The sequence below is a fragment of the Cryptomeria japonica genome, chromosome 7 (assembly GCF_030272615.1).
Source record: "Cryptomeria japonica chromosome 7, Sugi_1.0, whole genome shotgun sequence".
NCBI lineage: Eukaryota > Viridiplantae > Streptophyta > Pinopsida > Cupressales > Cupressaceae > Cryptomeria > Cryptomeria japonica.
The window spans coordinates 138,568,274-138,633,971 of NC_081411.1; the positions used below are offsets into that span (position 1 = coordinate 138,568,274).

Below are 65,698 nucleotides of genomic sequence, written 5' to 3' on the forward strand. Positions count from 1 at the left end.
TACCACACTTGGAAGGGTCACATGATGACTCTTCTCCAGTCTCGAGGGTTATGGTTCTGTTTGGATGAGGTTCAGCCTCAGTTGACACGTGCCTTTGAGGTTATGCAGCACAGGAACAATATGGATCGGGCTATGGGATTGATGGCTTTACACATTTCTGACAGTCTCCAGTTTCATCTTGAGGGTTGTCTCACTCCTCGAGCCATTTGGACCAAGTTTGATAGACTTTTTGGTACTATCAACGAGTTTAGAGCTTTGCAGCTTGAGGCAGAGTTAACTTCCTTGGTACCTGATTCGTTTCCCTCTATTGAGGACTTTCTGATGAAGTTCAAACAGCAAAGATCTATCTTGCAGGGTTGTGGTAAGACTAAGACTGATACAGAGTGCATTTTCCTGATCCTCTCCAAGCTTCGGAGTCCATTTCAGATCTTCTCTTCGACCTTCTATTCCACCATGGATGCCTTGGGTGCTCGACATGTCATGCCTTCTTTTGAGGTCTTTTGTGATCGTCTGACTCGTGAGCAAGCTAAGCTTAAGCAGTTGGATTCACGTTTAGGTTCACAGAACCAAGCATTGGTAGCCCAGTCCTCCAAAGGAAAATAGAAGCAGAAACCGAAGCCTAAGAAAGATTCAGAGGCTAGTGAGAATCCCTCCAAGCCACCACCTAAGTCTGATTCAAAACCACAGTCCAATTCTAAACAGGGCAAATCTTCAAAGTCTGGTGAGTCTTCCTCCAAGACTAAGAAGAAATCTGGTGATCCTTGCAGTTTTTGTGGCAAGGAAGGACATCCCATTTCCAGGTGTTGGAAACATTTAGAGGCTTTGGAGGAAGCCATGCAGCAACATAATATCAGTGCACCTCAACGTCCTTCACAGCCCACAAGGAAAGGTCATGCTCTTTCTGCACGAGCATTGTCCTCAGCATCCACTTGGATTCTAGATTCTGGTGCCTCTCACGATATGACACACACAGAAGATTTGGTCACCGCTCTTGCCCCTACCGGCACTAGACATATTACAGTTGGTGACTCAACACAAATTTCCGTTCAGGGTTCCGGTACTGTTTCATTGGATGGTGGTTGTCTACAGGATGTGCTTTTGGTTCCCGACATTTCGACAAACCTTCTATCCGTTTATCAGATTTGCCACTCTGGCTCTGGTAAGACAGTTGAGTTCTCACCTCATGATGTGGTTATTCGAGATCTTCATGATCCTGACTTGGTTGTGGCTACTGGGAGTGTGGATTCTCCATCTCACTTATATAGCTTTGATGGCTTTGAGAGTTCAGACATTATTGGTTCCTCTCTTATAGCACATGCAGATTTAGTGAGCGGGCTTTGGCATGAGCGTTTTGGCCATGTCAATTACAAATATCTACAGCAGATGAGTACACAGGCACTTGTGATTAGGCTTCCACAGATTTCTTGTATTGATGGTGTATGTCGTGGTTGTGTCCTTGGCAAACATCATCGAGATCCTTTTCCTAAGGGTCGAGCCTCTCGTGCTCGGGCAGCCCTAGAGTTGGTACACAGTGATCTTATGTCCTTTCTGACTCCTTCCTTTTCAGGGGCCCGTTATGTGCTCACTTTTATTGATGACTTCTCTAGACGTACATGGGTGTACTTTCTTAAGTACAAGTCTGATGTCTTTGACTTTTAAGACATTTGTGGAGAAGCAATCTGGACTTTCTATCAGGAGGATATGCACAGATAATGGGGGGGAGTATGTTAATCAGGCTTTCAGAGATTTTTGCACTGAGCATGGTTTACAACATCAGTTTACAGTTCCTTACACCCCTCAGCAGAATGGTGTTGCTGAGAGAAAGAACATAACCTTACGGGAGATGGCAAATTGTATGATACAGTCACGAGCTATGAGTTCTTCATTTTGGGTTGAGGCAGTCAATTGTGCCAATTATATTCAGAATCAGATTCCTCATAAGGCATTGCGACATATGACTCCTGAGGAGGCTTGGACCCATGTCAAGCCTGATGTTTCTACATTCTGAGTTTTTGGTAGTGAGGCTTGGGCATTTAATCCTGATGCTCAGCGGAAAGCCATGGAGAGGAAGAGCCGACCACTCATATTTGTTGGCTACTGTGAGGATGTTAAGGCATACAGGTTGTTTGATCCTGATTCCAGAGAGGTCCTGTTTCGGCGGGATGTCCAGTTTGATGAGCGCTATCCTCAGATGGATTCTCCATCACCAGCTTCTCCCTCATTGTCTACTCCTTCCTCTTCATCTCTTACTTATCTCTTGAGGATGATGTAGATGATGATCCACCATCTCCACCACCACCAGTTGCTCTATCTTTGCCGAGGTGAGCCCGTGTCACTGTTGATGCAGCTGGTTCTTTGGCAGGTGATCCTTCAGATACTCGTCGCACTCGTACTCAGACATCTGGTTCTAGTCTTTTGAGTCATGCCATTTCAGATGATCCTCAAAAGTTTTCAGAGGCGACAGGACACCTTGAGTGGGATAGGGCCATGGATGAGGAGTATTCTTCTTTGATGAAGAATCATACTTGGGATCTTTGTCCTCTTCCTAAGGGAAGAAAGTTGGTTCGGTGCAAGTGGGTGTATCGTACCAAATATGCTGCAGATGGTTCTATTGATAAGTATAAGGCACGTCTTGTTGCAAAGGGGTTTTCTCAGGTAGAGGGTATTGACTACTCTGAGACCTTTGCTCCTGTTGCCAAGATGAATTCTATACGCCTGGTACTTTCACTTGCAGCTTCACAGGGATGGACAATGTTTCAGATGGATGTGAAGAGTGCCTTCTTGCATGGAGACCTACATGAGAAGATCTATATGGAGCAGCCTTAGGGATTTGTGCAGGACACTTCTTTGGTTTGCAGACTTCAACGTTCATTGTATGGTCTCAAACAAGCCCCTCGGGCTTGGTATGAGAAGATGGACTCCTTCTTTCTTTCCTCTCACTTCACACGCTGTCATTCCGATCACACAGTGTATATTCAACGTCAGGAGGGTGATCTTTTGATTCTTGTGCTATATGTAGATGATCTCATCCTTACAGGTAGCTCATCCTCCATGATTCAGCGTGTTCAGAGAGCTTTGATGGAGCAGTTTGAGATGACAGATCTTGGTCTCTTGCACTTCTTTCTGGGTCTACAGGTTATTCAGTCTTCGGATGGGATTTCCATATTTCAGGAGAAGTATGCTCTTGATATGCTTCAGCGATTTGGCATGCTTGATTGCAAGTCTGCCCCCACTCCATTTCAGTCAGGTGTTGTTTTGTCTTCCACTTGCTCTACTCCTTCAGTAGATCCCACTTTATACAGGCAGTTGGTTGGCAGTTTGTTGTACCTGACACATTCTCGTCCTGATCTTTCCTTTGCGGTTGGCCTTGTCTCTCGGTTCTCCCATGATCCTCATGAGAGCCATTGGCAAGCAGCCAAATGTATTTTGAGGTACATTCGGGGCACCACTCATTATGGCATTCACTACACTTCAGGATCCCCTCACATCATTGGCTTCACTGACTCTGATTGGGCTGGTGATGTCAATGATCGGAAGTCTACTTCTGGCTTTGTTTTTTGCCTTGGTTCTGATCCTATTACACGGTCTTGCAAGAAGCAGTCTGCTATTGCATTATCATCTACCAAGGCTGAGTACCGTGCAGCAGTGTTAGCCAGTCAGGAGGTTTTATGGCTTCGGCAGTTGATGACAGAGTTTGGGTTTCCTCCAGATTGTTCCACTATTCTTTGGTGTGACAATCAGAGTGCCATTCACATTTCTCGCAACCCAGTGGAGCATCAGTGGACAAAGCACATTGAAATCCACATGCACTTCATCAGACAGTTGATTCAGGATGGCTCTCTCATCTTGGAGTACATTCCTACAGAGGAGCAGATTGCAGACATCTTCACTAAACCTTTGGCATCTCTGCGCTATCTTCAGTTGCGATCCATGCTTGGGGTGAAGGAAGTTGTCCTTGGGGGGTCTCAGTGAGGCCTTCCTTCCTTCATGTTTTCTTTTCAGCATGATTCTTTATCTCTTTTTGGAGAGGAGTTTTTTCCCACTAGGTTTTCTCCTTTACTCCGCTTTATAGAGATTTTCTTGTATTCGGGTACCTGATCAGGCCTTGTTGCCGAGACCCTCTATTGCATTGTAGTTCCTTTGCTTTCTTCTGCATTGTTTTTAGCTGCATTGTAGCTCATCTTAAGGGGGGGTGTTAGAGTAAAGTAATTAATTAGCTTTACTCTCCTCTTAAGATTTCACTTTATTCATATATTAGTCATTTAATAATTAATATTTAATTATTAAATGCACTCACCTTAGGTTTAGGTTTTCCTTTTGGTGTTGATCTCCTTTATAAGGATTGATCTCTTGTATTATTGCAACTTCTTAATTCATTTTTCTCTGATAATAAATCTTTTCACTTTGTCAGAGCCAAAACCCTTGTTTTTCGTTCTCTCTCTTTCTCTGTGACAGGTTTCTTGCATGCAGGTTTATTTGGGTTCTATGGATTTGTATTTCTCAAATCCTACACATGCAGGGTATGCAGTTTGAGTTTTGTAAGTTAATTTATCTTTTGATTGAGATTATATCATTGTTAATGTTGAGTTTGAAGATTTGGATAGTATAATTTGGTGTATCACATGTTACATTGTAGTTTTGATTATTACAATCCTTCTTCCTTTTTCCTCAATAAGATCACTAAAATAGGTTAGAATTAGGTGAAGCTCCATAAAAACAAGCTTGCTCTGGAGGCTCACTCCAAGTTTAGGCAACCCATGGGCCTAGGAGTGTTCCCATGTGTCACAAACCTGCTGAGTTGATAGCTTAGCAATAGGGTGCAAGTTTTAGTGATAAAAATAATAGTATTCATGTGTGGATTCAATATAATTATGATTTTATGATGTTTTAATACTTCCCAGTTATATGTTTATATGATGGTGTACCCATTAGGTGTTTATGATATGTTATGCTTCAGTTATATATACATTGGAAAGGTACCCTTGACATTTGTGTTGATTGGTTAAAGGTACAAGGATATTTCTCCACTTGGAACCTGAGTTATTTCCCAATGTTGGTTATTTTGGAGATTTCATTGTTAGGAAATAATGTTTTAAACCCAAAATCATGTTTAATCCATTTCTTGTTGGTAAAATAGGTGTTGTACACCTTGCATAATAATGTTTATAATTTTAATATTTTATTTATTATGTGAGTTGTACATGGATGCGTAACGCATAGAGATTCTCTTGGAATCTTCTTGGGGCCACTTGATGAGTTGTATTGTAACATTTGGTATTGTATTTATTTAATATTGAGGAAAGTAAATTAATAAAGTACCCAATATTAGATGTGGGGTCAATGGGTAGGTATCCCATGGTTTTAGCACATGGTTTTAGTCATATGCTTTGAGCACATGATTTTGATGTAATACCACTTGGTGGTTTTGTGGGAGCGTGACTATATTAAAGTTACTACAAGGTAGTTGTTTAAGGTAAGTCAGGTTAGCATTTGTAGAGGTTGGAAGCATGACATGGGATGTGTAGTTACATGCTTGTTCACATGGAGTGCTTGTTGAGGGCTAGAGTTCAAATGCTCTCATGGATGTATTATAATGTTGCATCGTTGAATAATACATAGTGGATGAATGCTTTTGGAGACTGGGTTTTTCCCTCGTGAGGGATTTTCCAAGGTATATCTTGTATTACAATTTAATGGGTATGTTGTCTATTCTCTGCATGTGGATTCTAAGTGATTATTTGAATTGATTTCTCATTCGGGTTTTGTGGATATTGTCATTTGTATGGCTGCAAGTTTCCTTTCAATTCCTACATAACCCATGAGAGAAAAACATGCATACAAGCTTATGGAATCACTATTATGCAAGGATCAAATAGACATGCCACAAGTTAACACAAGATATACTCTAGGAAAACCCTCATGATAAAAAACCTTAGAGCCTCCAAAAGAATCCATACTCCATTATATCATTCACCCATAAAGAAATACAAAGCAATTACAGAGTTACAATGAATACTCTCGAACTATCAATCCCTCCAATGCATTCCCATGTGCCCAATCTATTGAATCCACACACCTCATGCTATGCTTCATAAATGAAACCATCCAAGGGACTCAATACATTGACAACCCTAAACCACCAGTCCACCTTAACTACTAAACATGTGCATGATTTTATAGACTCAAGCTCACACAAATAAAACCAAGTGGTAAATTAAAACCATTTGCCACAAAATCATGTGAACATAAAACTATTGACCCCTCATTTAATATCGGGTACTATGTTTTCACTTTATTAAATATATTTCCCTAATATTAAATAATTATAATATAATATCACAATGTTACAATACAACTCATCAAGTGGCCCCAAGAATGGAGTCCCTACAAAACCTCCATGGAACTTCAATGTGTTACACCTCTCCTAGATGTAACAAACATAATAAATAAATAATACATTATAAACATGTACAACACTTTATTTCCCAACAGTCATATTGGTGCTCCCTATGGTATTCCTTAATCATACGTATAGCAAGTATGGTATGTGTCATGTTGACCCCATTTTCACCTACATCCAAATTCAAGGTGATTTCAAAGTCTGACTATATTGTGGAATACCCATAAATGTCTTATTTAATGTAATAGTTTAAATTTTATGTTTTTATAAATAAAAATTTAGTGATTTAATTTCCTCATTTTTTCGTAACTAAAAATATAGGAATGAAAATAATTGCACATGTTATCTATTTGGAATAATCTAAATTCATCCTTGGCTTTTAAATTTATTATCAAGCCATAAATCAAATGCAATTAATTTCAATTAGTTTGTCTCTTTGCCAACATAGATACTCCCTATTAGCGTAAATATTATCATTATAAATCTAGTTAGGATATGGCCCTTCTAGGATTGACCTATGCACACCTAAATTAAGTTTACTTAGGCTATATTTTAGAGTTTTGTCTCACCTCATGTGGTTGAGAAATGTGTCCTCGTCACTTGAGGCACCTAGTGCATTCATGTTTGACACTTTCTTGCAAACTTGTCAAGTAAGCTCACAGGTGTTGTACCTTTGGAAGGGTATTTAGAGTTTTACTCCTACCTTATCACCTCCACAACCTTTCTTATATATGCAAGGTTGATCATTTTATTTTACACTCTCCATTTGTATATAATAGACATACTATTGTGCTCATCTTTGATCACTTGTAGAAAGTTATCTATTCATGCTCTCTAATCTTGGCTAATTTCCAACATTGTATAAGAACCATGAGAGCTTGTTCCTTCTCATATTGTGATTTTGCGCATAGCCCTATAATTGGAGCATCAATTTAATATTTCTTGGTTTTTTTCAATTTTTTCATTTTTTTTGCACATATTATAAAAAAATTGAAAAAAATAGTTGAGGATCATTTTGCCATGTTCCCATCTACCATTTTTGATAATTGTAGATAATTTATTTTCTACAACACTTTGTAACCTTTTTAACCTCTTTGGAGAAAATTTGTTTTGTTATAAGAATTTTGTGACCTTTTTTTTGGGCATATTTGCACATAATTGAAGGGATTCTACTATAGTTTTGTACCAATTTTGGATTTTTTATCTTTCATTTAAAATCCATTACATATTATTTGATTATAGCCCCTGGTGTCTGGTGGGTTTGTAGCAAAATAAAATAGTGCCTATTTAGAAGGTTTCACTAGCACCCCATTCGTGAAATCGTTGTAGTGCCATGACTTGAAAGGGTTAGTATGTTTGGAAATTTCAATTCCACTATTTGGATAAGCCTTCTACATTTTAGAATAACCTCACTTCATCCTAAGGTCATCAAAGAACAAGAAGCGGGGCAAAAAATTCTTTCTCTGTATTTGTTAACTCGTTCTCTTTTTCATTTATATGCCACAACTGCATTCGCGTTAGTAAGGTCTTATTTTTTAATTTTATTTTTAGGTCCACTAAAATCCTCAATGATAGTTGTGCCAAACCTAGAGAGAAGTTTGAATTGAAAGCTTGACAATTTGTTATGAGATCTTGCAATTTCTTTTTTTCTTGCAAAATTTGTAGGTATAGTGTTTACCTATCTTTAGATATTTTAACTAACGCATCATTGGAGGGTATAATTATTCATCAGCAAACCATTACAAATCTTATTACAACCATCTCTCTATTTGTATTAATCTCACAAATATGTTGTGCCTATGGGTGAATTGATAAGTACAATATCTAGTGCTCCAAGTAAAGATTCTACTGTGGCACACAGGGGTGAGTTGAAGTTCCCACTATTTTCTATTTATTTCTAAGGGAGTTGAAGATTAGAATATCTAATTATGGGGTCTATTTTGAGAGGAAAAATTTGAAAAAAAAATATTATTATTTATTTTATTTTAGTGGTGTTAGTCCACTTGTAATTTTTTCCCTTTTAAATATTCAAATCCGCGGGTTGTCTTTTGTGCCTTTACTTAAGTCGGTTCATTTGTTTTCCTTCATACTTGAACCGTTTGTAAAGCGGAAAAATCGAACCCTAGTTGTTCTCCCCTCCCCAACTCCAAGGAGAGAGAAGGGAGAGTCACTAGGGTTGATGGTTTTCACTTAGGGGAGACTTTACATTCAAAAGAGGGGTTGAAACCCACAAGATCCAATCCCACGCAATGCAAGATTGGATTCTATATGAGTTTCAAGGGTTGTGACATCAAGGATACCCTCTTTTGTAAAGAATGTAGATAGAAAGATTGAACTAGGAATGCATGTAAAGTAGGAAAGATTCGCTTATAAACAGAGATAGGGATATGAGATGAAGCTGCGGACCTGGAATTAGCAGTAAAATGTCGAGACGGTGTTGTTCTGCAAATTTGAGCGAAAGTTGACGGGACGATGGCGCCCGGCGTGCACACGGTCCTCCGAAAAATCCGCGAAATGAAGGGGGATCTGTTCGTATCTGCACAAGGATTCCAGATCTTCAATTACAGTTGCGTATCTGCAACCTACACACAAAAAAGAGAGGACTATTAGGGGGGTAGGGATGAGGGGTTTGCCTTTAGGTCAAACCCCGGTTTTGGAATTAACCAAGAAATGAGAATGTTGTAAATGTAAATGTTTGTAATGTAAACAAGTACTGATACCTTGTTGTAAGAATGTTTGTATTCTTACATGCGAAGGTGTAATGTATGTAGTATGTTGTATGTTGTATGTGATCTCCTCTTCAATGGTTGAATCCTTGTCTTGAATGCAACACTTAGCCTTGAATGGAGACTTAGAATGCTCAATTGCTTGAAGGAATGCTTGAATGCTTGAATGTTTGAATATTTGAATATCGTTTCTACCTTTTGCTCACATATGTCTTCCTTTTTCCTTTTTTCGACATCTTCAAATGGGAGAGGAAATGTAGTTTATATACTTGTCAATTAGGGCTGATAGACTCATTTTCCCGACCTTAGGCCGACCAGGAAACATTATTTTCCAATTTGCAAACTTAAAGACCCGAAGCCCCATAAGAGACCGGGCCCAAAATAGGGCCAGGGACCAGGGCGCTGGGCGCCATGGTCTTGGGGGACCAGGGCACTGGGCGCCCTAGTCCTGAAGGACCAGGGCGCTGGGTGCCCTGGTCCCACCTCCCGGGACAGCAGGGTGCAAGGAGGATCAGGTCAGGGTGCTGAAAAATGCAGTTTTTGATGTCATGAACAAGTTTTGGGGTCTCCATTCAGGTTCCGTGTTGCATCGCCATCGTGAAGACCCAAATGCGGTCGAAATTGCAAGTGTCGCAATTTTAGGACGCTACACCGTTGAACTCTTCTTAAAAAGTTCAGGAGGTTCAAGGTTCAAAGCTCGTTTTAAAAGAGAGTCATTTTCGGTCTTTGTAGTCGTGTAAACAAGTGTGCTTTTGTTCGTGGTCTTTGAAGTTTTGAACCCGTTGAACCAAATCTCAAGTGGTTCAAAAGGTTCAAGGTTCAAAATGACTTTTGTGAGTCGCAACAATGTATTGTTATTTGACAAGCGTGAGGCCTTATGTTTCGGGTTGATATGTGGTCTTGAACCTTGAACCAAACCTCAAGTGGTTCAAAAAGTTCAAGGTTCATGTTTAATAGTCCTTTTCCTTTGTTGCTCGTTCCCGATGTTGTTGTGTGTGTCGCCCACTCACTACTATATTTCTTAAGTGAACTTGAACCAATGAACCTTTTATCAAACGATTCAAGGTTCATGGGTTCATTTCAAAACTATCTCTAAAGCTTTTTGGTGAAAATAAAAGCGGCACAATAAGAAGGAATATTCTCCTATTTGGCAATTTAAAATTCTAAAAGTGGAAAGTAATCATGAGAAAATCAAATTACTTGTGTGGAAGTGATGGATAATTAAGAAAGTGTCAGTTTGTGTCATTTCACCATTACTTCGCACGCTTGGCTAAATCATGTTGAAGCGTGTGTAGCTCTAAAGATATTTATCCGTCTGATTGAAGGAAATGTGTATGAATTTATTTCCATACTTAAGAAGGTCACAGCTACCATATTTCAGTAAATTAAAGGCGCTGAATGTAAAACCAACTCTATTCTCCAGGAGAATTTCCAGTTTTCATGGTGTTAACGGGTAAGTTCAATTGATTTCTCCTAAGCTGTGTTTCTTTGAGTTCTGAGGTTTTTATCAGTATAGAAAAGGGAAATCTCTAAATTATTAGGGTAGGATACTATCTTCTTGTTAAAATTTCTTGGTTAAGGGGCAAGATAGTTAACATGAGGCTTGTGTTGCCGAAGCTTGGCCGGACCTCATGTCTAGTAAGTATTTTGTTGGAATTGGAAGGCACCTCCTTAGTTCATGTAGATTTAGGGGATTTTCTGGAAAGAACCAAGAACCCTCAGACTGGTTCATTAATGGAAAAGATAGTTAAGAGTGGTCTTGTGGAAGTGGCTGCATTCCTACTCGTCACCTCGTGCTCGCCTCGTGCCCAGATTTAGTGTTGGCATACATGAACAGATATGACCCTGAAAATAGATGTATCAGAACCTACGATGGTGAGGAGATGGTCAGAATTAATAGAGAAACGGTGATGGCAGCAATGGGTATTCCGCATAAGGATGAGTATGAGGATTGGACTATTGGGAGTTCATACGCCTATTTCTACGAAAAGAAGAGCAAGTACAGGAGTGTAATTGCTAGAAATTAGCTCTTGAAGATTCAGAAAGGAGGATCATGGTTACCCAAGCCCCTGGCCAGAGAACACTTCATCCCAGAGGTGCGGGACATTGTTATACTTTTGAACAGAGTGAAGGAGAATTCACATTCCTTCTACTGGGAGGATTGGATGTAATTTTTCATCCAAGTGGTTTTATCCGGTGACAGATTTATGGATTGGTCTCAAGTAATTACAGAGAGACTTCACAAAGGATTGAAAAATTTTGTGGGGATGACAGGGTTTTACATGTCTTCCTATCTTTTCTACATTTTAGCTTGCACAAGGGATTGGCCTGGACTACCTAATGAACCCTAGATTGATGGAATGAGGGTTTATAGTTTTTACCCTTTGTTGCAACAACAGAGACATGTTGAGCAAATTGACAGGTGGAATGGAGTCTTCGCAGGGAGACTTGCCTTTGAGCTTCAGGGGGATGTAAATAGGAGAATGTCGGTTGAAGCTATGGAATTTGTGAGTACATATGGAAGTTTATTTATCCAATTTCCTCGGTTTACCTACATACGGGTAGGTGGCTTTAAAGGCCAACCATTCAAGTTACCCAGGTACACTTTTGATAGCTACGTGCTTATAGAAGTGAGTAGGTAGTCGGCCTACATAGACAAAAGATTAGGATCAAAGGGCGAGTCTAGTGTGGTATTTCCCATTGAACTTGGATATTACAGTTGCCAGTCTGTATCAGATGCCTTGAACCTGGAACTGCAGTTCAAAAGGATGAACCTACAGCCATATGTGGCAAGGCGAAAATTTGATAGCAAGGGTTATGCAAGGGAGAACCTTAAGGTAGACAGTCATTTTTGCCATGAACCTCAGATAGAGGATTATTGGGAGAACTGCAAGGATGAGGATGAAGTGAGAAAGAGACTGTGGTCTAGATTCACTTTGCAGCAGATAACTACCATGAGGCTCCCAATTAATATATCTAGCATATCAGAAGATACAGAGAGGAATGTTTTGGATCCTGAGTTTGATACTGAGATTGAAGGAAAATCGATTCTAGAAATTAACTGGAACAAAAAGGAAGATGACAGTATCCAAACAAGAACCTTCAATATTGTCAGGAGAACAGAGAGATGGTTGAGGAATCAGAAGTTCAAGGACGGACCCCACATGTCCTCACACGAATCAAGAATTGATTCACACATTGTGGTTCAATTTCCTGTTTCTATCACTAATGAAATTGTTGATGTTGCAAGTGTCTCAAATCCCATTGTAGAAAAAATTCAACCAAGAAGGCCAAAGAGGTCACCACCCAGTCTCACAGCTACCCGAGTAACTCGGTCCAGAAGCAAAAAGAGGGGTAAGGCACCTGTCCTGAAACAGGTCATTGTAGACTTGGACCCTAGTGAAGAGCTTGAACAAACAATGGATTCACAGGATCAAGGCGAGCTTGGGATGCAAAGAATGGACACAAATGAAGAAGTGGAAATTCAAAAGGATCCCATGAATACCTTAGTAATTGTTACTTCCCCAGATGCACAGACCACTCTGCCACCTAAGGAACCTGCAATGCACTAAGATGGCTGGAAGCCGTCATTGGGGAAAAGAGGAGTGTGGTGTCGGTCACAATTCCGATAGAGGATATGGTTATCAGATGCTTGGGAAAGACATCAAAGCCCAAAAAGCTCAAAACACAAGCAATGCTTGATGTGGATGACACAACAGGTCACAGGACAGCTGAAGTTGCCAAACCCATTCCTGGAAGAGACACAGACAAGGCTACAGAGGAGGATTTCACTGTGGAGAAGATAGATTTAGGGGTTGCTTCAAGGGTTGTGGATGTTAAACATCTGGAATCCTCCACGAAGAGGATAATTTCAAGGACTTGGAAAGATGAAAAGGATAAGAGAGAGCTGAAGCAAGTTGTCACACAGATGGCTCAGTACATCAATGTTATCCATGACCCATACCCCCAACCATTATCACAGATACTAGTATCATTTGACCCTAAATCACCAGCAAACCAGAAGATGCTAGATCAAGTTCAAAGGAACAAGGTAGTGACGGAGATGTTTAATAAATGGTTGGGCCTGATAATACAACAAGGGTCGGATTATATTTGTAACCTGGTTAAAGTTTATAAGGATGTTGAAACCGTGAGTAAAGAGATTGAACTGGAAACAGCCGCCTGGGAAAAAGAAAGGATTAAGTGGGTAGCAGTCCTCGCGCAGATGAACGATGTTCAGAAGTATGGAGTGATGAAATTCCTAGCTGAGAAACCGGTGGAAACTTGGATGACAATGTGTTGTACGTGTCAAAGAAAAATGTGGAATGGCGCAATTCTATCATCAAGCAAGGCCATGAAGAATCCACCAAGCTGCTCAAAGGACTGACTAACTTGATTGACACGATGCAGAAGGACCTCAAGTGTATTGATATTCAACTCATGAAGGAAGGCGCCAAGGTAATCGAAGAAGCTGCAGACATGACTAAGGTCTTTCAAGAAAGGATCCAGTTCATTCAAACGACAAAATCCTTGACCACTGATGACTTTTCAAAAGTGGAAAGGATTGAATCAATGATCTTTGCCTGTTCAGACCATTTAGAGGTTCGCAAGGCAAAAGTTACACACGTAAATATGGACAAAGAAGTGTGGAAGAAGAGGATCATGCACATCGGTCTGCCCTATTTCCAAGTCATCTTAAACTTCTCGGCAGTGCACCTTGAATGACAGGGTTCTGCGGCAAAGCAAGACAAGCCCATAACCTCCTCTACCACGGTGGAAGCCCAGCTGATCTGAAAATGAAATGCCAGCCTTTTAGTGACTGTTAGTTTAGTTTTCTTTTATGTTGCTTTAAATGGTTTCTTTCACCTGGGTGAAAGTAAATGTTATTTGATCATGTAAAAACTATGGCCTGGTGGCTATTTAAGCGGAAGAGCTTGTCTTTGTAATGGTTCCAAAAACTATGATTTTGGGAGCAGTAAATAAAATTTTGATATGAATTGTTTGGATGATACAATGACTGGTTATTAATGAAATGTTGTGTTATCTTTGAATCTGTGCATTCTTAGATTTGCAATCTTTCTTAAGTTGATTATGGGCACAATATAATTTGATGATCAGTTAACTTTGTAATCCTTTTTAATTCATGTTTATTATTGGTTGTCGGGCGACTCACATTGTATTGATTTGCTTGATCCCCCTTGCTTTGTGAAGAATGAGAGAGTATCGATCGAGCCATTATTCTTCGCTGAGTCCTTATTTTGCTTTGAATTTATCCAGCAAGAATGTTATGAATCAGAGTCTATGAACTCTCCTTTGAATATTCTTTTCAGAAATTTCCTATGTGTGCAGTTTTGAAGGCATTTACTTGTGTTGATGGATAAATGTTGAAGCCTTTCAATGCTTTTTGGTTAAAAGTGTTAGCATATCAACTGTATAATAGATTCATTGTAAATCATACGAGGAGCTACCCTCTAATGCAGAGGTTGAATTTTCATTAATTCTTCCAATTGTTGGTATATTTGTTTCTTTCTAAAGGGTAAAACGGAGTCATATTTTGCTTTGAGAAGAGAATAGTTAAAATTTCAAGAAGGAGACAAATATGTTAACCAACAAGTGGTTTATTGGTATTTGTGCCCATAATTTCTATATAATTTGGGCAATCTCACTATGTCAATTTATCATTTTTATTCATAGCTTGAACACTTGCAATTAACTATGAAGGTTTGAAGTTGAAACTATAGTCACATAAATCTGTCCAGTTTAATTAAATGAATATTTGATATTTATTTGATTAAAAACCCACTAGCCAACAATTAATTAAATTAACATTTAATTAATTCATCTTCAAACATTCTCCTATTAATTAAATAAATTATTCAATTTATTTTAATTAATTCATTAAACTAAATTCACAATCAATTAAATAAATAAATTCTATTTATTTTATCTAACCCCCTTTCCTCTTTTAAATAAATTAAATAAAATATTTATTTAAATCATTAAATCCCTCCCACTTGCATTCTCCTAAAAATGCAAGTTGCACCTATTTGTTGAAATAAATGAATTTTATTTTAATAAAAATCTCATTTTCCCTCACCCACCAAACCCACTTGCAATCCTAAACCTCTTCTAGATTCTTCTAACCCCTTCCTAATTAGCCTAATCCATCCCCTAATTATTGTCACATTCCTAAGCAACTTGAAGTCACTTCTCAAAGACTTCAAAGTCTTTGAAAAACATTTAATGCTTTATGTGTTCAACAAACTAACCTCTAAAGTCTTCCAAACCACTAATGGCTCTTACATGACCATTAATGGCTCTTACATAACCATTTATGGTTAGATCCACTTGCACCCATGGTTAGGGACTTTGACCCCTAACTCAACCCTAATGTAACCCATGTGTCTCCTCAAGCATTTATTGCTTTGACCATGGTTATCCTCACTAACTCTTGCACAAGAGTTTATCCATTGGATAAAAGTATTATTCCTTGAACAATGAATTTATTCACTCAACTCAACATTAACCCTACCTCCCAAGTTAACTCTCAAGTCATGTCAAGCGTTTAATGCATCTTCCCTCTCCTCTCAACCCATCTCACGTTGACACTTGTCATCCTATGATTGGGTTGAAAGTCCTCACATGGATCATAAACCATTCAATCCTGACCCTTGTTGAGATTACTCAATCTCAACCATCCATTGCTCCATTTTACCTATAAATAGAGCTCATTTCTTCAATATCCAAATCCTGAAAACTTGTATGCATTTAAATTATAGTCATTTTTAGAGAGAGCATTTTAGTATAATCATTTACATTCACTCTTTTGGCTTAAAATTAACACTAGCTAATTAGATAATCTCTCATTTTAGCTTTTGTTTTACACTTGCATAGCATAGTTGATCATTTTTCAATCTTGAACCTCCATAAGGCATCCATAGTGCAAAAAGTTGCTGAGAGCTACACTCATTTGGAACTTGGAGAGGAGAGGAACAAGGGAGGAGGAGCTACAAGCATGGTGGAAGGCATTTGGAGATGCCTTGTTGTATTTTCTTTTATTGTCAAATGCTCTATTATGTTTTTAGTGTCTCTCTTGGTATGCCTGCTTAGAATAGTCTTTGGTTGATTAACACTAACTCTCTTTGTTTCTTGTGTTTTCCATGTGTGTTGCCTAACCATAGGTTTTTTTAACAATCCTTCCATTTTGTAGAGCATCAGAAACTACTTGGGTTCTTGGAGATCAAAGAAGAAAAACCAAGATTGGTTTCTTAATGGGATTTCTAGCATATATTTTAATATTTGTAGTTGTGGGTTTACGAAGGGAGCTTCAACATACAAAATTATATTTTAAAATATAATTCTATAAGTTCTAATTTAATCCAACATTTTTTTGTACCTTTCATTAATATCAATCAGCTCCAACGAATTGGTGAAGTTTTTTTTCATATGTACAAGGATGATTAACTTTACACCATAGTTTTTGTAAAATCAACATTATAAGTTTCAATGTTTGTAATTAAATTTGTATGAAGATTATTGTAGAATTTTTATAATATATTTTATATCAAGGATATTTCAAGTTTGAGCATTTACATAGATATTTGATTGGAAACTTTACAAATTAATCCCCCTTTTCCCCCTGTAAAACCATTAAGTATTAAGCCTAGCCCTATCCTATGTCAAAATTCCCACTTTATCCTTTCCTAAATTTTAGTTTACATTGAATGTGACCATGCACCATAAGATGTATCCCTTTGAGATTAAGATCGTCTTTAGAAATGAGATTGTTTATCATTCTAGGGTACCCATGATTAAACACATAGTAGATTGACCTTGAATACTTATACTCCCACCACAAACTAAAATGCACTCATTAATTGATAGGTCTTCCCACCTACTACATTTTTATACTTAAGTTCCCTTAGCAAGATCTTAAAATCCAGTATTCTTTGCTTTATTTTATATAGAAAAAGTTAATTTTTGAAAACTCGTATTATTTAGCTTTATTTACATATAAATGACACTTCTATTGAGTTTCTAAAATATTACAAGTTAAAATAAATTTTGTGCCCAACCTTTGGAATAATTTTTATTATGGCTCTAGATAATGGTACAAAAAAATCTTCATTACTAGGTGTTGATTTCTAGGGTTTTTTATAGGTAAGCAATTTTCATTGATGATTTCTATTCAAGAAATTCATATAATTCTCTAATATTATTGTAATTCTTCTCCCTATCTATTCCCTCCATCCATTTTACTATCATCATCCATTTCTCTTTCTATTTGAGTCCATTTTACCATCTTGTACCCTTTCCTCCTCCATTCCCAAGGCATACTTTGAGTATCCCTCCCTTTCCCTCTATATTTCCTTTAGAGCCTCAATAAACTCACTTCCACCTTCTAACGTTTAGACCTTACATAATCCTTCTCCATTTTTAGTAAGCCGCCACCTTGCCATTTTCCTTATTCTTGCATTTTCCATCACCCTTTGTTTTGCTTTTGTATGTGTATAGATCTTTGTTTGTCACCCTTGACTATTGTTTATCATTCTTCCATCAAACCCTTGTCATTGTGTTTTAGATTCATCTCCCTTCCATTCAATCTATTTTTAATTCACATAAGCCATTTTTCTTGATGTCTCCATCTTACTAACCAAACTTTTCTCCCACACCTCTTGGTTCACTTTTTGTCTGCTATATATTGTCATCATTGTACATATCTTTTACTTGATTATGCTTTGATTATGAAATATTCCATTACATATATCAATGCATCACTTTACTTACCATTTGTATGTTGATGTGAATTAACCTTGAATATTGCAACTAAATTAATTGGGGAAAACTCCCCCTTTAACATTTTTTTGCAAGGTTTTCACTCACACTATCAACTTAGAAGTCATTTATCGAGAATTTTGAACACTTCTAGAACAATCTGCAAGAGGAAAATGATGAAGAATCTCCCCTAGAAATTGCAAGTGACTAACAAACAAGGCCAAGGCCACCATAGGAGGTCTAAGATGTCTTATTGGTTGTTGAATAAGGTGTAGGTTGCCCACTTGTTGTCACTTCTTGATTTGAGATCTAACACAAATATTTTTGAGATCTAGTTTTTTATCACAAGCTAATATTTGTATCCAAAATCCACATGATCAAAATTTAGACATCTATCCAATAAATTGGTTCTTTTAGTGCATTGTGTCTCCATTTTCCAATATTTAATAATAAAAAGTTTTGATAATTGTCTTGGCACCTTCCCTTTAGATCAAGAGCTAAGATCTTCTAGGGCATTTCTACATGTTGTTACCAACATACCCTATCAATTTAGGACCATATCTTGTCAGATACTAAGTGAAACCATTCCATCATTTCAAGTTGCATCATTTATTTCATTTGTTTATCAAGACTCTATAAGTTTGCACTAAATTACATTTGTTTTATTATTCCCTAATAAGTGTGCATCTTTGAGAAGCTTGGAATATTTATCAATAACCTTACTAACAAATTTTAGGGTCCTACCATCTACCTAATCAAGGCCATCCCCTTCACTCAATTTCATAATGACAACTATCAATAGAGGTCAATGTCATGTGTCTAAGGATATCATATTATAATGTATATAGATGGATGAATTTTCTAACATGTGGTATACATTCTCAAGTTAGTTATGTCGACATGGATTTATGTATACCACAAAGATGGCATGGATGGTTGGATGATATGATATGACATTATGTTTGTAATGGTTTGCAATGTTATTATTATGTGGATTCTTCCCATGTTTTGAGGATGAGACATGTCAAAGAGAGATAACTTGTTATGTACCTAGGTTTACGACTATAACATATTCAGTTGGGGAGATGTCAACATCTGGCACACATCCCTTCAATTAGTTATTTTGAGTCATGTGGATATCTCAAGTGTAAGTAACTATATTAGGTTATGAGTAGGCCTACATTGTATTTAGTGGTTTACTCCTCCATAATGTTATTAGGAGGTCCACGTAAAGGTCGTGAACATCATTTGTAATAATTCGTGAAGAGTATGTTAAATGTATGTGATTTATTGGAGATATAAAGTGGAGTGGCTTCTTCTATAAGAATCATTGAACAATGTTTAATCTTCCTTTAGGATTTATTTATTTTTGCATATATTGCAAATTATGGCATGTTAGCCCACAAACATCTCTTGTGATTTGTGTTATCTATCTTCAATATGGTATCATTTCCCCTATTATATGTGTGGATCTCATCATATCCACAATCTGAAAAGTTACTATTTACTTTAGTTGGAAATGCAAGTGGCGAATCACACGAAGATGTGTTCTCCTAAGTCAACCTACAAAACTGTGTACGGCATAAAATTTAATTAAAAAATATAAAAAACAAAGAGAAAAAACAAGACTCTTCAACCATGTATATGCTCCTAAACTAATCTCATGAATTTAGATTCCTTTTACTGCAACAATTAAACTATTTTAATGCAAATGATATGGAGATGAAGAGAATAAACCAATGATTAAAATGAATGCATTAAATTTCTTTAAATACAAAGACAACAATATATCATAAGAATTTTTGTTGAGTCAACTCTTAGAGGGAAAATATTTTTGATAAAAATAAGCTAAATTTGAATTTTGAATTTTGAATTTGAAAGGGTTGAGTTTGAGGTTTTAGGGTCAACCCTACAACCACAAACTTGACCCAAGAACAAAAAGTGCATGGATCAAAGGTACGTGAAAGAATATTCATAGATGGATATAATAAATTTACAAATAGAGCAAATGTATCAAAACGTGTAATCCTAGGAACAAAGTAAAGGGTAGGTTTAAGGTAATGTGTGTAAAAGATAAATAACATAAGACAAGGTACTTGGCTTTGGCTAAAATTAAATCGTTTATCAATACATCAATGTATAAGACACTTAACTCAAAATAAGAATAAAACTAAATAAAAAAATGACAAACATTTAAATTCTACAATTACAATTTATTTTTATAATATTTTCAAAGATTAACCAAATCAAAAAAATAATTGTAGAACAAAAAGGTCCTCCACCACATTTAATCCTTGCATGAAGCCCATGAAGAAAAATATAACATTCAATACCTAGTGGCATTGTGCTCTATTCAATTAGCAAGAAAGAAAAAACAAAACATTCAATAGTGAGGTAATCATCCTTTTAATCAACACAAAGAAAAATAATACATTCAATAGTGAGGGTCATCCCCTTCTTAATCGAAAAAAAACAAAAAATAATAATAATAAATAAATAAATAACAAACAAACAAATCCTATAATTTTTTTATTGAACAAAGTTGATAACAAAGAAAATAATGGGAGATCGAGGGGAAATTCAGCATTAATTACACTTAAACCAGCTATAAAAACCAAGTTCCAACAAATAAAGCAACTATACATCAAGTGAACATAACTATTCTTGAAAGGAACAAAGAAAATAATGGGAGATCAAGGGGGAAATTCAACATTAATTACAGTTAAACCAGCTATAAAAACCAAGTTCCAACAAATAAAGCGACTATACATCAACTGAACATAACTATACCTGAAAGGATTGAGTTATTGACCATGCTCCAACTTGTAATAACATTTGTTGATTTAATATCTAATATTTTTAAAATTTAATAATATAATACTAATAGTTGTGACTTTAAAGTTGTCTTGATCATAAGTTTATTAGATGGAATGTATTTTATTTAAAAACAACAAATCATGTGATACCATATCATTGCACCAACAAACCATGACTTAGTGCACAAATATGGACCTAAAAAAATTTAGACTTTTTTAGATACCTCAAAAAAAAAATACTAATGTGACATCATATCTAATGATGTGAACCAACTTTAATTATAATTAGAAGATTTACAAATAAACTACTATGGATAAATGAAAGTAATTTTAAACTACCATGTAAGATTTTGGGAGATTCAAATTTAGGTTGCTGCCTAGTTGATCTCTCCTAAATATCGCAATGAATCAAAAACTAGAGATTTAGGCTAGGGTAACATGAAAGAGCTTTAAGATCTATTTTTAAAATCAGGAGGTCCCATGGAGAAAAAAAAACCAATTTCTACAAAAATTAATTAGAATCTCCTCCTAAAAATAACAACTCATACTTTTTAAGCAACCAGATTTTTTTTTTTTTAAAGCAACCTGGATTTTTTTTAGCAAGGCCCCTCCGTAAGTAAGCGCAAAAAATAGAGCTTCCCGGCCCCCCGGGAGAAAATGCGTTGAATGATGATGTCGTCATATGCTGCCGTGCAAAAAATATATCCAAACATTTTTCATACAGCTCAGCTTTTCTATTTTAATTCGCTAATTTTAGGTCTCATAAAGTACAAAATTCCACTCGTTAAATCAAGCGAGTATTCTTAGTACATTGAATTCGCATGCAACACCATGTTCTGTTTGCCGACTGGTTACAGTTTTCCTATCTGCGATGAAAGGAACAGATAGGAATTTATAGGAAAAGTGTTTGAATCTTCCACCAGCCAATTCATTTTTGGAATGGGCGAGGAACCAGAGGTGATTGATGTCTATAATTCATCATCTAATTCCTGAAATGGAATAGAAATAAGATTGTAAGATTCAGGTTATATTTGGGCTTCAGGAAGGAGTTTAGTACAGGGGAAGAATTTACTGGTTGGAGCATGAATCCCAAAATGGAGTGGTTGTTGAATTGAATCTTACCCCCATCAGATGCTATTGGCAGAGACTACCATTCCCATGAGTTTATATTCATATGTTGAGTTTTATGCAGAAATTTGGTTTACTTAGGGCGCAGTGGAGCAGTTCTAATTTCTATTCGGATTTTGCTGGGAGTAATGGACAAGAAATAAATATATATGATGGAAGCAGCAGACTGATGAGAAACATTTCAATGGATGACATTGATCCATAATTTTAGATAGAAATAAAGAAACATGGGATAAGAGATATAGGTTTGTCATCGGCTTTCCTGTTGGCCTTAGTAAAACAAATTTCTGACCTAATTTATCTTTTATTGCAATTTCTGCTTTAGTTCCAAGCATAGAATGAAGCACAGTGAAGTTTGAATTTTTTTGTAAATAATACAGGGGAGTTTATTTTTTAGTTCACTTCGAGATGATTTAAGATATTTCACAAAACTATGTATCAGAATAATCTTACAGAAAATTTTGACAGTTTGTCTGAAGTCTCCACTTTCATTTGATACAATGTTTCTTAAATTTTGGCTATATTTTACAGCAAAAAATCCTAAATACAGCTATATGGTCATCAAATTTGAGCCCTAAATTTGCTTTATTCCTTTGAAATTTCATCAACATCTATTTATGTAGGTGGTGTATTTTCATATTCTTCTCGTTTGCTACTATTTTGAGTACATCTCAGTGAATGGAATATTTTGAAAATCTCATTGTTGTGCCTATTCAAAATCTCCCATCTGTAGCACTATACCATGAGGAAAGGGCTGTTAATCCTAACATGATTCATTGTTCCTGGGCGCTTCAACTTTGGATTGCCCTGCCTATTTTCTTAGCTTAGATTCTTGCCAAACTTCACTAGGGTGAAGAGTTAGCCTAATCAACATGGGGCAACATGCTAGGGAGTCTTCAATGGGATTGAAATATGGGGATCGATTCTTCATGAATAGGCCTGATTTTTCCTTGGAAGTCTAGGTTATTTTGCTTGATTGCAGGATCATAAAACCCCTTGAGCATCATGAGTCCGTCTATAGGCCCTAATGGTTTCTAGTGCTCTTGGATACAAAACTTTAAGAAAACCCCCACAAACCTTTTCTTTAAGCAACCAAAGTATTTTCTTCAAGCATTGAGACACAGAGCCTTGGTGTGCTTTTCATGTGAAGACAGCAACATTTTTCCATAGTTCCAAGAAGTTTCCTGATGGGGGACACGGGGTTGGGGGACCAAGGGCCTAAATGTGGGGACGGTGAGGGGACAGCAGCAGAGAGGTGGTGAGGGGGTGGCACTGATATACAAATTGAGGCAAAATCTGCAAGATAACATCTCTGTGAGTACCCCATGAAAGGGAAACTAGTTTTCACAAAGTTAAGGTTGCAACTAGTATGTAATGGCATGTGCCATATAGCAAGCAACCTCGTAGTGTCCCCAATGGAGGTGGCAAATGTGGTGGTGTTGTGGAGGGACGTTTCCCCCAAAGTCCCCAAGTCTTGGAAATGTCCCACCATAGGGGATGCAAGTTTTTTTTGGTGGGAATGCATCCTCCTGGAATAGTGCATTTTTTACCCTTTTGAGGGAAGTTTTGGCCTTCTATTAGTTCCTTGTACATAATACATGATAACCGCTATGGAGCTCTTCCAGCAAGGAGAGGCCATGGCTCCTTAAAAGTGATAAACTTAAGTCCAATCAAATAACCCTAACGTGAAAAGGACAAGACCTGCATTTAGGTAGTGTAGCGTAGATCTGTTTTGTTAATGGTGTGAAGTTTGAACATAGGCGAAAGGACATACTAAATTTGAACACAACACACCATTGACCCAAATGCATTTTGATTCTTGTTTGTGTTGTCTAATTTAGCATGATTATAATTATATTTAATAACTCTCAAGATGGGAAACTCATGTCCAAGATAAGCACCTAATTTTTATATATATCTTTTTGGTCTATCTTTCCTCCAAAAGCTTATACGGATCAAATTCTAGCCAGTTTTCCAGGTTATCAAAATTATGGTCAATGGACCAACTTCTTTCTCCACTAGAAAAATATCTCGTAATCTTTGGATGTAATTCTACCAACCATAATTTACATGTGATTGTACTAGCAATAACAGCATCGGTTAAAGGGGGCTTGAGCTTGAAAATGAGGATTTTCTTCTTATTTTCCAGAGTGGATGAGTGTCGTGGTTCAAATGCTTTTCTGAAATTCAGAGAAAGCAACCAAAACGAGTGTTTTCTAAACCAGGAGAGACCCACAAAAATAGTCAATATCCAGAAGTTCAATCTGTTTTGACTCATTTTAGGTCAGGGAGTCTATATAAGTATACATACCTGCTCTGTAATCCCTAAAGTAGATAGGAACTGAAACACAAGAAGCACAACCTAAGAAACAAGTAGTATTAGAACCCTTGCCTATCAAAATTACAAATCACTCTCTACTCTCCAAATAGCGAAGTCAGTTATCCAAAAATGTGTACTTTTATGGTATCAAAAACATCTTCCAAACCTTTGCTTGACAAAATCATTTATACTTGTACCTTTAGTTTAAACATAATTTAGTTGAAAGAGCATTCATATATTGCCTCTAATTCGGTACTGAAATTATAAATGTTAATATTTACAGAGCATCCATAGGTTGTCCTTTGATTCAGTATTGAAATTATAGTCAAGGAAAACAGTATTTCATTAAACGACCTATATTTAGGCCTACAAAGGCAGTGTATTCTTTCCTGGTCCTCGTCGTTCTCAGTAGTGGCTTTAGTTGTAGTTATTTCTTAGAAGCTACTTTTTCCAAAAAAAATGAGCATTGATGAAAAGCAAATAGAGGTTTGCTAGTATAATTGTTAGTAGTGCTTTCCTTGGTCACATCCAATAAAATTCATAACTACATAGATAGATTCTATATAAAAATAATGCTCTGTATGAAATATTTTTCATACTCTAAAACGCATTTAGAGTAATCCAGTCTGATACGTATCTTATTGGAGTAAAAAAAGGGTACCCCTTGTACAGTAAATACGCAAATTGTTGGAGTTATATGTAACAAGAAACTATTTGCTACACCGTATATTAAGTTGTAAAGTTTCAACTTATTTAATGATCCCATGTACAAGTACAAATTACAACAAATATTTTTGCATTCTCCTCCTTTACTTTGATCTCAAAGCATCTTTTAGGAACCTATCTTGTGTTAAGGATTTGACAATCCCTTTACATTGATCAAAAGAACCTTTTATTTAAAAAAAATAAAAGTTTCTATTGCCACCACATGAAACATGTAAATCACTAACATCTCATGAGCAGTCTACAAATGCAATAGTGATACAGGATAAAAAGTGGGGAGAATCCCAACATAAAAGGCAAAGGGACTTCACCAGGTTTCTGTCATAAGCATATACACAACTTGTAAATGATTGGATAGCTTGTAAGACATTCTCTTTAGAAACTAACCTTATCAGGGTCATATATAGTACAAGGACATGCTATACATTGAACGACAGAGTTATAAATCTCCTCGTTGGAGGATAGTGAACTGAATTTCAGCCAAACAGGTTCAAACATTCGATGCTGATCTGCCATTGGTTCTATTCTTCCATACAATGGGAGCAATCAAAGTCCAAACTACATTATGAAGCACACAGCAGCAAGACAAAAGATTATGTGATTGACAGTTAGAATTGATAGCTGTTGAATTATAAGGTGGATAAATCATGATAGGATGAAACAAATAAACATCCATAATCAAATTGGGAGCTGGTAAGTATTCAAGTTGCATGGATGCTTAAGAAACTAGTCTCCAGCTCCATCTGCGAAATAATAAAAACTTTTCCGAAAACGAATAAAATTTACCCCCCAAAAATAAGTAAGGATGGCAAAAAGCCTTACCATATAGCCCTGCAGCAAGCCACTCATTGACAATCTTCACCCAAGTACTCGCCCATCCAACATCAATGCTCCACCTGAAAGCAAGCCGTTGAAAATTATCGACTATAAAAGTACTGAATCTATTTCTGATATTTATGATCATATTGGTAAAAATGGCAATGAAACATTAAATATCGTGAGCATATTCTCATTCAGATGAAAACAATACATGAGCATCTAGGTGGCGTGCAGACGCTTACTTTTGCATTGTTTGGTGCAAGTTCCAACCAATGAATAGCATACCAAAGTACATGGCTCCCATTGAGAAAACAAAATGGAAAAATCCATAGCCATATGGAACGTCATCATCTGATTCAACTTCATCTTTTCGGAACTGTAGATGATGCATAGTTATGGTATGAATAGATCTGCTATATTGTTATTTTCCTCTAATGTTTCCTAATGCTATAAAAAAGCTACAAGTGCATAAATTACTAGTTTTAGTCCCATGAATAAGAAAATATGATAGAGCTTACTTGAAAAGATTTTGAGTCAATGCCAGTAGAAAAGGTTGCCATGACTATAGCCAAGACTGCAATTATAAAACTCTGCAAATGATTGTAACAAAAATTCAAGTTTCTAAATAAGCCAAGCTTTACCATGGACAAGCCAACCATTCAGACCAGAATTTAAAAGTAAATAAGTTCTCTGTCAGGTTAAAAATGCACAATGTATATATCAATGTATTAGAGCAATGTTGACCCGAATGCATGATCTCTAGATTCTCTACCATTTTTTACCTCAATGTTAGAACCAAAAAAAAACTGGTTTAATAATACAGTGCTTGTCTTGTTTTGGTAATAATATAAGAAAAGAATACGCTAGTCACATAAAAAACATATGATTTTCACTGTATGCCAAAATCCTCAGTGCTATTTGTATCGAAATTGAAGGTAAAGTTATAGCTAGTTTCTTGTTACCAATGCTTCATCTTACATAAAGAGCAACACACTATAGTTGAAGAAAATTGAAAATGATTAATTAGATCTCCTCTAGGATTGGAAGCTAAGGAACAATCAATGTAGAACTAGAAATTGATTTTAGAAGTGACTCTGAAAGCATAAAAAATTAAAATTCAATTCACCATGCACCATTAATAAAACAAAGATACTCCATTGTCAAAGATGGGATATATTCAACTATTTGCTACACTGTATATTAAGTTATCAAATAGCTAGGATTCTTTGGAACATATGTATTTTGTGGTTCTGTGAAGTTGTCAAGTCTATGTAAATGTAATAATAAGGCCTGTACAAAAAGAATACATTGAATCAGTAGCACTAAAAAAATTCTGATATCTTACAACAATTGTGATCCAATCTCCTCTTCCAGTTCCTTGTGGCATTGTATTACATTTCTCTGTTACTGGTTCACTGGCAATGCAGGAAGAAATCTGAAATTAAAAGATAGTATATAAACAGAAATTCCAATTACATGAAAATCAGACACAAACAGAAATACCACTCGTACTTGTAGTAATCAGCATGTGTGTAGCTGAAATATGCCAAATAATTTGAGTTATCTATGATAAGAACATTAAAATTGTATATTCATAGCATTTATAGTTGAAATGTTCTCATTAATGACATATAGTGGCATTGACGTTGTTTGGAAATACCTTCGAATAGCAGACCAGCAAAGGAAGACAACGTAAAGTCCCATTAATCCTGCTGTCATAAGGCCTGCATTAACCTGTATTTTGCAACATAGGTGCACCTAAGAATCCCAATTTATTGTCATTTTTAACTGAGAGAAGTAATGCACCTCCTTCATCTCAGTGAATTTTTGCCAGTCTAGAAAACATATGAAAACCTGTAATTTTGGAGAAAAAGCTGAACTTACTTTTGAATGTAGAGAGATGCTAGTCATTACTTGAAGAAGGATTAATGTCAACGTGATGAAGAATATGTTAAGAGTGCATGACACTTTTGGAGCGTACCAAATGTACATCAGTATAATTCCTGTCAAAGAAGCAGCATAGGCCATTGTTGACATTGCAACGACTGGAATGCCACTGCATGTAAAAAGAAATCCTCTTGCCCATTAATTTTGTGTTTTCAAGATGGGCATAATTGCTTTTGTCAAACTAAGGAAAAATACTCATGACTAGAAAAATCATAAATATGGTGTATAGTTATATTAAAATTGAATCAAAAAAGTCTCATGTCCCTTGAAATTGCAAAAGAGTCCAATAGACCTAAGAGGCAATGTGAGTCTATCAGTGACGTATCAGCATTCTAAATGTTCATAGTCTGTAGACTCCACAGATTCTGACACTGATCATCATGAGGAAACCCAGTGAGACTTTAGTACCTCTTAAGTGTCAACCTACATGTGACTCCAACACATGATATGAATGCCTGTAAGACTAAATGAATGAATATAAAATGTTCCATTTTGAAGGGTACAACTTTGTTTTCTTCCACTTGAACCTGAATAAATGTGTTATAGCAATCCACAAGGGTTTTGACCACGGAATTTTTTGGTTATATAATCCATTTTGCATTTGTTCTCGTGGATTATACAACACTATATCAGGAAACATAATTCTATAACTGCAATTCCACACTTCTGTCTTTGTGAATAATTAATTTATTTTATATTTTGTAATCCATTGTTTGTAGTCAATGTGTTATGATTGCTTATCACAAGAAATACTACTAGTAGCATAAACAGTTTTTGCTGATAATACATTCAATCCCGCATTCAATGTGTTGTCTCCCTCACTAATACTCAGATTAGAGCTCTTAATTCAGACATTTCCTCTCTTTGCATGTCCAGTTGTAAAAGGTCAAGTCACATGAAGTTAGTTCCCAAATCCCATAACCTTTTTCATAAACCTGTTGATTAAACAACCCTAAATAATAAACTTACTGACCCTGGAGATAGAAGAACCAGTCAATCAGAATATCATCAAGGACACACTTCAGAGATTCAGATAATGAGAGAACATGAAGGATTGCCATGAGCTTTGTAAATTTTCCTACAGCTCAATGTGAGTGATACAAGTTTTGTAATGCCTGCATATAATTTTTAAACAGAAAAGTCAAAGATGCTGGACAATTTCTCTCAATTTCTCCAGCTAGTCACAACATCTTCATCACATCAATTGTTCACATTGAAGAAAACATTTCAAGATCAGACACCATGAATGTACAAGTTTGGATGCAGAGTATACATAATTGGTTGAGACATGTTGAGTGCTATTTTGCCATTAATGTGTTTTTAGAGCACAAGAAGAGTATGTTTTCCCTACTGAAAGAAGCCTTTTAGTATGATGTATGGTGCTTATATTATAAGTATGATAAGGATCCTAATGTGATTTCTATGAGTTTTGTTCCCTCCTGAACGATGCAAACTAGCCCATATTTAACTATGATGTACAATTCATCAAGTTGAGGCAACTGTACCAAAGATGTAATGATCTGTTTAGGAATAGAATTTGGTATTCGTGATACTGAAAAGAATATTGAAAGACGGGTAAGGCTCATGGCCCTATGTAGAAAAAGACATGGACCTTTTGCAGATTTCAACAATTGGAGATGTCTACTGTTATGCTGTGAAAATTGAACCAAAGTTCAAAAGTAAGTTTAAGAAAGAAAATCCTATGTATGATAAACCTCAAAATAAAATACTATTACCATGTGTTGATGTGTATTTTGTACACGACCAATCACAAAATAAAATACCTAAAAGGTATCTTATCCTCTCTTGAATAAAGTCTCCGAATGTTGAAGATGTCGCAAAAAGGATCAATCGGGATGACTTTAAGGTTCTTTGTTGTAGGATCTCTACATATGGATAAGCACCAGTGGTCGTTGTATATGTTGTTTCTTCAAGGGGCCTTACGTACTTTTAGAGAAAGCTTGTCCACGTTACTCTCTTTCCAAATGCAGGAACACGATTTTCCTAACACTAACAGATTTTTCAAAAAATGTCAAAAGATAAGGGTTTTAAAGAAGAAAAAACTTGAACTAATCCTAAGAATGACTCAATGAAGACTAGACTTGATAGGATTCTACCAATTTCAGTTTCGCCAAGAAATTACAACTCTACTGGAATTGATGCGATCTTCTAAGGGGATTCAATAGTTTTTCAAATCATCAGGGATATAGATACTATCATAGAATATCAATACTTCCAGAAATGATTGAATTCTTAATTAATCTCAAGGTTTCCAATTGACCACACAAGGCGTCCTTACAATCAGTAAGAAGCTAGTGGTTTGGAATATGAATCTTATCAAAGATCAAGCACAACACTTCGTCTTTCAAACTTAAAACTTAAATGCTACTTCAACTGAGAGTGATTCAAGAAAATAAACAATCATGAAGATAGCCACAAGTATTGCAATAAAACACCATAACTTCAATATTTTATTGATCTCATAGCCAAATGGACAACAATTGTTCAAAATTCTTTCTTCACTACTCAATCTTGCTACAACAATAACTTTCTTCTCTTTAAGCTCTCTCTCTTCTCTAACTTTTCTAACTCTTTGAAATGAAATGAGTGAGGGTATATATAGCATCCTCAAATACAATGAATGGCCCAAATCAAAAGAAGATCAACGACTGAGATTTTGACACCTAAACCCTAATTAGGGTTTGTTACAAAAAGTCCCTATTTAGATAAACATCACTAATCCATAGCCAATAAAGAATTGGCACAAAAACCGAGGAGACATAGACCAATAGGAATTAAGCTGCCACATCATCCTATAACAACTTTTCATCTAGAATGTTGTTCCCTTTCCTATGCTCTTTCTTAGCATATTCAATGAATCTGGACACAATTCCCTCAATCTCAGCAATGGGAATCTCAGGAAGATTCTTCATTCGTTCTTCCAAGTGAAGGGCTTGATCAAAAGCAATGAGAAGAGCCGTCTCCCATCCAGATTCTTTGGTCTTCTCAATCAAGAACATAGTAGTGTACATCTGATCTTGTTGCTTATCTGTGATGGTGTTCTCCTCTTTGCAAAAGATGACCTTGACTCTCTCCTCCAACTCTTGGATGTCCACATCTGTCTCAATCTCGATCCGCCTGTCAAGAATGGTACACAACACCTCAAACACCTTATCTTGAATTGGATGAATGATACCTTCAACTCGACCGCATCTAGTGTTGATGTCTTCAAAAAGGACCTCTTTCATCTGGAGTAATGCTGACCACTGTAGGAGGTTATGGGTTCCTCCATCCATTATCTTTTCTTGTGCCAGAATCCGCCTTGGTGTTTGTCTTATCACTTGTAAGACGGGAATGATAACATCTCTAGTGTGAGTGAATGCAGCTACAGTTATCATTAGATTATGGATAATCTCAAGGACCTGGATAGCTCGATGAACTGTCTTCATCATTCTTGTTGCAAATTCAACGGCTACCGTGTGGGATTTATCAATCCAAGAGCTCATAAGCTGAACCAAGCTCTTCACCCTTTCTGCCTCGCCTACTGATTCAAGAGGGAGTGCTTGTAAAGGAGATACTGCTGGATCCTAACCTCTCAAGGGCTGATTAAGTTGACTAAAATAGTTCCTCCAAGCACTGACCTCCCTTTCAAGCTTCTTATTCTTTTCCATTTCTTCTTTGAGTTTATCTTTAAGTGCTTCAAATGAATCAGTTGCTTCTTCCATCACTTGTTCAGAGGTAAGTGGACCAAGCTCAAATGTTTCTAAGTCATACTCATCTGCAAGAATCTCATCCTCATATTTGTCCACCGCTGGTGTAGCTACCTGCACTTTCCTGGATCCTGTCTCATCTCTAATTACCTTAGACATCTTTGTGGCCTTCTTCTTCTCCATTACCTCATGAGAATTTCCTATAAGGCTTTCCAAGTCAAACACATCTTCTTCCTCTTCAACCACAACTACCCTTGTCAGTCTCTCTTTCAGCCAATCAGGAATGGCAGATCTTGTTTCCCTCACTTGTATTTCTTTAGGTAGTGGCTTGTCTTCCCGGAAAGGAGATGTTGCTTCTTCATCATTCTTTTCTTTGTGTTGCTCATTAGCATCAACTTGGGGAGATTGACTTGATGAATGTTGAGGTGTCTATCCTTTCTCTTGTTTATCATTCTGTACCATGGATTCCATAGACTCATCAACTTCATCTACTATCTGCCTCTGATCTTCTCCTTGACTCGCCTCCTTTTCATGCCTGGAAGATGTGTTGGGTGGGTGATTAGGGTTTGTTTTCTGCTTCTTCTTGGAAGATTCTTTCTTCTCAGGTCCTTCTTTCCTCTTTGAGCCTTTGGAATGAGAAGTATTCTCACTCACACTTGCTTCTCCTTCTTCTGGTCTTGCCTCCAAAGTAAATGTCATTGATACATTTTGCTCTTTCAACTTTTGATGTTGTACATCCACCCATTTGCGAGTGCAGGATAAAACGGGAGCCATCAAAGCTCTCAAGTCTAAAACCTCGGGCTCATTCCAATCTATCTTCACTTCTTTGTCCTCTTTCTCATAGGACGACTAGAGGTATCTACCATTATCCTGGGCTTGATCGGCTACTCTATAAACTTTGCATTTCCTGATGAGATCTAAGGGTAGCCTGGAATGCATCTTTCTTTTAACCTCTAAATCACCTGGGAGATTCATCCAAAAGTCCTCCACCTGAAACTCATGCTTGTACTTTCTACCGACTGTCTCCTCCATATAACCATGAGGATCAAAATTCTCTCGCAAGGCAAAGGATGTGAATGAGTATAAAGATAATTCCTTCTCTACATCCTCAGTGGCTTGAGTATTAGGACACACCTCAACTGAGTTCCCTAGTATGATGGGCACGGGAATCCCATTTCCATGCTTGTGTCTGGATGCCTTCGCATAAGCTGCCAACTGTCTAGTCACCTCAAGTAGTACTATCCTGTCTGTTGGATATCTTGGCAACATGTAAGGTGGTGAAGGACACCCGTGAACTCTGATGTATGTGAACTTTTGAAACTGGATGAACCAGGCGCCATACTTCTTCACAAGCTCTTGTGCATCCAGAGACAGTCAATTGTGAATTCCTCCTTGCAATATCTTGGTAATGTTCATTGTGATGGTGTCATTAACTAACTTGTAGTCACTTCTAGGCGAATGATGCAGATGAACATAAGAATCACAAACCCTTATTTCTCCAGGTCCTCTTCCAATCACTCCTCTGTGAGGTAGCCATGCATATTCGAAACTCCTGATCAAGGCATATATAACATATGAGCTCATGTGGAATGATTTGGTGGGTCTTAGCCTTCTTAACTGTACATCCAGACAATTGCTAATGATTCTGGCCCAATGAAGCGTTCCTTTTCCTTGAACTATCACTTGTATGAAGAAGAACATCCACTTTTCGAAGAAGAAGGCTTGAGAAGCACCTGTAACTCGATTGAGCAAAGTTATCAAGTCTCTGTATTCCTCCTGAAAATCGATCCTATGTGGTGTATTGGGAATCTTGTTCAGACAAGGCCGACTTTTGAGCAACCAATTCTTATTAATGAAGTTCAAACAGGACTCAGGATCATCTTCATAGATCGACCTTGCTCCTTCTAAGCTTTTGTAAATCATGTCTTTATGGTCCGGAAGATGAAGAGCTTCGCCTATAGCTTCCTCTAAAAGGTAGGCTAAGATGTTCCCGTCCTTGGTTACAATCGTCCTTGACTGTGAGTCATAGTGGCGGGCGCACTCGATCATCAATTCATGACACTTAACTGCGGGAGGAAAACCTGCCGCCTTGATGATGCCACTCTCGATTATCCTCCTTGCAACAGGTGATGGCTTGCCAATATAGGGGACCTCTCGAAACTTCTTCACATTGAAGTTTCCTAAGTTGGTGTCTCCGACATTATTCCACTTGGACACGATCCTGGTCTCCAATTCGTCGCTCCTCTGATCTTCCTTGATGAGAGCCTGCTGACTAGTAGATCCTCCGGCTTTGGGAGTCGTCATTTGATGCCTACACAAAAAATTTAAAATTAGTCTTTAAGCATCATACCTTAAAGTATAGAACTTAAGACCTTTCAAGGGAATAGTTCAAAACATTAATTTGAAAATGACATGATAACTCAAAAATTATGAATTTTCAAATTATGAATGAAAATCGGATTGCACAAGACTTAGTTTTTCAAGGGATTTCTATGAGATCAAAATAAGTCTTGAATATAAACTACAAAAGGATTCTTCATACCTTCTCCTTGAATGCTTAACTATGAACCTTGAAAAATGAAGAAAGAAGATTAGATTTTTGCTGGATAAAGATTGAATTGCTGGCCTTCTTGGATGAATTATGTCTTGATCAACCTTCAAAAGAACGTCACCTTCACTAGCCTCCAACACTTAGTAAATTCTGGAAATTTAGCCTCCAATCTGCTAGGATTCGCTCCTCTAATCTGCTCCTCAAAATTCGCATAAGAGGTAATGAATGAATGATTTGAATTTTGAAACAACACTCCTTTATATAGGGCGCTCACCCTAATTAAGCATAAGGCCGACCTAGCAAATAAGCCTTAAAATAAAATAAAAACCACTAAAAAGGAGGCCGACTTGCTTGTAAAGTCAAGTAAATATGTTTTGAGCGCTCACCTTTATTTTTTAAAAATTTTAAAATTAATTTCAATGCCTCCAAGGTGGATTTTTCAATTATTTCAAGGCCTAAAAATTAATTAATTAAATTGCAAATGCTTTAATTCATGCGAATTTAATTCAACCTCCCAAATGTCTTGAATTTGGCAAATTTGGTGAAATTTTAGGAATATGGAGGTTTGATTGAGGTTTAATGAAGCTTCCTGATGATTTCGCCCTGGACCCTCTGGAAGGGTCAAGAGCGATTTTTTCAATTTGGTCCTGAATCTCTCATTTCTTGACTCCAAAATCTCCTGGAAGGTGAGTTCATGCGTGCTTTGGCCTACTCCAAGTCTTGTATTCTGAATTTATATCTTTTTTCATGCAGAAATTAGGTGAAAATGTGAATTTCGCCCTGGACCCTTTGGAAGGGTCAAGAGCGATTTTTCATTTTAGGCCAAAATTCACCTTAGCTTGATCATAAAACACCTCCAAGGCAATCTCCAGGGTTCATTTCCTTCCATCATTGGGTTAGCTTATCAAAATTTTGAAGGAAATATTACATTTTTGGGAATTTCGCTCTCGACCCTCTGGAAGGGTCAGGAGCGATTTTTCTCCTGAGCTCAAAAATTCTCATTTTTGAAGGTCCAAAACCTCTTCAAGGCATTCCAAATAGGCTCTTTCATTGAATTCCAGGCTTAGTTTCACTCAAATCAGGAGGAAAAAGGTAATTTTAGGGTTTTTCGCCCTAGACCCTTTGGAAGGGTCAGGAGCGATTTTTCTTCCTTAGGCTTACTCCTTCATCAACTTTTCTTGAATCTTTCACTAAAAGCTAGGCAATGGTCTTCCTCATTCACTCCACCCAAGTTTGGCTTGTTCTTGCAAGGTAAAATAGGGGATTTTTAGATTTTCGCCCTGGACCCTCTGGAAGGGTCAGGAGCGATTTTTCCTCTCCGACCTAGAATCATCAACTTTGAAACAAACATTTACTCATTAGTGATCTTAAAGGTCTTTTCTTCCTTGGTATATCCTTGCCTTAGCACAACTTTGAAAGGAACATGTTGGTTTTATGATTTTCGCCCTGGACCCTTTGGACGGGTTAGGAGCGATTTTTTGGTTTTAGGACAACTCCTTCATGCCTTCATCTTCAAATCATTTCCAAGTGATAGAACATCCAAGTCATGAATAGCGAAATCCTATCTTAAATTTGCAAGAAAAAGGGAGAATTTAGAAATTTCGCCCTGGACCCTCTGGAAGGGTCAGGAGCGAATTTCTTCCTTGGCTTCAAAACTTGCATTCATGGCAATCCATTTCCACTCTAAGGCAATCCAAATGCCTTCTCACTCCCATGTCTAAGCTTGGTTTATTCCAAAATTTGGAAGAAAGGATGACTTTGAGGATTTTCACTCTAGACCCTCTGGAAGGGTCAGGAGCGAAAATCTCTTCTAGGCTCAATTGCTTCATCTTTTCAACCTCAATCATCTTCAAAAGGCAAAAACACTCTTCCTCACACCCATCCAAGCCATAAAAAAATAAGAAGTTGCTTTGACCTTGCAAGGAAATAGGTGCTTTTAAGGATTTCGCTCTGGACCCTCTGGAAGGGTCAGGAGCGAAATTCACCATTTGGCTCAATTCCTTCACTTTTTGATGATTTCTTGCAATCTCAATTCACTCCCAGGGGCAATTCTTTCAGTGTTTGACCTTATCCCATACTTGGCTTAGCAAAATTTGATAGCAAAAGATGATCTTGAGGAAATTCGCTCTAGACCCTCTGGAAGGGTCGGGAGCGATTTTTGCAATCTTGACCAAAAATCTTCATCTTTTCACCTTAAAACTTCTTTGCTTAGTGGGATTTCATCTTTTATTGCCTTAGGAACAAGGTTTTCATGTCCAAGAAAGGTTAAAAATGAGTTTATAAGGAATTTCGCTCTAGACCCTCTGGAAGGGTCAAGAGCGAAATTGCCTTTCCTGGCCAGAATCCTTCATTTTCTTCATTTCCAAACATGCCTTGGGCATCACAATTTGATCAAGCTGAAAAAGAAATGCCTCCTATAAAGTTTTTCGCCCTGGACCCTTTGGAAGGGTCAAGAGCGAATTCCTCAATTTAGGCTCAATTCAATCATCATTTCAAGTTGATTTTACCTCTCAAGAAAAAGACACTACTCCTCCTTCATCCATGCCAAGCTTGACTAGATTTTTGCAAGAAAAATAGAAGGATTTGAAAATTTTCGCCCTGGACCCTCTGGAAGGGTCAGGGGCGAATTCCCTCTTTTGGGCAAAATCCTTCATCTCTTCATGACTTCCAAACATACCTAAGGGTTTTATCTTGCTCATTCTTCCTTTCATGATGCCTTAGGCTCCTCAATTTGATCAAACAAGGCAATAAATGTCTCCTATAAAGATTTTCGCCCTGGACCCTCTGGAAGGGTCAGGAGCGAAAATTAGGTTTTAAGCAAAATCCTTTATTTTTCAAAGTTGAAACTTCTTCAGGAGGCAAAAGGGAGTTGTTCTTGTTTCACTCATGCCCAAAACTTGACCTTTTTCATTGCAACATGGGAGCTATTGAGAATTTCGCTCTGGACCCATTGGAAGGGTCAAGAGTGAAATTCACCTTTCTTGTCTAAAAATCTTCATTTTGCACGCTTCCAAATCTTCAAATGTATCAAATGATGTCCAATCTTCATTCCAAGAGATCCTACACATGAAAAGTTAGCCAAAGTTAGTGAAAAATAAGCTCTTATAAGATTTTCGCTCTGGACCCTCTGGAAGGGTCAGGAGCGAAATCTTCATTCCAAGCCAAATTGCTCAGTCTTCAAGTTTGAAATCATCTCACAAGGCAAAGTTAGATCATTTTCTAGGCTAGGAACAGGATTACAAGTCTACTCAAAGCAAGAAATAGTATTTAGGATGAAATTCGCTCTGGACCCTTTGGAAGGGTCAGGAGCGAAAATCCTCTTTCTGGCATCATCTTGCTCTTCAAAATCAATCGAATCCCTCTCCAGGCAAGAATACATCAATTCACCTCCAATCATGCCTTTTAGAAATCATCACTTAGTCAAAATGAGGAGAAAAGAAGTTTACAATGATTTTCGCCCTGGACCCTTTGGAAGGGTTGGGAGCAAATTTGACATTTCCAGGCTAGATATTACCTTAATTTGCTTCATCCTTCATCTAACTTGATCAACCCAATTCCTTATCCTCACTAGCTCAGCTCAACTAACTTAGATAGGTAAACAAACAGGACCTTGACAAGCAAAACCCTCTTTCAATCTAGACCTAACCTGACATGAGACCTATTCACCCTGCCCCTGACCTAACCAACTTGACTCCCCTGAAAGGCATGTTTCATTCTGGCAATCTTGAAGTTTCAGGCAAATGACTAACAACCTCCCAAACAAGACTAGACTTAGCTTGAAAGAAACCCTAAAACGAGCTTCCAAGGTTTAGCCCTAATCTAGCCAGCCCAAGCAGACTACTCACTCACTCAAAATCCTAAAAACAGAGAGAAAAAACAAGCAAAGAGAAAGCAAAAGAGGGGGTCCCCATTTTAATGGGGCGATGTGTGAAATGGTCACAACACCATGTCAATTAAGTTTAATTGAAGCACAAACTTTTTGCTAAGACTGCTTGTCACTGTATCTACAATGTACCACAACGTGTGTAGAAGAGGATGGGAAATCTTAATGTTCATTTGATTGTGACCTATGTATAATAAGAAGGTCTTGGTAAGGACAGAATACTGATGCTAAATGGTGTCCTCATATGGATGGCACAGGCCACATGAGACCAAGGGGGACAGTGTTCCGGCCTTGGGCCTAGAGTAGAGGATCTCTAGAGCACCTTATCAAGTCACCCTATCTTAGCTCTTCTATGGTTGAGCCTTCTCAAACTGATTTAAGCAATCTTGTGATTAGATCTATACTTCTAATATTAAATATATGCTTGGTGATTTCTAATTAAAGAGATAATTTTATGGATTATGCTTGTAAATGATTCCTAACTTGTTTGCAATTTGGGTTTCAGTCAAAGTGAAAGGTATCTCTAACCCAGCTTGTTTATTCGGAAATTGAGATTTAGGGCTAAATTAGGGCATTCCTGTTGAATTTTAACACTTTCAGATTAATCTAAACTCAAAAAATCAGACTTTAATTATTAACTAAATTGATATGTGAACAAATAAGAACAAGGAAGGGAACAAAATAAGAACAAGACACGGTTACCCTGGGAAAACCTCCTAGGAGGAAAAACCCAGCCTGAAAAGATCCTCAGATCTGATTATGAATTATATTCATATGAAAGTTACAACACTTATCTCATGTACTTGAAGGTGATTGCATTTAGGACTGATAATGTCTTCCACAAGACTGCACTTTCACAAGCATCAAGTAGTCACATCTGCACCTTTAACCCTTCCAACAGCAATCAGGTTCAAACCCTAGGTCTGTAATATGTGAAGTCTGCTCTTTGATGGACTGCAACTTCAGTTTGCTCTCCTCCAACCTCAGTTCGCTTTTCACATGAATGAATTTCACACTTTCACTAGTAGATGTAGTTCGCTGATGTAACAGAAGTATTTCGCTGTAATGGCAGATATAGCATTCCTCCTATAACTCGCATTTAGCAGAACCATATATTTCACATAGGATAAGATGAAAGATGAATGTATGTTATTGAGGTGAGAAGTGTCTTTATTTATATGATGCATTGACCTTGTATGTCGGCTTGTGTTCATGTCAGCTTATCCTTTTAATTTATATTCTTTTCCCTTTAATCCGAAATGCATTCTATATAGGGTTGGCCCTATTTTGTTTGGCACGTTAACTTTCATGTGGCGTGGAGTAGCGTGGGGTTTTTATGATGTGCTGTGAGGTGTAGGGCCCAGCCCTATACGTTGGAGAAGGGGCTGGCCCCTTAGGCGGATTCCAATGTTGCCCAAGGCAATTGGAATCCGCCATCCCTAATTACAATCAATACTCCCTCTTAATTAGGGAGAAGGATAATCTTACAACCAGGTTACAAGATTAGGGCCCAGCCCTAAGTAATACATACAATGTTTAAACTGTGATCCGAACTTAGCTGCCAACTTCAAATACTCCTGAGACAATATCACAACAAGTATCCCATAGTATCCATCTTGTACTGCCTGTGGAGGATGACTTCAAACTTTAACATGCACACTTGCAAGTCATGAATACATTCATGCACATCATGGAGTCTTTCCATGCCATCGATCACGCATATCCATCATTCATTGTCTTTACCTCAGTCTTCTCCCAAAGAAGAATGTAACATCATAATCTTCAATCTTGCACCCAAGCATGGAGTGGAGATACATAATCATTGCTCTCCATAAGCATAAAATGAAAACATAGTCCTCCATCTTGCACACAAGCATAGAATGGAATCTAATAAACATAATCTTCCATCTTACACACAAGCAAGAAATGGAATAGACATAATTAGAATATTGTAGTCTTCCATCTTGCACACAAGCATAGAATGGAACTACATAACATAGTCTTCCAACTCGCACACAAGCATAGACTGGATCCACCTTACATTGCCCGCAGAGGATGGTTAACAATTACACTTCTTCCCGAGTAGATTACAATACCATCTTACATTGCCCGCAGAGGATGGTTAACAATTATACTTCTCCTTGAGAAGATTACAATACCATCTTACATTGCTCGCAAAGGATGGTTAACAATTACACTTCTCCCTGAGAAGATTACACTACCACCTTACATTGCCCGCAGAGGGTGGTTGATACAACACAATGTATCACAGAGGTTGAGACTCCCTCTCAACCAGGGCGGTGTTCTCCACAGCTCCAAGTCTATCTCAAGCTTCAAGAGACTTGGTGAGAACATCTGCAACACAAGATTGTCCTGCCATAAAACACTGAATTGTCAGGTATCACTATACAACCCTGATAATAAATCAAAATAGCATAACAAGAATTTTGAGAAATCACACTGCTTCTCTTGATGCAACACTTGCAACAATGTATTTAACTACAGTAATACTTAATGCAATTGAGGATTGTCCCTGTAGGTCCAAGAGATCGCAGCGGGTGAATGTTTGAAGTGTTTTCCTTGTCCGTAACACTTCTTGACCAATCTAAACCTAAGCAGCTTCAGCCCATAATCAACTGTGCCTCGCAAGTATCTTAGGATGTGCTTGGCTGTAACACGATGAACATGTTTGGGCAAGCTCATGAACTAGCTGAGAGCATTCACTACAAAGCATATGTCTGGTCTAAAGTTAACTAGATACATCAATGATCCAATCAACTGCCTGTACTCTGATGGATCTGCAAAATCAAAATTAGCTGCAAAAACACTTAACTTCTTTAAGTTAGATTCCATAGGAGTAGACATAGGTTTACAAACCATCATTCTAAATCTTTTCAAAATATCAATAGTATACTTTCCTTAACTTAGAAAAAATTTGTTAGACCTTTGCCATACTTCTAGACCTAGGAAATAATGTATTAAACCTAAGTCCTTCATTTCAATTCTGAAGCTAGTTCTTTCTTACATCTAATGATAAGTTCATCTTTACCGATAAGAAATAGATCATCCACATATCGGACTATAATTAACATTTCATCATTGGATGACTTAAAGTAGATGTTAGAGTCAGCATCATTTTACAATATCCTAAACTTAACAAGTATTTATCAATTCTTTCATACCAAGCACGGGAGGCCTGTTTGAGGCCATACAGGGCTTTCTTCAATCTGCACACCTAAATCTCATAACCCTTTAAGATATACCAAAATAGCTGGAACTCCCTCTTAGCAGCAGCTGTGTCCAATCACAGCTTCCAAAGCACTTGAACTTCCTTCGAGTGTGCCCATCCCAATAATTTCCCTTGAAGAATTAGTATGCCCTGTTGCAACCACTGAAAGATCCAATCAATTTCCTGTACTCCAGGATAGGAGATCATACACTTAAGCATCAAGTCAATTCAGCTATAATGAAATTAAAAATGCTTGACCCAAGAAAAGAATTATATGCTAATACTCATAATAAAAAGTAATCAACCAACATAAGTTAGAGTATACCAAACTCAGACGGAGGCGTTCCCCCTTAACTTCTACACAATCAATCTTTTATGTTAATCTCAAGGATCCTGTCCATCTATCTTTCAATAAGGTGGACCCATAGCACTATTGTTGAGATAAGATGAGGATAAATTCCATCAAGAGATTACACAACAAGATTGCCAATCACAAGGTCATAACGAAAATCCTAAGAGATCAATTGCGAAGTCTTTCAAAGAGGAATCACAAATAGAATCAGAGATTTGTAGAAAATAGTTTCAGCCAATGAATAGCAACATTATGCAACGTTAGTAAGACAAGATATAAATTCAATCTCTTGGAACAGATGACGGAGTAAGCACAATAAAGAAAACCTCACAAATCATCCAACCGTGCCCCATCAACCTCTTATAGGAGAAGTGATGAATCTACAATTATCAGAACTCAAGATTCCATTAAGGTCCATAGTTGATCATTATCTTTGGTATTACAAAACCAAACAAGAAAGATTGGCCCTAAAACATAACTTCTTCATAAAACATTTATAATAGATCTCATTCTTCAATGGTCAGATTTGAAGGTTGAGAACATCTCAAAGAATACTAGAACAACTTGTTGGTGTAACAATAAACGAAAGTAATAGTTCACTCAAATCAGAAGAAAGAACATAGAAAAGACCAAAGACCGAATGCAGCCATAACATCCATTAGTTCATCTATTTGCAATTCAGTCCAGAGGAAGTAATCAGAAGTAAATCAAAACGAGTGAGTATTGATAAGATTGATCTAACAACACCACCATTCTGCAAAATGATATTAATAAAATACTCATTAGTTATACTCTTTGTTAACTACCAAGCACAATTTTATACTTGATCAAAACTAAACAGATCTCAAGGTAGTTTATGAGTAGAAGAATCCCATACATCAAAAGGCACATGAAGAAGATCTATATTATACTAACTATAAGGCTGTGTAATAGACAGGAGAAATAAGTTTGTTCGTCTAGCATTAACCCTTGCATACTACGAACAGAATTGCAGATCATCTTTCAACTAAACTTTTCTATCAGGAACACCTATTAGTAAAATTACATATAGGCCAAAATATTAAGTCAAAGTGATCTCAATCTCTTCATTAAGAGTTCATCTCCATAATTAATAGAACATAAAATTCCTACACCTCAATCGGTATACTTATATCAATGATGCCAAGGCAAACAATCATTAGCTCCTCATAACTATACACATCTCCATAAGCTGTTCGTGTCAAGTAGAATTCAAGTCAATAAAAATGTTATGGATGAAGATCATAACTCAACCAAGCATAGCTACTCACTTAGAATGCATATAAGTATTCATCACAAGAATACTTAGAACTTTTAGATCAAAAGTCAATAATAGAACAAGTCCATGTTATTTAACATAATAACAATATCTAAATTACATATGCAGAGAACATAACAAGATTTAGATCATAGTTATATAGATGACAATTGTGGATGATGAGTCCAAGACATTCCTGATTCCAATCAAAGTATTGACGAAGAATCGATCTATATTACCTTGCAATTCTGTTTAAGTTCTAAAAAATAAGTATGCAAATCATGATGATATCTAAATAATGTTTTATATTAGATAAGTCTACCAACTAAGGCAATTAGAATCATAAAATCAATACGACCTAGAACTAGGTCAGCCAAACAATAATACTTCAATCCTTTGGATAAGCTGAGTATAATATATCTTGCAATCAAGAATGCAATGACTCAAAAATACTTAGCTTGAATGACGCGGAAGAGTCAAATCTTCAAGGCATGTTGGACCAAGATGTGACCATGCTAAACCTTTGATCACAAAACCTTTTCAATCTTTCCTCAATCCTGGAACCTGTCATCAATTATACGACAACAAGAAGGTGCAAGATCTAGGCTACAGGATGCTAGATCTGATTACAACTTGGCTCTGATACCATGTTGAATTTTAACACTTTCAGATTAATCTAAACTCAGAAAATCAGATTTTAATTATTAACTAAATTGATATGTGAACAAATAAGAACAAGGAAGGGAACAAAATAAGAACAAGACACGGTTACCCTGGGAAAACCTCCTAGGAGAAAAAACCCAGCCTGAAAAGATCCTCAGATCTGATTATGAATTATATTCATATGAAGGTTACAACACTTATCTCATGTACTTGAAGGTGATTGCATTTAGGACTGATAATGTCTTCCACAGGACTGCACTTTCACAAGCATCAAGTAGTCACATCTGCACCTTTAACCCTTCCAACAGCAATCAGGTTCAAACCCTAGGTCTGTAATATGTGAAGTCTGCTCTTTGATGGACTGCAACTTCAGTTTGCTCTCCTCCAACCTCAGTTCGCTTTTCACATGAATGAATTTCACACTTTCACTAGTAGATGTAGTTCGCTAGTAGATGTAGTTCGCTGATGTAACAGAAGTATTTCGCTGTAATGGCAGATATAGCATTCCTCCTATAACTCGCATTTAGCAAAACCATATATTTCGCATAAGATAAGATGAAAGATGAATGTATGTTATTGAGGTGAGAAGTGTCTTTATTTATATGATGCATTGACCTTGTATGTCGGCTTGTGTTCATGTCGGCTTATCCTTTTAATTTATATTCTTTTCCCTTTAATCCGAAATGCATTCTATATAGGGTTGGCCCTATTTTGTTTGGCACGTTAACTTTCATGTGGCGTGGAGTAGCGTGGGGTTTTTATGATGTGCCGTGAGGTATAGGGCCCAGCCCTATACGTTGGAGAAGGGGCTGGCCCCTTAGGCGGATTCCAATGTTGCCCAAGGCAATTGGAATCCGCCATCCCTAATTACAATCAACAATTCCCAATTAGGAGACATTAAATGCTGCAAATATTTACCAGCTTTATTGGATTTCATTATCTTGGTCAGTGCCATTTGGGTTTCAGGTGGTTTCATTTATGTTCTTCAGTTGCCCGTGCAGTGCTAGGATTTTATGCGGGATCTTGCACATGGTCATTGATGTTTTAATCTTTATATGACATCTGTTTGAGAGTGCACACAGTGGATTGGGTGCTTTAGTATTTACTGTCTCACTTGTTTTTCTGAAGCCAGATGGAAGTGGCATTTGTTTTGACTCACATCATGTTTGATTAGTTTCTAACTTTCTATTATCCAATGGCATATAGCATATCCTCTCATTGGCACGAATTCATGACAGCCGGTACCTCAAATGGTATTCTATTTATCCCAGCGCTGTCATGACAGACCCACTCTCTGTTTCATGCATGTATTGTTATGTAGTCTACCTTTCTTCTTTATTTGAGGATCCACTCTCTGTTTCAGGCATGCAATGTTATGTCATCTAGTGTTCTTCTTTACCGGATGCTCTGGATTGTCTTTTGTTGGATTTATTATTAAGTTGGATTGCCCCAAATCATTGAACTCCTTTTGGAATAATATGATCTCACTTTAGAGATTTTTTTCTGAATTAAACTTCATTTGCCAATTAGTAATTTCTAACTAGCTTGGTGATAGCTTGTTTCTTGACTCAAATGGGGCTACTAAATGGGTATTAGACACTCAACAGTGAAAACAATGATCAAATTTTACTATTGATTTTAGCACCCATATCTAATAATTAAAGACAAAGCTGAATATACTGAATTCAATTGAAATTGTGTAGTACCATAGATCAGCATTTTCCTCTGACAGCCAGTATTCATTCCACCATGTGATAAAATTGATCACACTAATAAGTTGTATAATTAGAAATATCCTGAAAAGTCACATAGCAAAACATACTTGTTAGAAATTCTCAGAAAGCAATAATTTCTAAGGGATAGCATAAAAATCTATTGTAACATCTACCATGAGGGAAGAATTGAAATGGAGTTTACTGGTATCAGTTAAAAAATGATTTTATAAGCATTTTTAGCTGAAGACTTCTGTTTAGGTTAAAATTGGAAGGACATGTTTCCGTAGATGTTCTGTGGCATATCAAACAACTGAAATCACACTTTCTGCTATAATCACTCAACAATCTAAATGTTAAGGCCTTCAGCAATCTCTCAGAAAAATGTGAACAAAGAAGCATATGTAAAATAGTTACTTTCAAATTTACTTTTTTCTTAATAGATATATTGGTGCACCTAAAAGGCATCTATTTCCCCAACAGAAAAGGAATAGGAGCATACCCAGCACCAAATCTGGCTACTTCGCCTGCATCAATAGTTGAATATATATTTAGTGTAACGAATGTCAAAATATTGTACCAAAAACACACTGAGGAGGAATAGTAGGCTGGGTTTTATCACATTAACATGGTTTGTAGGATTCTGCTTTTAAGTAAACTCACCATAAAATTGAATGAAAGCTGAAGGAATAAAAAAGGGCACCACCATCATGATGATCCAAATAAGGCTCTTCAGGGGCCACCATCCTGAATGCCATGAATCACGAGGTTTGTACATTTTCGTAGATCCTACTGTTGTGAGAAACATGGTGAAATAAAATATCTGAGCCAATGTTAAGGTGCACCATGGATATTTGTTGCACATTGCAACAACTGAAACACTACTTTAGCTATCATTGGAATTTGAGTATTACCATGGCTAACCATTTTAATGGGCTATGGAAATTCGATGCATAACTTATACTTGTCACCACTATGTGAAACTGGATCTGGGATTTCACTAGAATCTTCAAATTAGAACTATTATAATCAATTGTTTTCACAAGCCAAAGACAATGGATACAAAACATCCAAGGCTCACACGAAGTACACCTTCTGTACCCAAGCAGTCATGAACACCTTGACAGCCTTTCAAATCTGCAAATACAAATACATAATAAGCATAAGACTAAAATCGCACCAAATGAAACCATGGCAGATGATTTAAAATTCAATTCACAATATAAGTGTCATCTCAAGCATTTATAAAATATGTAATACATAGGTAATTAAAAAAGTAGATTGAACATCGTCCAAATAGCTTACATTAACTGACTTCAGGCCAGACAGTCAGCCAACCTGAAATTAACAGCAGCAATGCCAAATACCAACTAAACCCATTGCTAAAAGGAAACACCATTAATGCCTATTGCCTGGCTACACCATCATATCAAACAGAGAAAACACATCTACAAACCCAACGACTATAAACAAAATCTAAGATAAGAGAAATGATCACTTCTTCCTTATTATTTACTGGCAAAAGCAGATTGAGGAAAGTTCTACTTTGAAAATATTGTGGAAAATGCAGCATATTAGTTCAAGTAGCTAAGTATGATCTGTTTATTTAGGTTTGCAACACATCAAAACATGTTACAGTTTTCTGCTTGTACCAGCATCGGAATGGTTAATGGTGTGAGTTGTCACAGCTGGAAGTTTACTTATTTTGGACATCAGCATGGTTCAACTGATTAAGATCAACTTGAATCTGGAATCCACTGCAGTTACCGTGAGTATGAATACAATTAATTATATTTAGAGGCTCAATGTGGTTCTGGGTAGATCGCTGCTTGTTCTAGCAAGTTGAAATTATTTTTACCATAAGTGGTCTGCTTTAAGTTTGCTGACATTTTGGATATCTGGTTAATGATTGTAGTTCAAAAGGTAAAAGTTCTCTATATAAAAGCTGAAAAACAAGCTACGGACCAGTAAGAAATGGTCCCAAAGTAGGCAGAGATCCAATTTTTAAGACGTAAGGTGGTCCCATGAATAGTTATTTCTTAAGAAATAGAAGTGGCCACTATTTAGGAAGAATTTCAGTAGCTGCTTAGAGTATGTGGATTCAATTGTGTGTGGCTCAGCACTCAGGAATAAACCCATGGTTAGCATATCCTCCTTTGGCGAAAATGCTTTAGTAGGAAATCATCACTTTGCCCAAAGGGCATACGATCTGAGTGACCCTATAATTAGTCGTAATGATAGGAGCAAAGGGGCCTGGAAGCTTTCTGAACAGACTTAAAGTTCTAAAGCTAAATGCAGCAATCAACAATTCACCTGTGGAAAAAAGTCAATGGCAGCTAGCGGCTCTAAGTTTTGAGGAAAATCCTCTCTCCATGGACAACTGCCAATGGCTTTATATTATTTATTCGACTCCCCCATTCCCACTATGATTTGAATAAAATGTATAGTCATCGCGTTAAACAACCCATTCCTGTTTTTACAGAAGGATCGGCAGTATCTTTTTAACAAGTAAATGCTCAAGTAGTCCAGTAATAAATAAAATCAAATCATTTGCAATGTCCTTACATATATTTCAAGATCTATCAAACTGCCAAATTTAACTTAAGATACATTCTATGTCTATTATCCACGCGTGGCCAGAGATGGCCAATGAGAGTGCACTGAATAAGGGCCCACGTTTAAAATAATACACTCAACAGCAATGGATGCACTTTTTAAGGTGACTGGTGATCTAAGCATAAATTTGATCTAGTTTAGCGCTGATAATCAATCTATTTCCTCAACGTTTGGAATTCTGAGAGTGGGATCATAAAATAACAGTGTGCGCCATCAGCTGAAGTAAAATAAATAACAGTGAGCGTGCTTCGTGCACTCAGGAGAGGGTCTGACTGGGAAAAGTTTGTGCTTAGGCAGAGGCATAGGTTGGAGTCATGAGGGGACAGAATGTGTGCCTCCACATATCTAAGCACAGACAGGTGTTTAGTGCGGTCCCTTATGCTGTATGTACTCTGTTGTTATCACAGGGAGCCAATCATGGGAACCTTAAAACTTTGATGATCCTTTTCTATAACTAGAATGCAGCCGAAGGCTCTGAAACGTGTATCATGTATTAAAACTGAATCGCCTAAAAATCCAAAGCTAAATCACGCAAGAAAAATAGAATTATAAACTTACGCTCTAGCTCTGATAATGCATTGTGACCATAGTCCCGAACCATCCAGGCCAGCAAATTTGTTACGAGGAATATCAAGCCATAGACATAGCGTGCCATTTGGGGATTTGGCCCCTGGCACATGTGTACACAGCATGAGTCTGCCATGAATTCGTGATATCTCCGTACAATGCTGTTGGGCATCTCGTAATGATTCGGATCATGCGGGATTTCACCCTCAACCTGGAAATTATGATCAACATCCATCAGTGTCATTTCACTTTATTGTACAAACCCAATTTCTTATTTAATTATTTCTAACCTTGATCACGGGCATTGTGTGCAAAACAACCAAGGCTCTCGTCAATTCAGAACTTCAATATTCTGGGCGCCAGAAGCAATCTTCAGATGTCTTACCAAAGCTTATCTGCCCTGCATTGAAAAGCATTTTAGCAAACACTTGCAGAATTTACAGAGAACGAATAGCGAACAATGGGGAAGACAAAACAGGGGATTCATAAGGCTGCTTTTAGGGGATTCACGCGAGGCTTTTTTATGGAATATATGTCAAAGAAGGCAAATCATCATGATGAATGTAATGAAAATCTACCAAGATCTCAAACTCAGACGAAGAATTTGCTTCACTCTTCCAGATTCAAGCCATTTTACGATACAAGATTGAACTCATATGTGGCCTCACGCAACAGTATTTACATATTTGCTATCTTCTACGCAACAAAATGAACACCATTCGCCGGTACATAAAGCCAACACAATTTAAGGCCTTAATTCCCATTATCTCTTTTGCAATATTTAGTTACTATGAACTACCATACGCTGGAGGCTTCTTAAACTTACCGTCTGCGGATGAATATTACAAAATGTTCCATCATTTGACAGAAGCTTTGCAAAAAGAAGACGAATCTGCAGAATCTATGCCCTAATGAGCATACATTTGCAGAATTGTCGACGAAGATATCAGATGCTTCGGGAAATCTGCCGTATTTGCAGCAACGAGAACCTTACACGCGAATTTACCGAAAGAAACAATATACATCACTTTGGAATAATATATGCAATCAATTTTGGTTAGGACTTAAAAAGTACAACAATGGCTTATCGCAACATATTGTACAACCATTAAATCTCCATTCAGATTTTCGTGGTACCAAAATTTTTGACATCAAATTCAATGAACTCACGGACTTGTGACATAAAACTGGCAACAATTGACAACAACAAACGATTAGGCCAGTGCATTCAATTTTAAACGATAATAAATCCAGATTTCCGTATTTGAAGAAATTTCTAAAGAAACAGTACAGACAAAACCAACGACAGCCCTTCCGCAGGATCAAGAGTGAAAAAATGTGAAGGAAAAAAGAATCGGAACACTACACGTCCAAGGACAGCGTTATTTCACTACAAAATGAAAAACAAAAAAGAATTCAAACATTCTTGGAAAAGTTCAAGAAAAGCATCATTTCACTGGAAAACGAAGAAAGAAAAAAGAAATTTGGCCATTCGTAGCCCCAAAAAATCAAGAAACTTATTATTTCGCTACAAAACGAAGAAAGAATAACGAAATTTCAACAATCTTCAACAAAAGACTTTATTTCACCACAATATTGTCTAGCATAAGCTTGAACATTATGCAGACGCTCGCATCTAGAATTGAGTATGTTTCTGAAATCAAGACACTAGTTCTGAATAATCAAAAGAACGACGTAATTCAAAAAATGAAAAATCGACCGGCAAAAAAGTTCAAAAATTATAAACTACACATTATTTTGATCTTTCCACGCCAGTATTCGCTACTTTAACATGATTTCCAAGACTTTCATGCAAAATAAACTATACTTTATTTTCATCGTTCCACGCAAATATTCTCGATTTACGACATTATTTACAAGATTTGAGTCTGCAAAGTGTAGAGTGAAAAACCAGCATACATTGTACAAATGATTTTACAGTCAAAGATATTATTACTCACCGGCATCCGCGTCGTTTCCTATGCAGTCATTTCAAATGTATACACACTGTATATTGCCACACAAATTCCAATGTACGTCCATGCAAGGACCAGTTTTTCTTCCTTCTACGGCTCAAATGAATGACCAGTGACCACTATGATTGCGATTTTTAAAAATCTTTTTAATCTACATTACGTTGAAACGGAGACTCGAACCGGCGACCTGCTAATAATGGAGCTTTGACGGCTTGAATCCACGCGCAGGTGCCGGGAAGACTCTTTTCTTCTGCCGGAATATTTGCATTAAAAGAAGCACGAGACTTTCAGGATTCCGCATAACAGAGATTGGATAATTTCTGGTTTATGGGGGCGAAACATCTTATAAAGAAGAATAAGTTGTCTCATCTCACTGATCTTCTTTATCTCTTTTTTTCTTCCATGGATACGTTTCAGAAAGTACAATTCGGTGCTTTGTATTGACAGTTGTATCATTCGGGATATGGTGAATGTTGTTTAAGTATTCTGCTTTATCTTTTGGGGGTTGTATTATCATTTTGGCTTTTTAGATTTGACAATTAGAGGGTGATTAAGAGATTAAGACATTTGATTAAGTATAAATCTTATTTGCACGACCTTGTTTGTTGGGATTGAAGTGATGTTTGTCTGTTTTATTTGATAAAGTTGTAAATACATAATAATTAAATGTAAAATAAGTTAAAATAATAATTGTAAAGGTCAAAATTGTATGTCTCAATTTTTATTTTTTTTGGATGTTTCTAATCTAATGATTAGTGTATTGATGATATAATTAAGTGTAAATGGTGATAAGTAATTTAAATTTAAAGTTATTTCATGTATTTACATCTATTTTGTCAAGAATAAACAATTTTTTTATAATTAATTTTAAATTTTATATCAAACACATAATAATTATTGTGTATAATTAGACTTTAAATTAACTAAAATGAGTTAAGAATAGAAACATGCATTGATGGCTAGAAATGGGTGAGGGGGAAGAAAGTCTTTAGCTATTTAAAATGTCATTATGGATTCTTATCTTTGAATTAAGTGGTGTATTATGAGTGTTTCAATAGAGTCTTGATTTGATATCATAATTATGCTTTTCTAGAGGAATAAGCATGTCCTCTATAATTAATTTTAAACTTTATATCAAACACATAATAATTATTGTATATAATTAGACTTTATATTAACTAAAATGAGTTGAGAATAGAAACATGTATTGATGGCCAGAAATGAGTGAGGGGGAAGAAAGTCTTTAGCTATTTAAAATGTCATTATGGACTCTTATCTTTGAATAAGTGATGTATTATGATTATTTCAATAGAGTCTTGATTTGATATCATAATTATGCTTTTCAATGTTTGAGACATATTTGTACAAATGGAGTGTCTTGTCCTTCTTACCTATGTTTGGAATATAATAGGGTGGTTACATCATTTGTCTATCAACATATATAATTTGTTTGTCTTTGGATTTGCTCTTTTTGTGTGTGTGTGTGTGCGCGCTCGCGTGCATGAGTGTGTGGTATTGTCAAGCAACTTGTAAGTCTACTATAAATACAAGGAATTATGTATATGCTTTGATATCAAATGGTTTTGTCATTGTATAATGAACAAAAACATGAAAGACATAATCCAAAATGTCTATGTTGGTGTAGTATTTGTCAAATGTTGATGCAAGTTAATGGATCTACTTGATAGTGTAAGATTTTTCTCATTGATTCTATATTTTGGTTATCATTAATGACTTAATATTTCCTTAAATGCAAGATCTTAAGAGTTCAATTTAAAAAAATTAAGATTCAAACCATGTAAAAATACTCAAATTATAGTATTGGCAATCTCAAGATTGGAAAAATTAGAAAAAATTAGAATTTGACTAGGTGGGATGAGACCACATGTGGGGATCTAAATGAAATGTGTTTGCAAGCATAATTTAGTCTATGAGGAAGAACCCTTATGATGGATTTGGGCCAATTTATATCTGTGATTAAGAAAATAGCTTTCAAACAATAAATGTGGTTATGATGAACTTATAGATAAAATGAAACAATTTGAACATTCAAATATTATATTTACGATAAGGAAAAGAATTTAAAATAAGAGGGTAAAAAGATAAAACATGCATTTTTCTTCTATAGTTCAATCTTCATATCTAGACTTTAAAATATTAGCATTGATTAGTATTGAAACAACATATATAATTTAATATACCACAATCCTTAAACCAATAAAAATAATGGCATGCTAAAAATGACCCAATATTTTTAACTTACTTTTAAACTTTAAAAGTAAACTCACATCTTAATAATATTTCATTTGTTATTCTCTTTTATATCAAATTATTATACATATAAATGAAAATAATAAATCACAATATACAATCTTGTACATCGAAAAATAAATATTATACAAAAACTTTCATGAGCTCCAAAAATATGAGAGCTATTAAAGAGATACGTATAAAAAAATTGCAAATAAAAATTCTAAGGACTATTTGTAAAGCAGATTATAATAGACCATAAAAAAATTATGGTCAATGTTGTTAAAATATAAAATCAGCCTTCTCCGATGAGATAAAAAGGGAAAAGTGAGGAACGTATGGTCTAAGGTTAATCATTATTTATTTATTTATAAGATATTGATTTATGTTTATTTTATGTTGATTTAAATTACTTCGAGGCATATGGTGTGATAAACTAGAAAGATGCATCATCCCGAGCCGAAACACGTCTTTTACGATATGATTGTTGTCTGCCTTTTAGTGCCTTTTTATATTGAATTGCTGGGAGAACTCCATAAAGTGAATTTTTTTTAAAATATTTTATATTTTGTTTAATTTATTTTAATCGTTCTTATAAAGTTGGTCATGATTTTGTTCTCATTGAGTGACTTAAGAAGGAAGAAAAGAATTGTTAAAAATAATAAAATACTAAAGGATTGAATTTTAAAATAAGAAATTAATAGATAAATAAATTCTGATTCAAAAGCAAATTCTAATGGTTAAAATAATATATTTTTGCATATAATATTCTATTAGACATTCAAATCTATATTAATATATTTTTATTTTTTTTGTTTATTGTTTTACATTTTGAATATAGTTATACTAAATATATTTTTTAAGATTTGATAATTTTATAGTTTATATGAATAAATTGGAATATTTTTGGTAAAAATTTAGTGGAGGTAAAATTATAATTTTTATTATACATCATAATTTATAAAAATATCTAGATAAAATATATATTAGTAAGAAAGACTTTCATTTCGGGGTTAACCTCGCAGTGCAACGATAATGTTGCAATTTGTGTTGATGTGGGGTGGTGAGTTTAATTCCCTTGTAGGTCGCCTATTCCCCGCCCAAGCGTGTGTGATAGATGTTGCGTCGGAGATGGTGTTGGTGTGCAGGGTCAAAGACTTGACCAACATTGACAGGGCACACGTGCAAGGTTCCATTGGTGTTAATACCAACAACTGTGGAAGTTGCGACAAGTCCGAACATGGTGGCTCCTGGTTGGATCAGGAACATATAAAGCACAAGGCAGCGATCGTGGAAAAAAGCCACGTGACGCAATAAGGGGAGAGTAGAATGGATTGATAAGGAGAGAAAGAATGGAGCGATAAGGAGTTGGTTCGGAGTGATGAGGAGACTAGGTGGAGTGATAAGAAGACTGAGTGGAGTGATGAGGAGATGGAGCGATAAGGAGAGGAAGAACATGTGATAAATTAGGGAGGCATTAATGCCTCAGATCATAATGTAATTACAGGGAGGGGTCCCCCAATTGTGACCCTCACTAGTTAGAAACTCCAATATAAAAAAAAAGAAGACATTATTGATCAAAAAAAAAAGAAAGACTTTCATTTCTAATATTTATTTCATAAAATTAATTTTTTATTTTTATTATTGTGTAATGGATATATTCAGAGTGGGGGGAAATCATCTTCTAATTCATTTAAGTTAAATGAGTTGCATGTTATTGTTTCCATGTTTTTTCTAAGCATTTTCTACATATTTTAACATTGTAACCCATTGTCTAAACATTATTTTTTCTAAGTTTGTTAATATAAGAACATTACTTTTTCCTCGGCTTAAATTTTAGTGAAGGAAATCGATACAAACCATTTGTATGCATTTTTGGGTTGTGTATACTAATTGATCATTTTTTTCTTGTAAACCTTCTAAAATGACTATGCTCTTTGATTTTTTATCTTTATTTGAAATATTCAACAAAGGGTGAGCTCTAATGGTCGTTTTGAACTCTGGTAGGTTTTGATAACTTTGGTTTATTGTCTATTTTTTTTAGGTGAGTATGTCATCATATTGTATATATTGTGGCAGTTTTTTGGGTTTAATATGGCCCAAACTGACACTTGATGTTGGTGTTGGAGCTTTGGCATTTGGTGGTCATAGCACCCCCAAACAAATGCCTCAAGAAATTTGTTCCCAAAGTCTTTTACAAGGTACATCTATTGAGACCCTTGATGTTGTTTTGCTTATTTATGATTTTGATAGTGCATGTTAGTGGCTCGAACAATTTACTTTGATTGGGTATTTTGTGGGGAGGGTTTCACTCGAAAGGATGTTTCGTGATTGGGTCACCAAGTCCACATGAAAGAATGCTTCGTGACTGGGTCACCAAGACCTAGGCCCCTCATGGGGTCCATCTTGATGGCATCTAGAATCTCACCAGAGGCTTTTTTTTGTTTCTCTTTGTTGAGCCTAACCATATTCAAGCAATTTTTCAACATGGACCTTGGTATGCCAGGTCATCTTTGCTTGTTTTTCAATCATGGTCAAGAGGATTTTCTCTCTCCGATGATAAGAAGCTCAAGGTCTCAACCTGGATAGAATTTCTCAATCTCTCGTTTCCTTATTAGTCATTTTTGTAAACAATTGCCCAATTTATCGACAAGGTTGTCTATGTTGAGCCTAACTAGTTTTACCATGCTCGCCCTCAAAAGAGGGTCTGTGAAGAAGTGGATTTGTCTCGTGACCTCAAAGAGGCTATTGATATTTAGATATGAGGTCTTTGTCACTTGCAACAAGTGCTCTATTGGAATTTACCCAATACTTGTTTCATGTGCTATTCTTTAGGGCACAAAATTAAGGATTGATAAACTTATAAGGCACTGAGAGGGGGGGTGAATCAGTGATAGCAAAAATAGTAACACTTTAATTGCAGACTGGTAAAAACATTTAACCAGTTTACCAATGACTTTACATGTAATCCAAAGTGTTATAAAAGCATTCATCACAATCAAAACATTCACCATAACACAGATTTATACGTGGAAAACCCAACTGGGAAAAACCACAGTGAGATGGAACTCACAAGTTAACTATTTGCAGAAATAGATAACCAGTTAAGGTCTACAAATGCTTTGTTAGGAGCATATCTTGTTAGAGATCTCAAGCCTTGTTAAGAGCTATACCTGGTTAAAGGTAACCTCAGTGGAGGATTTAGATCCAAGTTAATGAATCACCTTTTTAGAGGATTTATACAATGAAGCGTGTTAGAGCTTACCTGGTTAAGGGATTTTACTACTGTAGTTGTTAGAGAACAATAATGGGAACTCCTGCAACAAACCGCATCAACTCCAAATCATATCACAACTTGTATCTTCTATATGAAATACTCATCACAACATCTTTTTATAGATATTAGATTTCATGTTGACTCTTGAACCTTGACACAATTTCCTAGATTCAATGAATCAAGACAATCTTCCTTAACATGACACAAATTGCCGCCATAGTGTCGGTTGATGGTAACACATCACAATCGGTGATAACCCATCACACAAATTGGGAAACCGGTTAGAACGTCGATACCAATTAAGTGTTGACCGCTTCAATACTAATAGACCAATTTTTCACTTGAATTCATACTAGGTGATTATCTCCACGCTTCTCCATGACTTTATTTGTTGCATCTCAAAACTAGTAACTATGGAACTGATCAAAATCGATTGTCTTTACTACATATACCGATTTAGACATCTTCATACCGATTAGACTTCTTCATACATATGATACCAGTTAACAATACCATGACTCAATAGTATACCGATTTATCTTAACTATGACAATCAAAATAGATGTGCCATCAATGACTACACATGAAGTCCTCAAATAAAAAAATCATCATCATGCCAACATTCTCCCCCTTTAGCATTGATGGCAACACTTAGGAAAAAAAATTGACAACTAAGTGTGCTTACAAAAAAAAATGACTCCATGACATACACTCCCCCTTAGCAATTGCATGCCATTACAAAAATGATGATTACTCCCCCTTAACAATACATGCAAAATTTTGACTCAAAACTAATTCTACTCCCCCTTTGACAACAACGCCAAACAAAAAACTAAAATATACATTACATCAAAATTTGTCATCAAAGCATATATATATATATAAGAGTTTTGAAGTCTTTACAATGCAATTCTTAAGAAAATATCACTGAAATGAAACTTTAACTGTTTAAGGTCATTGTCCCATGTTTCTAACAGTGTCTCAATGATTTCAACATGTGTCAAAATCTGTGTAGCAAATTCTTCCATAGCATCAACAATGCTCATTTCCGGGGTAGCCAAAATTGCTTCAGACTCCTTGTATGCTCTCAATAAGATTTCAACTTTCGGAATTAGCTGATTCTTTAGCTCCTTCAAGGATCTTATCCGCTTCACCTGTTCAAAATCATAAATTTATAATAAGTGTTGCAAGGCATCAACAGATTTACCAAAATTCAAAGCGGAATCCTATACCGGTATGTATGCATCACTTATCTTGTCAATTTCCTTCTCTATATCTTCTCTCTTTTTCTTTCAGTCAAAACATAATAATGATACTTTAGATATAGTGGCCAAAATCTTACCGCCAGTTTCTATTCCGGTTATCAAAAGATCTTTGTTCACAGTTAAAGCAATCTTACCTTTGTCAATTTCTGAAATCAATTTTTCTCCCCTTCTCTTCATGTAATCTTTTTCTGTTAAAGCAATGGCTGCCCCTCTTCAAGTGATTTTAGTTATTCACTGGCATCAACAACTAATTGTCCAAGCTTAACAATAGGGGTGGATAGATTATCTGTATCAGTCTCCAGTAGGAGACTTGACAAAATTTCAACAACAGTTTGTATGGTCTCTGCTTCTCGTTTATGCTCTTTGAACATCTTCTTATGTGCTCGGGATTGGATAGCAATAACAATATCCATTAATTTAGAGGCACTCAAATTATCCATATCTATAGGACCTTTTATGTTGATTGAGTCATCATCATCATCCTCAACTATTGTTTTCTTCTTCTTCTCTATTTTCTTCTCTTCATCCTTTTTCTCTTTTGCCTTCTTCTCTAGTTTCGCTTTCCCTGTCTCTTTTTGTTCCTTCTGTGTTGGTGCAATGACCGATGACAGTTGACTTTCTACATTATGTTCCTTTACCGGTGGTGGTTGCATGTCCACACTTTGTTCAGTAGTCGGTTCTTCCTCTGCTTTTTGTTTCTCAACCATATTTGGTTCCTATTATTTTTCCTTAACTAGTTCATTATTGGTACCAGTTATATTAACAGTATCCTCAGTATCATCAACAAAGAATATGACAGGTGGTGAAACGGTGTCACCTTTATCCTTGTTAGTGTAGATTTCATATAGTACAAATTTTTCTTTGGTGTCCAGTTCCGGTGGAGCTCCAATTTCAGTCTGATCAGGCTTATTGTGATAGTTCTTTAACTGATCATTCATTCGCTTAATAGATTTAGCAGCCCGATGAGTATCATCTTCAACTTCTTGAATTTTTCCTTCCAATATTCTCAATCTCCTTGTTCTTGCATGATATTGTCCTTTGTGTTTAGCAAGCATTTCTAATAATTCTTCATGAGATAATTCAGGGAAGTATTGAGCAAAAATTCTATCTACAATCTCTTGATCTTGATCAATGATCATCTTCCATTTATTTTCCAAAATTAAATTCAAAGAATCAGAAATTAACTTTTGAATATCATGTGGTAACTGGTTATATTGACATAGGTAATTGATTATCTCTTGTACCACTTCTTGTTTCTAAATCTCATCAAAAGAATCAAAATATTCCTTTACATCATTAAATTGATTTCTATTTAATGTTTTTCAAAGTCCTCTCAAAATGACTTATTGGCTTGAAAGATGCAACATCAATAGAAATATTTTGCTTAGGGATTTCCCCTACTGGTTTAGGTTTCTTACCAGTTCCCTTTTAGCTTCTTCTTTTCTTCCTCGAACTCGGTTTCCTCGGATTCTTCTTACAAGATAAGATGTCTACCTATTTTCCTAGTGACAGTTGGCTTCTTTGCATACACCTTAGGTACCGATTCCTTCTTGGTTTGAACACTTCTTGTTACTCTAGTACCAGTTGACACAGAACCTGCTCGTTCATCTTTTTTTCTTTTTCTCCTTCACATTATTGGGTTGTGTTGGTGCAATCCTTTCTTGATAAGTACCAAGTCTCTTTTTCTTTTTGTCCTTAGGTGATGTCAGAAGGTTGTTGGCATAACCGATCAATAAGTCATAATTGACTTCATAGCCCATTTGCTCCATTTCTTCTTCTCTCGGTTCAACAACATCCATAAGGCAGAAATCAATGGTCACTGTGAAACAAATATCATTTTCAAAGTGTTTCACCACTTCATCTGATAACCTCAGTCTCATGCTCATCTTCTTATGAAATTCATTGAAATACCTATTCATAGCCACTGGAAATGTGTTCTTTACAGCCTTTATACTATTCTTATCTAGGTTGAAACGGGTGTATCATTTGACCATTTTATATCGCTAATACCTGGAATGAAATTTTTAAAATACAAAAACAAATCGATCAAAAGTTATCCAAACTTAAACTTCTGATTATTTTCCTTCTTGATTGATTCCAGATTCAATAATAGTTGACTAAGCATTGCCTCACACAAATCATAATCTACATCTTCCTTTATCATCTGATAGGCAGAATGTACTACAGCCAATGGCACACTATTCATCCATCTATAATGGAATATTCTATTACCAATAACCATTATAGCATATTTGACTACTTCATCTTTAATGTTACTGACAGACATAGCACGACCATCACAAGTGATCTTTGTTAGTTCAATGACAGTATTCTGCAAAATTTTCCTCAACTTAGGGACTTCACCGGTTTGACAGAATCCGGACACAACATGAATAGCCTCCTTCGTGATAGTATGTGACCTATCTAAATACATGTTCCCTCCATGGATGCGACTAAGGATAATCCTAACATGTTCTTCCTCAAAATCCTCAAGAAAGTAAACTGCATTGTGAAAACCTTTCTCATAAACCCTAATGAACTCGAGTTTAATCTTCTCGTTCTTGTCGCATGAAGATTTCAACTAGGAGTAGATTGATAATGAACTTAAGTCTTCAATTTTGCAATCTATGTAACTGGACAAATCACCTTTAATCAAAACTCCTAGGGGTAGTTGTGATAATGCATTGTGCGATTCTATTTTGTCTGACCCCGTTGACTCAATGGCTTCATCAGTGATAAAAAGACTCTTTGCAGGTGTAGATGATGATGCCATTCTAAACAACTTTGATTCAAGAGAGAAGATTGACCAAATACCTTATTTCCTTTGCACTGCTAGGGTTTCTAGTTGCTCTCTCGCTTGCACACTAGATTCACTTTGCTTTGCTTCAAATCCGATCCAACTTCTCAAACCGTTGTTCAAATCCGTTCACAATCTGCTGGGAATGCTTTGTTTCACTCTGCAAGTGCTCACAAATTGCTCTTAGAATGCAATAGGGTAAAAAATAACTTAGCAAAACTATTTTTTATTAACTTTACCCACTACATTTATTGCATTACCGATAGGTTGAAAAACCCTAATTACCACTTAACATGTATACCTTTTACTGGTAGGTATACTAACCGATTGATCAATTGATAGCGATATCAAAATTATCATATTCAAACTCAAAATGCAAAATTTACTTACTATACTTTCTTCAAAGGGTCCGAAAATGGATTTACCGATATGCTCCCCTTAAATTTTTTGAAGAAGCTCAGTTTGTCGGTGTAGGATTCTCCATACTTGGTGAAGTATTGGGTTCTTCTGATGCTTTGCCATCACTTTTCTTCTTCCAGATCCTATTCATCCTAGCTCTGGTTTCTTCAACATCAACCTTCTGCTTTCCTTTCCGATCTGCAGGATGACTTACCAGTTGGTTCTTCTTTGTTCTACAAAACTTGGCAATGTGTCCCAGTTTATGACAATGATAGCATGCCATTCCAAATGCTCTCCAAGGTCCTGCATTTCCCCTTCCTGTTCTTCTTTTGCAGTTCATAGCCACATGTCCAAAGTTGTTGCAAATTGTGCAAGTCACATTGACTCTCTTTTCCATCTCATAAGGACTAGACCGACTGACATAGGATCTTTGCCAATTTGTGTTCCTCTGGTCAATGATATTCCTTCTCCAATCACCAATACGTCTTGGATTCATATGCTGTGTTGGGTTGTTTGCACCATATTTGCATTCAACTGATTTATGCCCATACATGTTGCGTGTATAACAATAATCTTCAAATCTTCTAGGCACATACCTAGCATTAGGTCTCTAACCAATATTACCATCAGATCTTCTTCTACAAACATTAGTAGTATGTCATGGTTTATGACAGTTAAAGCAAACAGGTTTGTAAGCTTTCTTACCGGTAGGATTCTGAGCCTTAGGAGCATTTTTACCTTCATGCATGTCGCTCTTGGTACCAGAAGGTTCACCCTTCTCAGATGTATTGTATCCTAACCCAGATGTATCACCTTTCATCCTCTGAGATTGGATTTGTTCATCCAGCATAGTAGAATTCTTGTTCAATTTATCAAGCTTCCCATTGGCCTCAACAAGTTCCTTTGTAAGATCTTCATTTTGCTTCACCAGGGTCTCTCTAAGAGACATTGCCAATTCAAGATCTCCTTTGATTTCTTCTTTCTCTTCTTTCTCCTCATGCCAGTGTTCATGCAGAGTTGCATTCTCCTGCTTGATCTTAGAGATCTCATGATCTTTCTCTTTGATTTGGTCTTCAATTGCCCTCCTAGCTTCAAGTTCTTGGATCATACAGATTGTAAGGGCTTCAAGTTCTCTACTCAAGTTAAGTTTCTCACCATTCAGTTTCTCCACTTCCTCAACCAGTGCATCAATTTTCGCCTCATCTGAAGAGCTGTTGTCAGAGATCTCCAATAATTGCTTAGTCAGTTATTTCCTTTTTGCTTGTGAAGCCTTGAATTTGCCTCTCGGGGTTTCTAGCTCATCCCTAATTTCAACAAGTTCTATAGCCATTTCTCTATAACTCATATCCCCCATAATGGATTTAGGGTTTTCTTCCAAGCAGTTAAGCCTTGAGGAAGTTAGGCTTTGATACCAATTGATAAACTTGAAGGATCCTCCCAAGGAGTCTAAACCTTCATGCTCATCTGAGACCCCCAAATCTAAAGAAGGTTGGACAATTGTTGCTCACAGAGGGAAGAGTTCTTCATTTGCTTCATCTTCTCATAAACAACAAAGTTATGTTGTCCCACAACCACAACAATAATCGTAGCCATAACCTATTGTTTCAAACCCTTCTTCTAAGGGGAAGGAGTCTCCTACTCCCATGACTAGTGATTGCTCCATTTGTACTGTTTATGTTTGAAGTCCTCAACTTGTCTTAATGTTAATCTTTCATCCTAACTCTCTATGTCACTCTTGCAACCCTTATGGGCATGTGAAGGCTAGAGATGGAGCTCCAAAAAAGCATAGAATTGCATATCCTAGCTTCTAGGTAGCTTCCAATTTTATAGCTTATCCTTTATTGGGGACGAGGATATCATGTATGAATTTGAATCATAAATTGTATGATGTGGAATGTTTGAGATCTCACTAACCTCACGGAGAAGTATTTTGTGCAAGATACTCAACAAAATTATCCTGGTTTGGATGTCTTTTGTCTTCAATAAATCAAATTTGCTTCTTTCATGCTTGTTGTTGAGTTATTTGGCCAACTAGCTTGATTTTTGCTTTCAATCACGATGCAGGTTGAGGAGGTGTTGTCACTCTTCTTGCACCACATTGGTAGTCTTTTGTTGTGGCTCATGGTTGGATCCTACTTAGAAGATAGTTTGGATCCTTATGTATGTGAACAATAATTCCTTTAAGATCATTAATGTTTATGCTTCCAATGATGTTGTTGAGTGATCTTTGTTGCAGTGGTGAATTGTTGATTCATTGACACCTACTACTTGGGTGTTGTGGAGTGACTTTAATATGGTGGAGGTTGCCTTTGACAAATAAGGTTTAATCTTCTTTTGACGGACAACCAGTGAAAGGAAAGTTTGGTTGTACATGCACAATAAATTGGGCCTTTTTTATCCCAACATAGATCATCACTATCCCCAAGGTGTTTGGCATACATGGAATAATTTTTGAGTCAGTACTAATAGAGTTTTTAAATGGATTGGTTGTTCTATGATGATGACATAATCTTTTTTCCCTTTTTAGGGACTATCAAGATCCATGGTTTTACCTCTCCTGAATGTCACCCTGTCAGACCACTATCCCGTCAAATTCAACATTCATTAGTAGGTGGGTCATCTACGATCATGCAAGTTTTAGTTTTTCCAAATACTTGTTTGTTGATTCACCAAACCACAATGGCCCACATTCAGTGGGTTTGGAATTCAGAGAATCATCCTACATAATAAGTTATGTTGATTGCTTGGTGGAATGATGTTATTCAGAGAATTGCTTGTTTTCTCCAAATTTATGGAAGACAACTGGTCATGTATTGTCATCACTCATACGAGGCTACCACTTTTGATCTCTGCCATGCCATAGAGGCTCTTGTAGCCAATTATTTCTCTCCCATCCTATAAGTCAGGGTTGCTCAGCTTCACCATCATAAGCAGATTGTTGATAGTCATGTTGCTCGAGGAGCTCAGATCAAGGCTCGACTTCACTCGCTTAATGTTGGGGATTGTGATTCCAAAGAATTCTTCCTGGCTCTTTGTGCAAGTCATTAAGAAAATTAAGGAAGGGAAAACAGTGCTTTTAGAGCTACTGAACATTTACTAGTCATTTGTTCACCGCTATGAGAAGGTCTTCCCTACTCAAGATGCCTCACCTAAGCGAAATAGGGCTCTGCAAGAATTCCTCAATGTCATTCCCTCTCAACTTTATAAATCCCCCCAAAAAAATTGTGATCAATTTCTCACCATTGAGGACCTCGAGGAAGTCGCTTTCTCCATGGCCGATGATAAGGCCCTTAGGTGCGATAGCTTTCCTTGTGGATTTCACAAAGCTCTTTGGCCTTGCGTGGGATTTGATTTGCATAAGGTCTATTTGGAAGCCATTCATTCCCAATCCCTTGGTCAATTAATTAATAAAGGAAACATTAAGTTCATACCTAAAGTTGGTGATTCTGAAGACATTTGTAACTAGCATCCTATCACCCTGCTCAATGTTTCTTATAAGATTATTGCTAAGACCCTAACACTAAAAAATTGTCATCTCCTCTTGTAGATTATTCAACCTAAATATACTAGATTGATCAAATCCATATCCATTATAGATAACATCATTGTAGTGTGGGAAGGAATGGAGTGGGCTTGTCGGTCTAAGTGGAATGCCATCTTTGTTAAGATCGACTTTGCTAAAGCCTTTGGTAAAATTAATATAATAATAATAATCATATGTTAATAACTTATATATTCCTTATGTATACCATATGAAATCCCATCACTTTACCTTGAGAAATTATTTTGGATGATTTGAACTTTGTCAAAAGAATCTTTAAAACCAAGCGAGTATAGAATGGAAGGAGAAATCTAAATTGCAAAGTTGGTAGAACTCTCCTAAAAATTAACACTCCTCTCAATAAGTAATTCATTTGTTGTCAGTTGGAGTAAGTTCAATAACCTTTCAGACCATCTAAATATCCTACAAAGATTAAAGTTTTACAAATTATGGTTCAATGGCCTTGCAATTATGCTTTAATTTATGTGTCACGATTGGAGATCCGGAAACCTTGAAGTGCTCAACTAATGATTTCCTACCTATCTGAGCTTCAAAGAGAGTGATTCCCTTCAAGGCTTTGTGAGGAACCCAATTCTGAACGAGACAAACACAATTGATTTCTTATACCCAGTACCATGGTGTAAGGCCCTTAGAGTCATACATCTAGCCATCTACTTTAAAGATTTGTTCTTATGTCTTACAACATCATTCTATTGGATAGTATAAGGAATTGTGTGTTGCATTCCTATCATCTTTTCTATGCAAGACTACTCAAACTGGTTGACATGCTCACCTCAATTATTTGTCTAAAGAACCTTGATGACTTTTCTTAACTATTTTTTAACAAGAGCCTTGAAATGTCAAAAATTGTTGAAGAATTTAGATTTACATTTAAATAAGTAGACCCATGTGTATATAAAGAATTCATCTATGAAGGTGATGTAATACACCTTTCCTTAGTGAAACATGGATGGGGAAATGGCCCCGATATATCACAATTAACAAGCTCTAATATCTACTTAGCTCTCTATGAATTTCCTTTGTCAAATTTATCTTCATGATGCTTCGTAGGAGCACAATCCTCACAAAGACCTCTAGAGAATCTAACTCCAAACAAACTTGTGACCATATCCTACTATTTAAGTTGCTCAAGACAATAGTAGTTAAGATGGCCAGATCGGTCATGCCATAATTTGACGATTCTATCTAAAAGAGTAAGCAATACTTTAGGAGAAACATTAGGTGAAAAGTGTGAGGTGTATAGCCTAAATTAGTGATTTGCCCTTCCTAAAATTTGCTAGAAAATTGTTATTGTGCAATTTTCTAATCTAAGTTGGGTCTAAATAAAAATGAACTATTATGCCATTCCCTATATGGGTAATCTGATACACTAATAATATAGTAGTTGAAAGAGAAGGTACGCTTAAAAATTTGTGAAGGTTCTACCTTCAACTTCAACATATCCTCCCTTACAACTATAGCTGGAGTGTCATCAACCAAAGTGATATGACATATTGTAAGTCTCTAAGGAGGAAAGTTCAACTTTTGAAGAACCCTTGTGGTGCAAGATACTTGAGTCAATGATCCAAGATGGAGTTGATGATGATGATGATGTAGTGGCAACTAGAGCCTTGCACTCATATTTCTCTTTACCTTTTTCCTTTCCCTTAATAGTAAATCTTGAGTTGATGAAGATTGTTTGATGGATTTTTAAACCCCTATATTATGCTTCTCAAGAAGATGCAAGAGGTGATAAATTTTCTTCTTCATACATTTGTGCTCTATAATGAAGGGAATTTGTCACCTCGAGGATGACGAATCCTCAAGGATAAATTATCCTTCCGATTACCTCTACGAACCGGCACTAAGATGAGCCAGGGGATAACATATTTATACAAGGAGTGTCAGACACCCGAGAATCGTCTCTGGATGGCTCTACAGAGCCTCTGTCCTTGGGATGAGCGCACAGAGCTGGGACAC

The 65,698-nt window shown here is 36.5% G+C and overlaps 1 protein-coding gene across 7 annotated transcripts; it reads right to left on the reverse strand.

Annotated features, from left to right (window-relative positions):
• Positions 1-24,894: 24,894 nt before the first annotated feature.
• LOC131028241 (uncharacterized) lies at positions 24,895-50,661 on the reverse strand. 7 transcript variants are annotated; one of them, XM_057958487.2, is made up of 14 exons: positions 50,175-50,661; positions 48,504-48,608; positions 48,205-48,424; positions 46,094-46,167; positions 45,694-45,853; positions 45,533-45,557; positions 45,025-45,114; positions 27,592-27,763; positions 27,368-27,441; positions 27,053-27,122; positions 26,226-26,297; positions 25,950-26,083; positions 25,711-25,784; positions 24,895-25,446 (listed from the first exon to the last, which is right to left on the reverse strand). In XM_057958487.2, the coding sequence occupies exons 2-14, from the start codon at positions 48,516-48,518 to the stop codon at positions 25,379-25,381; spliced, it is 1,248 nt and encodes a 415-aa protein (XP_057814470.2). In that variant the 5' UTR covers positions 48,519-48,608; positions 50,175-50,661; the 3' UTR covers positions 24,895-25,378. The 7 variants fall into 7 exon arrangements, with proteins under 7 accessions (XP_057814470.2, XP_057814472.2, XP_057814475.2 ...); XM_057958489.2 differs by having other exon boundaries at positions 48,504-48,613; XM_057958492.2 differs by lacking the exon at positions 50,175-50,661 and adding an exon at positions 49,135-50,068 and having other exon boundaries at positions 48,504-48,613.
• Between the last annotated feature and the right edge of the window lie 15,037 nt (positions 50,662-65,698).

What these genes read in the sequence shown, in the direction of transcription:
- LOC131028241 (XM_057958487.2), bottom strand. An exon ending in GCATCTCTCTACATTCAAAA is followed by an intron (nt 27,442 to 27,591) that starts GTAAGTTCAGCT and finishes TGCAAAATACAG; the next exon opens with GTTAATGCAGGCCTTATGAC. An exon ending in TTGACTCAAAATCTTTTCAA is followed by an intron (nt 26,084 to 26,225) that starts GTAAGCTCTATC and finishes CATCATCTACAG; the next exon opens with TTCCGAAAAGATGAAGTTGA.